Source organism: Osmerus mordax, chromosome 26 (assembly GCF_038355195.1).
Source record: "Osmerus mordax isolate fOsmMor3 chromosome 26, fOsmMor3.pri, whole genome shotgun sequence".
NCBI classification, from domain to species: Eukaryota; Metazoa; Chordata; class Actinopteri; order Osmeriformes; family Osmeridae; genus Osmerus; species Osmerus mordax.
Window position 1 is genome coordinate 7,029,329 of NC_090075.1, and position 69,557 is coordinate 7,098,885.

At 44.5% G+C, this 69,557-nt stretch overlaps 6 protein-coding genes across 8 annotated transcripts in view; 2 read left to right on the top strand and 4 right to left on the bottom strand.

The window, feature by feature from the left end:
- Positions 1 to 2,126: 2,126 nt before the first annotated feature.
- usp13 (ubiquitin specific peptidase 13) lies at positions 2,127 to 25,784 on the bottom strand. Of its 2 annotated transcripts, none has more exons than XM_067229627.1 (21): positions 25,458 to 25,784; positions 23,525 to 23,650; positions 22,106 to 22,166; positions 20,055 to 20,176; positions 19,455 to 19,597; positions 18,612 to 18,796; positions 18,320 to 18,414; positions 17,915 to 18,105; positions 17,659 to 17,730; positions 16,730 to 16,823; positions 15,173 to 15,298; positions 13,911 to 14,064; positions 13,236 to 13,410; positions 12,997 to 13,085; positions 12,107 to 12,229; positions 9,439 to 9,462; positions 8,861 to 9,004; positions 7,165 to 7,334; positions 5,659 to 5,848; positions 5,051 to 5,135; positions 2,127 to 4,907 (listed from the first exon to the last, which is right to left on the bottom strand). In XM_067229627.1, the coding sequence occupies exons 1-21, from the start codon at positions 25,566 to 25,568 to the stop codon at positions 4,811 to 4,813; spliced, it is 2,577 nt and encodes an 858-aa protein (XP_067085728.1). In that variant the 5' UTR covers positions 25,569 to 25,784; the 3' UTR covers positions 2,127 to 4,810. The 2 variants fall into 2 exon arrangements, with proteins under 2 accessions (XP_067085728.1, XP_067085727.1); XM_067229626.1 differs by having other exon boundaries at positions 16,718 to 16,823.
- Positions 25,785 to 26,441: 657 nt separating this feature from the next.
- ndufb5 (NADH:ubiquinone oxidoreductase subunit B5) lies at positions 26,442 to 28,667 on the bottom strand. Its single transcript, XM_067229886.1, has 6 exons — positions 28,541 to 28,667; positions 27,679 to 27,764; positions 27,450 to 27,516; positions 27,258 to 27,319; positions 26,950 to 27,056; positions 26,442 to 26,677 (listed from the first exon to the last, which is right to left on the bottom strand). The coding sequence occupies exons 1-6, from the start codon at positions 28,656 to 28,658 to the stop codon at positions 26,557 to 26,559; spliced, it is 561 nt and encodes a 186-aa protein (XP_067085987.1). The 5' UTR covers positions 28,659 to 28,667; the 3' UTR covers positions 26,442 to 26,556.
- Positions 28,668 to 28,918: 251 nt separating this feature from the next.
- On the top strand, positions 28,919 to 30,946 carry mrpl47 (mitochondrial ribosomal protein L47). Its single transcript, XM_067229754.1, has 7 exons — positions 28,919 to 29,049; positions 29,166 to 29,314; positions 29,505 to 29,565; positions 29,682 to 29,778; positions 29,861 to 29,991; positions 30,313 to 30,408; positions 30,578 to 30,946. The coding sequence occupies exons 1-7, from the start codon at positions 28,919 to 28,921 to the stop codon at positions 30,684 to 30,686; spliced, it is 774 nt and encodes a 257-aa protein (XP_067085855.1). The 3' UTR covers positions 30,687 to 30,946.
- A 28-nt stretch (positions 30,947 to 30,974) lies between these two features.
- actl6a (actin-like 6A) lies at positions 30,975 to 37,895 on the bottom strand. 2 transcript variants are annotated; one of them, XM_067229756.1, is made up of 14 exons: positions 37,742 to 37,895; positions 37,109 to 37,185; positions 36,452 to 36,626; positions 35,509 to 35,609; positions 35,048 to 35,145; positions 34,781 to 34,875; positions 33,859 to 33,965; positions 33,008 to 33,097; positions 32,677 to 32,738; positions 32,468 to 32,582; positions 32,238 to 32,318; positions 31,932 to 32,027; positions 31,673 to 31,759; positions 30,975 to 31,539 (listed from the first exon to the last, which is right to left on the bottom strand). In XM_067229756.1, the coding sequence occupies exons 1-14, from the start codon at positions 37,764 to 37,766 to the stop codon at positions 31,459 to 31,461; spliced, it is 1,290 nt and encodes a 429-aa protein (XP_067085857.1). In that variant the 5' UTR covers positions 37,767 to 37,895; the 3' UTR covers positions 30,975 to 31,458. The 2 variants fall into 2 exon arrangements, with proteins under 2 accessions (XP_067085857.1, XP_067085856.1); XM_067229755.1 differs by having other exon boundaries at positions 33,844 to 33,965.
- A 5,120-nt stretch (positions 37,896 to 43,015) lies between these two features.
- LOC136936242 (guanine nucleotide-binding protein subunit beta-4) lies at positions 43,016 to 54,183 on the top strand. Its single transcript, XM_067230003.1, has 10 exons — positions 43,016 to 43,190; positions 46,443 to 46,582; positions 46,846 to 46,884; positions 47,288 to 47,394; positions 48,601 to 48,664; positions 48,986 to 49,148; positions 49,762 to 49,828; positions 49,998 to 50,199; positions 50,578 to 50,794; positions 51,154 to 54,183. Exons 2-10 carry the CDS (start codon positions 46,526 to 46,528, stop codon positions 51,258 to 51,260), a joined length of 1,023 nt encoding a protein of 340 aa, XP_067086104.1. The 5' UTR covers positions 43,016 to 43,190; positions 46,443 to 46,525; the 3' UTR covers positions 51,261 to 54,183.
- A 2,377-nt stretch (positions 54,184 to 56,560) lies between these two features.
- Positions 56,561 to 69,557, bottom strand: part of LOC136936241 (mitofusin-1-like) — a 16,882-nt gene continuing 3,885 nt past the window's right edge. Inside the window, exons 7-18 of the mRNA XM_067230002.1 lie at positions 65,474 to 65,581; positions 65,069 to 65,222; positions 64,408 to 64,475; positions 62,233 to 62,354; positions 61,724 to 61,850; positions 61,249 to 61,353; positions 60,999 to 61,101; positions 60,029 to 60,255; positions 59,608 to 59,781; positions 59,042 to 59,238; positions 58,294 to 58,428; positions 56,561 to 57,784 (exon numbers count right to left, since the gene is read on the bottom strand). Coding sequence (XP_067086103.1) covers positions 57,715 to 57,784; positions 58,294 to 58,428; positions 59,042 to 59,238; positions 59,608 to 59,781; positions 60,029 to 60,255; positions 60,999 to 61,101; positions 61,249 to 61,353; positions 61,724 to 61,850; positions 62,233 to 62,354; positions 64,408 to 64,475; positions 65,069 to 65,222; positions 65,474 to 65,581 — 1,590 coding nt within the window. The 3' untranslated portion in view covers positions 56,561 to 57,714. The remainder of the gene's footprint in view (positions 57,785 to 58,293; positions 58,429 to 59,041; positions 59,239 to 59,607; positions 59,782 to 60,028; positions 60,256 to 60,998; positions 61,102 to 61,248; positions 61,354 to 61,723; positions 61,851 to 62,232; positions 62,355 to 64,407; positions 64,476 to 65,068; positions 65,223 to 65,473; positions 65,582 to 69,557) is intronic.

Consider the following 69,557-nt stretch of genomic DNA (forward strand, 5'->3'; position numbering starts at 1 on the left):
TCAGCACTGTGGCTATGACGTTGGCTTCATAAGTTATCACAGCCTTCACATCTTTTACATCTCCCAGTCGGCCTACGATTCCCTTAGACTCCTCTGGATAAGTCATCCTCTAGTTACCTCATGGTGTGCAAAGGCCACTGTGGACAGCAACCTCGACTGCACACGACAACCATTCTCAAAAGAAGGCAAATAAATCATTTGACGCATAGTATGGCCTTGTCAATTCAACTGATCTATACAACTGTATTTATTTCAAATGATATCCCTATCAGAGAATTCAGAAGGACATAGGCAGATGACCGAAGCAGAGCATGCGAAAAGGTCTTTTGTGTGGACCCCAACGTTTAAACATCAAGGAGGAAGACATTAGTATGGAGACACGACAGTTGTGTGCATGCCACTGATAATCTGCATAAGGGGGGGGGGGGGGGGGGGGGGGGTTGCTTTGAACCATGGGGGACACAGCAGCAGACTGTCTCATGTCAAAGGTTGTTGGGCGAGCGTGCTTCAGCACCCCCACTGTTCTCTAATTGATGTTGTCCAGGCAACCAACCAATGGATTCCTTCCCCTCCTTCACTAATTATACGGCATCTCATGAAAACAAAAATTTCACCGGAGTGATGTGGAAAACATTGTTCTTGTCAGTATTATCGATTTTAAAGTCGCAAGCCGCAAGGATGTGACTGGGTTACTATCCAGTTTGCGTACAGTATGTTGCCTGATGTGGTAGTGCAACCTCTATGGACATTTTGTAGCTATGTCAGTAAACACAGCTGGGGCTGTGATTGGCTGTCTCCCTGTCTGCAGATGGTGATTTATATTCATGAGTGAGTGATGTTTCTTTGTCTCTAAGCCTCCCAATTGTCTTAATGGTCAGCAACATAAATTGTAGTTTGAAGCTGAAACCAGGATATCTGGTGTTTTGTGATTTCCTCAAAGTCCCTCTGATTTCCTATGGGCTAGTAGGCCTTTGCTTTTTTGCATTTTGAATGAAAATAAACAATGTAGTTAAGTAGAAGATCAAATTATTTTTTTAAAGATTGTTTTTGAACGTATTACATACAATACTACTGTAAAAGACTGTATATTTCTGTGCATTGACTTAGAATGCTTGATGACAAGTTCCCTTTTCTAGAACCTTCTCAGGTGTGATGACGATGTAGCTGAAAGCATGCTTCTGATGAACTCATACTAGCTGACCGCATGCTAGATTCCTTAATGCTCCTTTTTGAATGCCATTTCATTTTTATGCATGCAATTTCATGACATGCTCTCTTTTCTCTTGACCCCCTACTTATAAGATCTAAATATACCATGATATTACATGCAATATTTTTACAGAGCACTTTGATCACGCTACACTGATAACGTGGTGTATTTATTCAGTATATACACATTGTACACAAGATACAAAACATGACTTAGTCGAATGCACACATTTACAGTATATAGGCTCTTTAGGTGATTCCAAAATCTTACTTCAGAAATTGATGTACTACCTTGAACTTTGTCATGCATGTACCCGGAGGATCTACAGCAGACCTCCCTGTTCAGAGCAAAAGCATCAGAGAGTTGTTTATTCTGTATCTTGTGTACAATTTATTTATTTTGACCCACTCATTCTACGTTGTTTATTCTGTATCTTGTGTACAATTTATTTATTTTGACCCACTCATTCTACGATGGCTGTTTACTCTATTACGTTTATTTGTATATCCAACACACATACTAATAGATCAAATATTTTGATGCAAAGAATGACTTAGAAATCAAACATTGAAATACTTTATTTAATACTTTACGTAAACGCATACTCTCCCAGTATACTTAACCACTAGAGAAAGCATTAATACCTTTCATACGTACAGTATGAAAGTAAACTTTTAAAATAAATTCTTGTAACAAAGTTTGTCTGTGTCCTTTCTTATTATACATCAGCAAACATGTACATTTGCTCAATAACAATTCCGTATTTTTTTACCTATACCTACATTACAAAGATTGACTGGCTGCATATGTTTGGGAAATGTCCATTGATGGAATGCTATTAAGAACCTGCAGCAATGATGTTTGGGTTTACAACAAATGTTTATATTCTGAATTTAAAAAAGGAAATGACTACGAATTAATGTCAACAAATGTGTTTATTGAACTATCCAAACATTGCAAGAAACCAGTACCATAGATATGTTACATTACATTTATGGTATTCATGTTTATCTTTACAATACTGTAACCTAGGCAATATTTGGATAAACACATACGTACAAAAGTTAACTTTAAACAAAATGAAACTCTAATGAAAACTAGTGGATTGGCACAAACTTGATTGCAAAAAGGCAAAGAAAAATCGAGTAAAAATCGAGAAGTGAAGTTTCAAAGGACATTTGGGTAAATGAAAAAATGAAAAAAGAAACAAAAAAAAAGTACAATTGTACAATCCAAATGACTAAATGCCTGTTTAGTGCACATGCTGACAGGACAAAGGCGTTTTTGTGGCACAAAGGCAAAACCGTTACCTTTGACAACCAAGAGAGAGAGAGAGAGAGAGAGAGAGAGAGAGAGAGAGAGAGAGAGAGAGAGAGAGAGAGAGATTGAGAGTGGTGGAGACAGCAAGAGGCTCCAGTGAGAGAAACCAAGGTGTGGGGGAAGGACAATACAATACTTTGAAGCGACGTTTTTTCATCGTACATTTCTCCCGCTGTAGGTAGCTAACAATGTGGCCGAAGGGAAAATCACAGAAACAAAAGACTTGCATAGAAACCATTAAGAATTCCCTGGCTGCATAGACACTGTACACAGAAGCCATTTATCAAGTAGTATCTGACAAGGATGAGAAACCTTGAATGATGTTAACGAGAGTTAAATTTTCTCCAAACACAATTGAGAGGTTCTACTCAATCAAACCCCTTAACCAGCTTTCCCTTGAGAAGTCAAAGACATTATGATTCGAGCAGCGCCAGGAAAGAATCCAGCCTTCCATCCGTGTGTGTTCATACATTGAATGTTCGGTTTGTTAAACGATTCTTTGCTCAGTGAATGGAATTGAACAGTACAGGCCACGCACACGCACACGCACACGCGTCACCTGTGGACACATTAACATGAATCATGAATATATAAGGAGACATCCACATGCGACAAAGGTGATATGTGCTGCCAAGCCAAAGCACAAGAGAAAGAGCACGAGTTGATAATCAGAGTAAACCCAGTATACACAGGAGCTGGTGTGTGTGTGGTGCATCAGAAGAGGAGTTCACTTATTGACACGGTCAATTGTAATATCAAAGCTGACAGGAGAGGTTTTTGGTTTCAGTGAGCACCATCAGTAGACACATTCAGCACTGCACCGACCGCTAACTGACGCTAACGCTAATGCACGGAAGGACTGTTCTGAGGAAAGCTGTGCAGTTTAGTACAGCTGTCCTGTCCTCAAGAGAATATATTCCAGTGCGTATTGCATATAGTTTTGACTCTAGTCCAACACAAAACCAATGGCTGGTGTTGAAGCACATCCAGTTGAAGTTGAAGCATGGAAAATGCAAATATTTTTGGATACAGAATCAGAGTACTGTATTATCATTGGACAAACATTACATTTGGGAGTGTTTCCTTACAAAACAATGATTTCTGTCTAGTGGGGCAACCGAATGTAGCCGGCTTTACTGTTATGGTAGACAATACAACCCAGTCTGGCAAAATTATTTTTGTATTAATACATTTATAAAATACTTGAACTGGGGCTTTCCAAACAATGTTTTAAGAGTTTCTCTACTGGAGGATACCAACAGTTGCAGAAGTCCAAGAGGATATGGGGAAATGCTACTGGAAAGTCGTCAGCATTTTGGTTGACATTCAGTTGCTAGATTTCTATGACATTCAGCAGATGTCATTTTGGGTAGTTCAAGGTATAAAACAATTGTGCAATGTTTATTTTCATTATGAGATGGTTTGGATATAAAATCATTTCTATCAAAATGCTTTTTCGATGCCATGATGGGGGAAAAACTATCTTAGCCAATGATCAGATTTGCACAGGCTAACCTTTTTCCCCTCAGGAAAACAAAAAAGTCACAAAGATTGAACTTGTTTTCTCAATCAATACTGGTTGAGATGATACCCATTAAGACAGATCCAAAATGTAGTATAGTAGATAGTAGACTGTCTATAGTAGATTGTTTGCATTATCTATTTCTATCCATGGCTATGTTTTCTGACTGGCTATGTGCAGTTCCACATGTTAGGAGTTCCTGATGTCCTCAGATCCATCTTATGGAAGTGTAACATTTCCCAGCATTCCATGCAAAGCCCCAAGCTATATTGTATGATTATTTTTTTCTTGTATCAGTGCAGGGCATTTCAGGGCTGGCAGTGAAGTGTTCTAGCGTGTTCTAATACGCTTAAAGTTTATATTACTTCATATTACTGGCACATTTGCCAAAGGCATATAGAATGAATACGGTAATACAATCTGATATGTGATATTATTTTGTGCCAAGTACTCCATTAACTGAAATTGCACACATTCCTCGGTAACTACACAGTAGACAAAAGACACATGTAAAACGCACACAAGCACACAATAACCACAGACGTACAGTTCCCCTCTTTGACCTTTTTGGTCTTCCATATGTTTCCCGGGTGCTCTTGAATGACACTTGAGTGGCGCGTCAAGCTGGTGGTCACCTTGACTCTGGGGTGTCCATTTCTGTAGCCTCCATTGTTGTTGTTGCTGCTGCCTTTGTCTTCCAGTCTTTTGGTTGTAGTTTTCTGGAGTTGGAGGGTGGAGGGCGATGGCTGGGACTGGCTCTAACTGCTGGACAGTCGATGATAAAAGTAGACATAGCCCAAGTCTTTTGGAGGCCTTTCTGACAAACACACTTTGTGATCATTGTAAATCACCCACCTACGAAGACAAAATACAATATATCATCGTATTTCACGTATTTATATGCATTATTAATATGTATTATATGTATATAATCAGTCTATTTGACTGTGTCCGACACCGATGACGACACATTCCCATTTTAATATCCAGTGGCTCACCTTCCCTCCTTTTTGATGTGACACACATAATGACCAGACATTGTGGATGCACCCATGTGACTGATGAAGGCAAAGAGCTCGTAACCTGGAACAAAAACATCAGACCCACGTCTCAAAGATAGTACCCCATTGACCTACAATAACAAGAAATAAACATCGAAACCACGCTCAACTTTCTCTGCTCAACCAAAAATGTGGCCATGTAAACAAATGCCACTTGTGTACATTACGTACATATGTACATCTGAACCTGAACTACCATCTTGTATCTGCAAACTCTTGCCAGGAATGGATGAAGCAGTATTTTTGTCACAAGTGATTAAAGCAAGTTACAAGCTGGTTGGCCCTTGTACCTAACAGCACAGGACCTTAAGAGGCTGACTCGTGAATAGCCCTGACATCCAGCATTTGCGCTAAGCTAACAGATGCTACCTTCAACTTAAATACATTAAAACTGCACTTAGACAAAGTTCTGCATATCATTTCTATGTATCTAACTCTTACTGGGAGAGTAAGAAATGACCCATAACCACCAAATCTCTTTGTATCCCTTCAAAAGGCCAAGTAGCTGCTAATCTATCGGTGGTTGTGTTCAAGGATTCACTCACGTCCAGGCCCATCTTTGACGCGGGGCCCTGACGTGTCCTGGTCTGGAGACATTGTGGAGCCGCTGTGGGAGTTGGCGTTGGAGAAGACGTTGTCGTTGGGCTCCGTGTCGGCTACGTCCGACAGGGCGTCGCTCTCCTCCATCTCCGGATGGGTGAAGATCCAGTCCAGAGCCCGCTCCAGGTTGTTGTTCTGAAGGACAGCGATGGAAACGTGGCGTCGGAAATAACAAGGTTTTAAATGACAAACGTGGGAGTTTTTTTTTGGGGGGGGGGGGGGACAACGAATGGGAAGGAGATGGAAACGGGCTGACCCAGTGCGGTCGTTCACTTTCATGCGTTCGGTTTCCTCAAAAATCAACCGCGCTTCACATGCTAGCTACGCTTGGTACTGAATAAAGCGCTATCAACATGAGTCACTTGTCATTCTAAACCTCCTGACAGTCTCAGTCTCGACAAGCCAGGAGGTGGCCGTGGTAGTGTGGCCAAACCCCTCATTTAGCCATCGCCTCGAATCCAAAATAAAAGCGTGATTCACAGCGGAGGCCTACAAGGAGAGCACATGTATGAGTGGAAGGAGGGTGCGGGCGGGCGGGGAGGGAGGGCTGAGGGGGGGGGGGGGTGAGGCCGCCTGCTTCCCCAGACCATGCCCAGGCAGGCAGGCTGGCAGGCCATCGAGGTTGAACACTTCTTCCCTCTGTTGCAGGGCTATATTTAGACCGCCCACGAGACCCTCCGCTGTTTCACACCTCCAGAGCGGCCTTGGGGGCCCCCTTCTGTTTTTCATTAATAAGAGGACTTAGGAAGGAGTCGTGTTTGGAGGCACTACGGACGATAAGCAAGGATATCTGTGTCCATTTTGGGGTGGAAGACTGAAATTGGTGTTGATCTGTTCTGGCTGCGGGGCAGGTGGGTGCACAACAGGAATAGGTGCGATCTTTGGAGCTAAAATCAATCAGTCCTTGTGACCTCAATGTAGAGGTATACAATGAGCTTTAGACAGCACAAAAATGACCCCAGCTTAACTTATCAGAAATAGAAAATGAAACATCAAAATCCTCGACCCTGGGCTAAACTTATGTGGTGTTTTCATATCTATAATTCTGCGTGAGTGATTGCCTATTAGAGAACACCATGTCAGGCCGAGACTGAGGCTACTTGTAAACAGTCCAGTAAAACATCTCTAGCCACTGTAGGCATAGAAGTTGTGAAAGTTGTAGCATATCAAGCCAGGTCATAGGCCAAGTATGTAATGCCATTACATTATATATTAATAATATTAAGATACACTTTATAACTTTGGAAAAAAGACCCTCCCGATCGTTTACATGCATTCATTTACCAGGCGCTTATATCGATTCTCAAAACAAATCACAAACCTCGAAAAGCAAAAGTTGTTGAGCAGTTTACACTCTGAAAGCCCTGAACTCTGTACTCCTATCTCCATGAAGGCCCACAGAACTCAAGACGGTTCCTCTCCAGTGAGAACCGGGACGGGAGGACACTGACCGTTGCCTTCAGAGCTTGGACGGTGTGCCTGCGAGGGAAGCCCATGGAGGTCAGGATGGCGATGCTCTCCTCGGGGGGCTGGTTGTCCAGGGGAGTGGCCCCCATGCTGGTGCTGCTGCTGGACGGGAGGGGCTCCAGGATGGTGGGAAGAGCCAGGGGCTCTGCAAAGTCTGGAAGCGGGGAGGGAAAAGGAAAGACGGCCGTGGTGTACATTGACCTTTCCTCTTTTTCTTTTGGGGATTTCATGACTTTGCTGCAAAACTTTATTATATATATATATATATATATATATATATATATATATATATATATATATATATATATATATATATATATATATAGACACTGGTATCCATTAAAAAACTGGGCACAGCTTTAAAAAATCGGAGCACATTTATATTTCAGCAAAATGGAGAAGCTTTGTGACAAAGGGAATACAAGGCTATAGGTACAATAGATGCCCCATGCATATAAAAACCTAGTCACAAACTGAGATTTCATCTCTTTAAATCCATAACTGTTCGTGTGATACTGGAGACAGACGAGTTTGAGCACAAATGTTATGTAGCTATACTGAGTCCACACAACTTATGTGCGACATAAGTAAACGTAAAATTGTGGTTACTGAAAAATAGGTCACGATATAAATACGCTTACACATGCTCACACACGGTAGCGTGTAAATAAGGTGAAGCACACACTTAAAAATGTACATACCAATGGACCATAAGGGCATGCAATCCACACACGCATACACACACACACACATGCAGTGACAGGTGATGTAATTGCCTGTGAAATGGCACGGTAAAAATTATTATGCATCCGTTAACCACTATTATGATTAACTTTCTGGAAAGTCACAGACTAACAATGGCTAATAAATAAGGAATGAGAAACCTTTGCACATGCTGTTTAACTTATCCGTATCCTTTGTCTCACAACGGAATTTTCTGCACATACTTGAACTGAAAGCTCACACTGTGTGAGAGGAAAGGGCTGTTTAAATTAGAGTTCATCCACCCTCATACAGTCCATGCGTAGCTATATAACGACGAGATGGGGAGTACAGTGACTAGGACCATGACTACAGACATGACTTTGCCTTCATGGTGAGGGCAGCCAGTGGAGGGCGGTGGAGGGAAGGTAAATGAAAGGGTGGAGGTCAAATGAAAAGGTTACCCCTCTACTTACCGTCCTGTTGACTACCGGCTGCGTTAGCGGTTTCTGCTACAAATAAAAGTGAACGCCATGCGTCCTCGTGTGATTATTGCCACAGTCGGGTTCCGCGGGTTTCGTGTCCATTTGTTTGTGCGCACGACGATGTGTGACGTGACGCGAGACAAATATGTTTATTGCCTGGTTGGTTTTCATGAATGCTGCAGTACGGGAGACGTTTGGGCTGTAAATGACCCATTAAGTGGTGCAAATATACCAGTGCGAATAGAGCTAACCACCAGAATGAACTGACAGCAGCCTCGGGGTGGGAGCTTGTTGAGACAAATGAGACGAGGTATGTCAAACGCACACACTCCCGCGCTCTCTGCGGAGGTGAGGAGCCTCACACGTCCACACAAGAAACTCTGCTTTCCAAACGGAATACACGCACGGGCGCACACACACGCGCGCGGCTTCTAAGCTCAAGAGGTCGGGAACATGCCGGGCCTGTGCATCCAACTGTCCATCGGGTCCTTACCAGGCTCCTCCATGTGGGCTATGATCCAGTTGAAGGCCATCTCAGGACCCATGTTGCCTGTGTAGTACACCGCCTTCCGGCAGGCCTCCAGTGGGAAGCCCATCTCCGCCAGCTGCATGGCCGCCGCCTCGTCTATTTCTGGAGCTAAGGACCATCCAGAGAAAACAAATACACCATAAACACACACGTACAGTAGGCGAATCCAAATCGAGTGGCCTATTTTTTTTTGGGCCGTATCGGTCTGCGGTGGTCCTCTCTTTGGGCCTCATTAAAAACAGGACAGGAGAAGAACTGCCAGGGGAGAGGTTTAGTGAGGGATTCTTTTTTTTTTTTTTTTTACCAAACAGAAGTCGAAAAGATTGACAACAGCCCCAATCCACTCCTCTGAGCAAACTTTTTGGCCAGGTTTTGTGGGGCTAGCTCAGCAGCTGCATTTGTTTGCATCATCAGACTTTTCCTCCGCAGCATTTGTCATTAGTCACTGTAACCTAGAATAATGTGTTTCGTGGTTGTACATCTATAGAAATAGGTTACGTGTACAAATGTAAGATCGGGTACAGGAGAAACGGCATACTTACAGTCCAGGGAGTTCATGGAGTTATCTGAAAGTAGAGCAAAGAAAGGGTGGCTTTCAATGGCACAAGAGTGACAAGCTTAGGCCCTTCTGGCTTGTGATTCATTACAATTGGGTTTCGCCTCACTGAACCAAGGAGAGAATAATAAGCAAATTCAATTCAGAGGGAAAAACAGGTTTGGTCTAACAATCGAACGTAAGCCAAACAATTTTTCATCCATAACATAATCACTATACATTGGGTCAGTGAGACACATTTTCCCCTCCCAACATTGCTTTGCAGAAAGCACTGACAGACGCAACTGAGGAATCATTTGTAACGTTTTTTTTCTACGGCACCAAGGTCTACTCAATCAATACCCAATTTTAAAATAAAGAAATAGCTAATTATTGGGAAATGATGCATTTCCAGAAACATGGGGAAAACTATTTGCTTGATTAACAGAAATCCTTTGGAGGTCCTTGTTATTCGGAAAACAAAACTAAGTTGACCATGGCATAATCCATCACATGTATTTGAGGCCACTTGGCAATAACATTTTTTTATCTAGGATTTATGAGGCTTATCATACGAGTGCTATATAAATCACGTGCATTGAACACAACCATGGTCTCTTGTTGCCCTCTCATTTTAGAGCTGTGATTTACAATCAATAGAAGTGACTCCCCCTCTCCTTACATGCTGTGCAGTCCGGAGGAACGTCAATTGCATGTTACTCTGTTAAAATGCTGTTACCTTGTCAGAGAAATCGGATAGAAAAAGGGTTTTGACAATGACTTGCACGCTTAGGTAAAAGTACCTAATTGTCACGAGGTTATTCAAACATTGGTTCATTTGTATTCACTTCACGGATAAGAAAGGTTACTAAATGATGGTTAAGCTACCTGAACAATGTCATTTCAAGAAAGCAGCAAATGCCTAATATAGAATTCTTTCAGATGGTAACATCTATTCTGAGTGCCTGAATGTCTTAGACCATGTCTAGCGCCTAAAATATTTAGGGGCACATAGAGGAAGTGATTTAGCTTGATTCTCCAACAGCAACAGACTCAAAAGGAAGAAAAGTCGTTTCAATTAGAATATCGTTTGGACAAATCAGAGAAGGAGAAAAAGTAGATAGTTAGAATGACTATGTAAGAAGCTAAGTCCACCACATCACTCAATCTTAACGCCAATGGAAGACATGTCCTTCCATGTCACATTGTACTTCATGCAACATGATTGCAATTCATTTGATGTATTTACTTTCATTACTTGCTTTTTTTATGGCAAGAGGTCTCTTTGAGACACCAATCTCTTTTTGAGGGAGACCTGCTCAGACTTAATGAAAGCAAAATAATTCAAACTGAGGCCTGCAACCATGCCTTTAAACTGGCCTAAAGGCACTTGTGTATCCAATTGTAAGTCACTCTCGAGATTGTTCCAGGAAAGAGGTCAGAAAAAAAGGTCATTGGAATATCTAGATGCTGATTTTCCTAATCCTTATGCAACCAAAATGACCTTGAGACAAACCCACGCCTGGTAATCTGTCAAAAGTGCATGAGAGAGATAAAAGAACAAGGCGTGATGTGATGAACAGAACCATAAAGAAGTCCGTACTACATGACTCAAGAGGGCAGTCATGTACCGAAAGGGTAGCTCGAGCAAAGTGCACCGTGACAGTCTGTCAAATGTTTTCAAAAGTGGCGTCAGTATTCTCGTAAATAATGTCTACATTATTAGAAATGTCAAGTTCAACTCAACGAAAGACTCGTAAATGCAATGCCAAGAAAGAGATTGGTCCACCTTGGTAGCAAAAGGCATACATTAGGGTCATTAGCATACAGGTCCAGGTCACAACTTTGAACAGATAAATCAATACCAGCGATAGAAAGAGTGAAGTTGGGCCTAGAATCGATCCCTGTGGGACACCCTTTGTTGTTGTTTAAAGAATTCTGTTTAATCCTTTGATGAATGCATAGTCAGATCTGTTTCCGGCACTCTGGTCAGTTTGAACGCATTGGCTCATAGTTTCTTCTTCTCGATTGAATAAAAAAAACGATACATGTTTTGCTAGGCTGTTTGTAGGTAGATGTAAGATTAATATAGGGAGTCAGGTGGCTGAGCGGTGAGGGAATCGGGCTAGTAATCCGAAGGTTGCCAGTTCGATTCCCGGTCATGCCAACTGATGTTGTGTCCTTGGGCAAGGCACTTCACCCTACTTGCCTCGGGGGAATGTCCCTGTACTTACTGTAAGTCGCTCTGGATAAGAGCGTCTGCTAAATGACTAAATGTAAATGTAAATGTAATATAAGAATGTCTAACTAAGTTCTCTTGGCTTTCAACATGTAAAATGTGGAAAGTTGTTGAAAGTAAAACAAAGATTAGCTGGCTGTTAATGGGATTATTCACTAAATCGATTGGACGGGGCGAGAAAGAGGCACAGGTGGCTGGTTGGTCACTGTCAATAAAAACATGATTTATTTTCAGTAAGCAGCTTTCTGATTTGTATCTGTAATGAGGGCTTGATTTACACTGACTGTTGGGTCAGCAAGTATAGTGACAAGATTCCATCATTCAAAAGTGTGACGTTTTCCAGAATCTAGACAAATACCTATCGGACTTAGATACAGATGGACTTAGGTGCATGACTTAGAAGACTACTGAGCTCATTTCGAATCTCTGAGGTTACCTCTGGTGTCTTCAGGAAGGACGATGGGTGGCGTGAGGTCCGGGAGCTCCTCCTCTCCTGACTGCAGACCTGTGGCGCGGAGTCTGGACAGATCCAGGAAGTCTGGGACTTCAATGCCCAGGTCTGAGGAGACATGTGCTCGTGTTACAAGACAGGCAAAAAGATTTGAGGAGAGGGAAGAAAAAAACTTTTACAGATTAGCTAGGAGAAACTAAAATGTAAATCTGATCCCGTCACTGGATGGGTCATGAGAAACAATGAAATGACAGAGGTTCTGGACAGGATTGGAAAGGTTATAAAAGTACACATTACTTTTTGAAGTTGTAGACCAAGTCTACAACTTCAAAAAGTAATGTGTACTGTCTGTGACTATGCAAGCGGCCATGCAAAATGCATAAAGAATCGCCATAAAACTTCAAAAGAATCACAAGGTGAGACCTTAAGATGTTTTTACTTTTACTAGCACAAACTTTGACCAATGACTTTGGCAATTTTGCTTCATACTGTGGACAGAGTTGAGCACCAGAAACAAGTGTTTGAAGTGCAAACGGAAGCAGTGACCTACTTTGTATCCCATTTCTCATAAATAGTTAACCTTCCTCAGCGCTTTTTGGGAAAGTTTTAAGTCAACTCAGGTGAGGTAATGCACCCAATCTGTCTGAATTCTTGCTGGATTTCAGTACCTCAGTGAATCTCAGTGTCATACTGTCCTCTGCTGGACAGTCACAGAATTGATTGAATGTCATCCAGAATTGTCAGTGAAAATAACCTTGTTTCTGCACTAAATGCAAGAAGCACATCTACATAAAATAGCATTGACATCCTTCATATTCTATTAATTCTATAGTATTTAAGAGACAAAACTGTGTGTTTATTAAATGCTTTCTCACCTAGCTTCTTTGGAACCCAGTCCACGCCAAATGTGAATTTCTTAATCTGAACAGCCAAATATTCTGGGAAGGAGGCAAAGCGGGAGGTCCTGGAACGAGATGGGGGACAATTTCAGGCAGGGTGAAAACGGAGGACAGAAAGAAGACAGGCGAACGCCGCCGTCGCAGTTTGGAACGTAACGGGTGGCAGCAGAACATCGCCGCCTTGGGTTGGCCTCGGGACCTAGAATGTTCCTCACTTGACTCCCGCTGACTTGGCCTGCAGCGCGGAGCTCCAGAAGTCGGGGACGTTGTCGGGCTCTGTGAAGGCCTGCAGGCAGGCTGTGAAGGGAACACGGGCCCTCACGGGCTCTGGAGGCGGCCGCATGTTCTCCTCTGCATCCTTCCGCTTGGCCTCATACGCTATTAGCTCTTCTGCGAGACCCAAATATTAACATGTACAAACAACACACAACACACATAGTACATAATCAAGCAAGAAAGACCATGCTTTCCCAAATACAAGGCCAAAGGTCTGTTTCACTATAACAACAAAAAAAATATGATAGAATTTGTAAGAGAAAACACTGACAATGCTAATTTGATGACCTATAAAGCTGTTTGAGAACCTAGACGACCTTTACTGTAGACTAACAGTAGATTAAAACAAAGCCCTAAGCACATGAAATACAATTATAGACCAAGACATGTCAAATATGACAAACCGCTCCTAGTCTCAAGTCGTCTCATTAAAATCCCTCGCGCTTTCTGCGGCATCAAAAACACATCCCCTCTCTCGCTCCCCTAAGCGAATCGATTTTGAGCTCCCAAAGGGATCCTTGGTGCCCTTTCAGGGGGAGGTCCTGCTGAGGTTCCCCCTGTGGCAGTGCCAGCTGTGCCCGCAGCTCAGGGCACAGCTGGCCCTCCCCCCTCACCTCGGTTGGTGGCTGCCTCAATGGGCACGGGAAGCTGCATGAGGTAGTCCACCCTCTGGGAGTAGCGCACCCTCCGCGACTGGCAGCACTGCACACGCTCCTCCACCAGGAAGCGGAACACGTCGCTGGGGTTCTCTGAGCCCGAAGAGTTCCTCTGGAGGGGGGGGGGGGGGGGGGGGGGGGGGGGTGGAGAGAACGATGGGGGGGCAGGGGACAGGAGGGAGGGAGAGAGATTGGCGAGGGAGAGGTAGTGGGGAGGGGGGTAAAGGGAAGGGGAGAGATGCAGGTGGGGAAAGGGGGGGGGGGAAGAGAACGACAGAGAAAGAGACAGAGAAAGAGAAATTGAACAGGAGAGAGGTCAATAAGCTCAATCAGTGGGCAGGGCCCAGGGGCCAGCGGTCATTGGGTCCAAGTGTTTCAAGTGTTCCAAGTGTTTATTTGAGGCTAATGGCTCTGTGATGAACTGGAAAGTCTTGTATGGAGTGTTGATACTGCAGTCTCTATTCTAAGAAGCTACAGAAATACACAATATATAATTTTACTTCTAACTGGCCGAGTTTAAAGTTGCTATTGGGTTGCTATGACGTCGGCAGTCTCTCTGTCTGACTAGTTCACTTCTAGTCGGGTAGTACATGCTCATGATTAAATCAGGGCCCCTTTTCAATTGGATCTTTGTGAAGTTATTTGTGCACTACTGGGAAAATACCTTTACATGGCGCCTGTTGCCTAAAATAAGGTAAAGTTAGAAAACAAATGAGATTTTAAGTAGCCTAATTATCCAGGGTAAATAAACAGGCCTGTAGTGAGTAGCCAGTGTTTGTTGTCCTGTTTCAAGGACAGGGGAGGTGTGAGGTTTAAGTATGGTCCCTTTGGCTGGGGCAAAATATGAAGCATTGGTTAGCCTGTGAAACAGATAGGGGCTGGTCTAAATTTAACCTTGTTGAGAAAGTCACTTCGGACCACAAGTTGTTTGCCAGGACTGTCTGAGGGCTGTTTCGTAAAAAAATTAAATAAAAAATGACTCCCTTCTCACTGCTTCTTCTCCACTCCCACCCCCCTCTTGTCACAAGGCCCGGTGACCAGACTGCCAAAAGTGCAATAAATATCAGAGCCCCTGACTGCAGATCATGAGGTCACAGGTTCAAAAACAAACCTGCCCCCCCCCCCCCCATACTGTACATCACTTTGGATCAAACTGTCTCTTAAATGAACACATTATACATTTTTCCAGCTCCCCACTGCGATCCAGTCTCTCTACTCACCTCCACCTGGTTGATGATATGCAGGAAGAACTCTTGGGCATCCTGTTGTCTGTTGGAGGAGAACTCTGGGTGGCCCTTGCTGACCAAGGCTTTAAACATCCTGGGAGAGACTCCTTTCTGCTGATTCTGGAAGGAGAACAAGGAGTTACACACACACACACACACACACACAAAGACAAGACACCAAATCATCAGCAAACATGGCAGATACTCAGGCAACACAATGCCATCAGATTGACCCCCGGGCATCCACTTACGGAGAGTGGCCCACGGATCAACAAACACACACATCAAGTGCCCACGGATCAACAAACACAAACAACAACAGACAGGTATGCCGGAAGCTTCTCCCTTTTCCTCCGACAAAACAAGCAGACAATCTGCAGGTTACCTCAGGGGTCTTTACACTGGCGGTATTTGGAAAATCTAATTTGCCAACCAGTGTTACTGGAGAGCATAGAGTCTTTGCTGGAATACTTGACAGCTGGATGTCGACCAATGGATGAGCCTCACCAGCAACGACGCAAAACTGCTTATGTTCAAGCAGTTGGTGTATTAAGCAGCTAGATGTCTAGGCAGTGAGAGATGCCAAATGGAACTACACTTTAGGAAAATACATTTTAATGATACTTAAGCGCGTAGCGTTCACAAACTATACTATACTTTGAAGCATGGCCGCAAAACATTGCTGAATATCATTCCACCATCCCCCAGCCTATAATGCAATGGCGTTTCAGCCAGCTGTCTGTGTGTGTCCAAACCTGCCTGTACCCTCACAGAGGAAATGCAGGACCTCTGGCCAAGCCTATCATTTACTGGGGCTAATAAGGGCTAACAGGAAGTTAGGGGCCTGCAGATATACGTGTGGTCGTGTCCCAATAGGCTTTTGTAGCTTCCTTCTCACTGTCTCAATGAAGCACTGGGACAGAGAGCTGTCAAAGGCCAAAGCCATGTTGATCTCTACAAACAAAAACTCTGTGAGATGGTATTATATGAGCCAAAGGCGAAAAAAAGAAAGTGTAATCGGCTACAGTGAATAGTACAGGACATTTAACATGTATTCATTTAATCTATAGGTTAACAGAAATAGGAAGCCTTTTTAACTTTGGCACACTCAATATAATTTCAGTAACAAGCATGAAAATCCTGTTTCATCCAAATAAACCAATCCGCTATTAAGACCTTGATTACCAAGTGTGGTCACAGAGGAATTTGAGTTGTTCCCTGGGGACTGTGGCAACAATCTATTTTAGGCACAATGCTAAAGGTCACAGCACAATTAAATCTGACATTGTGTCTCCAAACCTGTAGGCATCATCTTATGGCGGAGTTTAAAGCCAACTGACAACTTAAAAAAATATTAATTTATGGGAGTTTCAGCACCCAATGGATCCTCTATCAGAAAGCTATAAACAGACTCAGATTCTCAGTGGTCAAACACTACAAATGTTACCTGACAACCACAAACTGTGAAGGTTTTGCATCCATTACCAGTATGTACTTGCATGCTAAACATTACAAACCAAAATACCGTGCTGGACATACCCAGTCTAATACCTTGTGTTCTTCTTTCATCACCTGTTCAATGAGTTCAGATTTCATGGGTGGTTTGGAGAACAGGCCTGAAAGCAGCCCGTGGCCCAGTTTGGCCCTGTGAGACAAATCAAAACAAACCTATTATCACCTCAGCTTCACACCGGATGGTACAGGAAGTTAAAGACCACGTCAGCTGACTCTGTATTTGAATCCCTGTGAGTTGATGTTTACATGACTTTCTGAACCATCTTTTAATAGTCAAGTTAAAGTTAAGTCAAGTTTCTGAAAAAAACAAAAACATTTACAAATATGGGGGGGTATTGAGCCATAATTTAAACAAATCTGTTAAACATCAATCACACATGCATGCACTTTGTAGCTGGCTCGAGTTCTAAACAACATCCTGATTTAGCATGACAACCTGCACCAAATAATAAACAACGTTAAGGTCACGATCACATGATCATGAGCCCTTCTCAACATTTTGTGTCTCGATGACCAATATTCATTACCTGCCCAGAGACCTTCTCATGTATCATTTTGGCCAGTGTGTGCGTGTGTGGCAGTATGTGCTTGTATGTTTGTATGTGTGTTTATGGTTCTGAGCATGCCTATCGGTGTATGCAAGTAGCACTTCTCTTCATGGTACATGTTATAATCATGTCATGTCATTGTAAAAGAATGCATTATAAATGTATGAAGTACTTGCAACACAGCAGCTTTTTTAGATTGCTAGTTGTGATAGATTTTGTACAAATTCTTCACCACACCAGGACGAAGTCATGACAGACTTAATTAATGTGCTTAATCAAGACTAGTTGATCAGATAACAGTTGGCGTGAAGTTGCTGAGTGAAGGTCACTTAGCGAATCGATGAAAACCATCCCATGTTCTCATGGGATGGGGATTGTTAGAGACACTTGATGTTATGCAATACGGCGATTATTTACATTTGTGTGGCAAAGTCCTGTGTTGGGTCAAGAGGTGAATAGTCGTATATCCTCTGTAGATTTCCAACGTACCTACAAATGCAGAGATGTCAAACTTTAGTCATGTGTTGATTTCAAACACTGAATTTCTGTGTTTTATCATCACATTCATTAAAAAGGTATAGACACATTTTATCATCCCAGTCTCCCATTTCAAAACATGCCTCCGTGCCTCACACTGCCCAACCCCAGTGCATCGTGGGAACCAGGTACTCACGCTCTCTGGAACTCGGGGATGCTAAAGAGGACCTGCATGACCGTGCTGAGGTAGCAGCTGTTTCCCAGGTTCTTGAAGCCGGTGTAACCTGAACCGTACACGGCCTTCAGCTTCATCCCCGACTCCTGAATCACCTCCCACTCGCTCACACGTGGCCGCACGTTGGTGTCTGTGTGGTGCCCGTTCTCTGGCTGAGAGAGAAAGAGAGCGAGAGAGATAAAGAGAGAGAGAGTATGTGTGTGCGAGAAAGAGAGAAAGAGTGAGTGAGTGAGCGAGCGAGAGAGTCAGAGACAGAAAGGTTTGCACAGTGTCAAAGATCAAAGATACCCCAGAATGAATGAATAGGGCATAGGACAATGGGTCCCCTTCATGTGACATACACTGATTGAGTGGAAGTCAACATACCCGTTGCATCTGTAGCATGTCTATGCCGAAGTGTGACAAGTGTTCTGATATGTGTGGGTCCAGCACTGCCTCTTCTTCGTCAAAAGAGTAAATATCTGAGTAAAACCAAGGCAAAACAAAAGATAAGAAGGATAGTTACAATTTAACTCACACAAATGAGCGCTGGCTTCATATGCTGTGTAGTCTCTTCAATATGCAAACACCCACCTTCCCCTCACTAAAAAAACAATACTTTAGCATTCAAACGGTTACAGGTACCCCAAACCAGCTAGCGCCTGTTCCGCCCAATTACCTGCCCCATCGGGGGTAATGGTGTGCAGTTTAACCGCGAGAGGGAAGTTGGTTTCTCGGTAGTGTTCCAGGGCATGGCCGTTCCCGCCGCTCCCGTCGAAGAACCATTTCCCACAGAGCACCACTCCGTCCGTCAGGTTCAGCCACAGGTTCTCCCTCAGCTCACATTTCTGACACTTCCATCCACTGACCGGACAGAAGGAAGGAAAGAAGCGACGAAAAGTCCTGAGTGTGCTTTCTTTTTTAGAAAACATTTACCCGCACAAAGACTATTTATTATAGGTTACAAGGGGGGGAAATAACTATGTCGGCTGTGTGAAGTCCTTTGGGTATTGTTTGTAAATGGTATGGCTATATTAGCTTGGTGACAGCAGTGTCGCAAACAGCTTAGCTTGTGCTTGCTGTGTGTGACTGAGCACCGCCAAACACTGGAGCAGCTGTACATGTGCATCTGTCTGGGCTGCTGCCTGCTCGGAGCTATAATTGACCGGTTAACCTTCAGAATTATCGCCATAGCCGCCACATTTACTTCTTATCTCATTTTGCTGGCCTTCGCAGATAAAGCGTCATACTATGTCAAATTCAATTAATCCTTCATTTTAATTTTTTGTCTCCCACCGTCCATCGTAGATTGGTGTGTGCAGCACATTCTCAAATACCTCTTTTCTGAACCGTTACAACTTGTGGTAACACATTTTAACAGTTGGTAATCGAATAGCAAAGAACTCGTAGAGAGCTATGGAAAAGACCCGGAATTCGAGGCGAGACACGTTCGAAAACCCAACTGGAGGTGGAAAAGTCTGCTCCCCTGTTAAGTGAACGGGGTCCGGTGTTGCCTGGTTACCTGGGTGGGATCCTCACTCCGTTGTCCAGCTGTCGGAGACTCCTGGCATGTTTGGACACCTGGATCTCCTCCTCCCAGGAGTCGGGCTCCTGCTTCTTGTAGGCCGAGGCGGCGTTGAGCACAGCGTCGCACGCTATTGTCACCTGGGAGTCAAGAGGGACAAAAGGACCAAGGGTCTGGTGAAAGAAGGATGTGTCGGACTGTGGGGCTGGGAGAGGTCTGTGTCTGTGTGGCAGACAAGAAGCTGAATGGATGACAGGAGGTATCCATTTGTAGGGCGTTTATATGAGCATCATGTCAGTTCATCTTTACGTGACAAGACTTAACACTCACTGAGAAATAGGGGAGTTGCAAAGAGGGACTGCAGAGTCCGTAAAGTCGATACATGCAACAGCAAACAACAAACACAAGGCAGGGAACCAACACACACGCTACGCACACAAAAGAAAAACCACACGCTGCACTAAAAGATATCACTACACTAGAGAAGCCAAATAGTATCACGTGACTCTACCTTCATCATGCCTAGCAAACACACACACACACACACACCACACACACATACACAAACAAAAACAGCATGCGCACACACTCACTAACCAGTGCAGGCAACTCCTCAATATTTGGTAAGGGGATCTCGTAGTGGTCTGGGAATATAACAAGCTTGGCTTCGTCTTCATACTCATAATGGTCTCCGTTAAAATCACGATTAAGCTCTAAATCTTTGAGAGAGAAAGCAGACGTTACCGTGAGACAGTGACTGATGAGCGCAGCCTTAATACTGGCGGTTGTGGAGGTTGATTGGTCTGTTTCATACACTTGAGCTTTCCGACGCCAAGTGTTGAGTAGAACATACTGTACACCACATAACCGAAGGCTAATAATAATGTTAAGTGTTATGATGATTATTTTTTGCAGAACCTCTTACTTCCCGTATTGATTTGCTATACACTGATCAACGTAATGTATCTAAAAAAAGGCTGTTAGCTTGTTAGTTGTAGGGCAGCTTTGCACCCTTAAAATGAAACAATTGTGATATGTGGGTATAGTTTTTTGGTTTGAATAGGAAAAGATTGTCTTAACACGTGTCGGCTGTGTGAAGTCCTTTGGGTACCAGGCTCATTACAAACGGATCATTCTGGGATGATTACCAAAAGGTTTTTGCTTAGAAAGCCAGTAACATGGAGCCAATAACGTCATCCAATCAGGGCTACGGCTCATTAATATGAACGACGGAGGCATACCACCTCTGGAAAAGGACTAAGAAAACATAAATAAATACAACTTTATATAATTAATTTTACTTAAAAAGATGGGTTTCATAGACCTTTGGAATAAAATTTAAAAGTAAAAAAAAGTCTAAATATGGTGCCTTTTAACATATGTTTGATAAACTGGGCTAATAGTGAAGATAATGGTGACAGGTGATGTCATGAGTGTTCGCAGTGTTTAAAGCGTTTGTCTAACATTCCCACTTTGTATCTTTTATTGTTCTCAGATGGTCCAGAGGAGAGCACCCATCCAATCCCCACTGAACCCTATCTAGCTGCTCTCTGATGTTCAGCTTATGCCTGTCGCCTTTAGCTCCATGATGACGTCTGTGTGGTTGGGGCTAGCTCGTTGATAAGATCATCACTCTGTTATGGAAATGCCAAAGCACTGCGTAGTCCTCTGGTTCCAGTTGTGTCAAAACCCTGATGGGTGGGGTTGGGGGGGGGGGGGGGGTGCGGAGGGGGGGGGGGGGGGGGCTGTCCTGTTGACAACAAGCTAGAACCATCCAGTCCCAACAGAATGGGGTCAGACCTGTTAAGATACTTAGTCATGTCATAACCGCAACAGACAAATTGTTGTACAGTGGAGCGTACTGAGTAGCCTAGCACCCATGTAGAGTAGTGGCGGAGGAGGGCTTAATGGAAAGGGAGGTGGTTCTAGGGGCACAACGAAAGATAGATGGGGACAGTAGTAGGTTGTTAGAACGCCAGTCTGGAAGGGTTAGAGACACCTGAGAGTCTCTCCCGCCCGTGTCATGGCAGCCAGTGGCAAAAGCGTGTCATCTGAGGGTGATGGGGGACGGCAGCTGAAGACGACCAAGTGACAGGCCGACAGGGCGGCCCACTGTAAACCAACCCTCCTATCAGTACTCTAGGCCGGGCATGTGGCACTTTGGATTTAGAACGGTTACTAACAGCAATACAAATAAATGAGCTAAATTTAGGACACATGGCAAGAAAGGACTTGGGGGCGGGGCGGGGGGGGGGGGGGGGGTAACATGGGGATATGTCGCTTTCAGCATAGTGACTAGGAAGTTGGTGTATGTCTGCTGCGATGCATTTAATTATAATTATTAAGACTACGATGAAAGTATTGGTTATTTTAACCCCCGAATCACATATTTGGTGCCAAAAAGAAATGTTCCTCCAGTAGAAAAAAGTGTTGACCGACTGCTGCTTGTTTCTGTTTCACTTTATCTTTTTTCCCCCCCAAATGATAACTTGCTTATTTTTTTAAGCAAGTACAAGGGCTTTTTTAACAATACTGGGCTGTGGAAGAATATTTGAGTTTCCATTCAGGAATAAATCTATATCTGTTCCGTGTAAGAGGCTATTCAGTATCCACTACAGAGATAGTAATAAGTCCTTTGTGAGGCTTACCTAGAAACACTTTGCCATTTCTTCTTCTGGGAATAGCACCACCTGCGGCACCTGTGGGTTTCTGTAAGGAACATGAGTAAAAATAGGATTGATATATGTGGTAAAACATACATTTCCTTTTAAGAAATCCCTTTTAGGTTCTCGTATAAATGAAATAAACATTTGAAAATCTGACATAAATGTTTTATATTTTTCACGTAAATTAAAATTGGAATATAAAAGCCCCATTGCAGAATTTCACATTGATCAAATTTCCCTGCCCTTCAGAGCCAGCTGCAATGGAAATGTTTCAAGTAATATGTGTCAAGTAATATGGTGGGGAAACCCCCTAGTGTGGCCTTGTGACACAGATGACTGCGGTGTAGCATCACATGTCTGCAGAGACATATCAAAATGCACACAGTGCAGATTCACCTGTCAAAAAACTGCCAATTCTATCCATCCTAAATCATACAAGAGCATGACCGCAGAGGATGTGAAAGATCAATCAGTAATCATACTACTATTACAAACTCATTTTGTAATGACTGGAGTACTTATTGTATCCCTGGGATCCAGTCCTAATCAGGCAGAGGCCCATCTATTGTGCAACGGGTGGGATGGCGGACAGGAACACGGAACAGGCCAAGAGAGAATGCTGACACACTCTGGGAGCGAGAGGGCTCATGGGAAAACAGCAGACACAGGAGCCGGGAGAATGTGGCCAGCTGTTTCTGGTAGGATCCAGGCATGGAAATAGAAACACTTATGGGGGGGTGGGGTGATGTCGTGGGTGATGGTGGCTTTGTTTTTGTGTGGTTACTAATGGGATTGATTCCTGTCTATATGAAGATAAATATGCATGTATAGGCCAACATCAGAACAAGCGGTTCTGGTTCTAATCACTTCCCAAATCTTGACAACTTGTTTGATAGATTTGGCAAAAACTCTAAATTTATATAAAAGCTAAGTTACAGTTAACTATTGCCAAAAGAGTTAATATCTTGATTAGTCTTGATTGACAATGAACCAAATTTACTTGAAGTAGTCACTTGATATTTAATGTGCAGTAACAGTAAGCCATTGACAAGAACAAAGATTTTGAACAATGTTGTAACTGAAGAATTTACATGTCGGCACATTTCATTGGAGTTTGTATCAGGCCACGGGACAACAAAGACCAATAAATCAGAAAAAAAGGTTACGGGTGAAAATGCCTATTCACAATCAAAGCAACTGTCATTAAAGGCCTTAACCTACAATCTAGCGTCTGTTACATCTTTGTTATTTGTATAAGAATGTAAGAAATGATAGGCGTCAATATAAAAAAAGCCATGGGTATGCAAATAATATTATCTAAGCCAATGTCAATTTAACCAATGCAAAACCTGGTGCACGACTGTGGAACCGCTTCCCCACGCAGTGTGACCCCTCACTCACCTCTTTGATGTGTCGTTTAAGGTGCATGTAAACACTCTGTCCAGTTTTGCGGTAATGTCTCTCCACATGTTCTCTTCCGAACCCCAAGAATGTGTTCATGCACACATACAGGCCCCCCTCAGACTCCTGCCGACACAAACAGAAACACACTTGGGTGAATAGCAATGGCTATCCACACTTACAAAAGGTTTTGGGAGCACTTTTGCACATTCTGTTACATAAACTTACTCAGTGTTAGGTATAGATAATATTAACAACTTAATACTAGGTTTATCAACCAGGTTCTCTTCTCTAATACAGACTAATCATGGGCTTTGCCTGGTGGTGCCATCTTGAAGGTGGTATCCATATGAACTTGCCAAAATATTACATTTACATTTTACATTTACATTCATTTAGCAGACGCTTTTATCCAAAGCGACTTCCAAGAGAGTGCATTTTGAGAATAGAAAGAAAACAAGAGGCTGCTGCTGCTAGCGCCATATTAAAATCACAGACCCATCTGTTTCATGATAGTTGTCAGAAGGTAAACTGAACGATATCATAGAAGTGAGAAGACCATTATTTGTATAAAGCCATTATACATAATAATCCTTCTGTAACTGCCAATGTTTTGAAATGAAGAAGTTCTCACTACCATAAAATCTCAGATTTTTCTTCTATTTGTCCCGCAAGTCTTATATTTATATAACAATGGATAATTCAGATTGACATCCATACCCATCCTTACCCCACAAATGAAGACTATTATAAAAGGTGTATACACGGGATACATTCGATAGTAAATTAAGCTCTGTCCAAAACTACCAAATTCATCTGAATTGATGGCAAAATAATCTATTACTTCTAGGATGCTGTTAAAGTCAATGGAGGATAGTGATGAACGTTTCTGGCTGTTGGCAGGAGCAACTTCTAGTACATTGCAAAACAGCCTGGTAATAGCTAATTGTCCACCAGCTGTAAAAGTAAGCGATGTGACATGTCATTTTCCAAAAACACATGCCATAACAGAGACTTGGCCTACTGGCCTACAACTTCAGTTCCAACTATGGTGCCGTTTAACGGTGGCTCTGCAGAATTACACCTCTGTCCATACTAACCTGTATCTGCTATTAGAAGTGGGCCTCATAAATATTCTGACAAACCTTTAAGTGGCTCAGAGTGACATACGAGCTTGAACAGCGCTTGGTTAAAAATAAGTCTTCAGTCTTGATGAACTCCAGACAGCTGAGTCACCTTTAAAATGTTTTTATTAGGATTTAAGATAAGTAAAGTTGTTGAGGCAAAAGTTCCTATTATGTTTGTTTAATTCAGCAGATCGATTGTTGTGTTTGAAGGTCGATTGAGGCTGCATCGAAAGTTTGATCTATGGACATATCAAAACTACAGGGTCGAGTGGTATCGCTGGAATCAAATGTAAGGCCGTATTACAAAGTAACCTATGTTGTAAACTCTCACTGGCTAAATATGCGTGACATATTGTCAAAACTCCCCCCAAATTTCATTTCCAAACATTTTTTCCAATAGGCCACAGCATGCCTGTTATGATGAGTCAGACTGAGCACAGAAACACTCGAAAACATGGGTTTTAAACCTCAGACTCATTATCACCACTGGAAATATGTAAACGTACATTTGTTTTTGTTTTATTCTAATAAAAACACAGCCCGTGCAGGTATTTGTGGTATGAATTAGGCTACGTTATCAATACACCCCTACTAAGCCATTTAACAAAGGAAAGTCCATTCCACTAGATGTAAACAACATTAAATTATTTATTTCTCCAGACTCTCGCTCAAGGGAACGGTGGGTGGCTTTGAACCCAGTAGATCCCACCTTAAAACTGCGTAGCTTTTCACGTTAGGGCAACACACGGGATGAGTTCACAGCTTGCGACACAAACGTCTTAATTGCAAGTGGATGAGACACTTACGGGAGAATCGTAGGAAAAGGCACATTCGCTCTTGAAAACCCTGTCTCCTGTTCTGGGGACTCTGACGGTGGGCATATAGGGGACCAGCAGCTCTCCTAGGTCTGTAGCCATCTTCGCATTCCTGCTTCTCGCACCACAATGCTACGAGAGTCACCAGAGCAGGCTGTCAAAGAGATGCTGCTATTTTTAAATCATTCGGTTTCGACATTCCTCCAGCGACGGGGGATGTGACGCGAAAAACACAGCGGCTGGGAAACTGTGCATACAACAAACGCTAAAATAATTTCCCTCGAAAGAAACGACTTAGCAATTAAATTTCTGTCTCTTCGATCTAGCCAAAGATTTCGGAGCTCGAATATTCTAGTTGTATGACGCAACCTGAACGATTTTATAAGAGGGGTTCCACCCACAGAATTTATAAATCCACCCATATACCCAAGGCTTACTATTATCACACATTTTTTCACTCGTTTTTTATTTACATCATACAAATTGTAATAATGGTAATGTACACAAAAAAAGGGAACGTCATGCGTCTGTAATAAATTGCAAGGTAGCCTGACATTTCAGATAACAAATGCAGGACAGATGCATTGATCTACACGGCACGTTCTAATTGATGCCAGGTGTTCTAGACAAAGTCATTGGAGACAGTACAAGAGTTTTCAACTAATTGTGTTCAACAATATCTCAATTATTTAGAATTATTTTTTCTTTTTGATTGGTTTGTTACTGTTATAATTGAAAAAAAATACAACAATTCATAACTGATACCTCAATGAGTTAAATAACAATTACATAAAAGTAAACCATTTATTTTCCTAAATTCCATTGAATTGATAATATACCTTATACTTTCATCAAATTAAGGTTGTGTCTACTCAGCACTGCCATCATGTGGAAATGTACATGTGTATGAAGCAACCTTTATGAAACAAAGATGACTCAAATATTATTGTGAAGCTCATGACAAAGTGAAAACAATTCAGTTATATATACTTTATTAAAGCAATGAGGAAAAATATACACACAGTGGCATTCATCACTGTATAACGTTAACAGATGGGACTTGATACAGTAGGTGATTGGACTGGCTGGTTCAGTTGTCAGGTGTTGACTTGATGCTGTTGTCAATCAGATTCTTGTCAAGGGTCTGCATATGGAACCAGGGTCCATCTCCCTTCTCTCTCATGTGTTTACGCACCTCCAGCTCTGTACGTCTGAAAGAAGAAGAAAAAGAAGAAAAAAAAACACGGAATGAAGAAAATGTACCTTAACAATTAAGTCTAGTCCCATTGTAGCACTTGATGTCGTCATTATCTCTTACATTTACCCCACAACAATACAGGTATGTGAATTCAATACATTTTGCAATATATTGCATTTGTCATACTGTGCAACGATGCTTGTTTTTTTTAAGAGCTTACTAGACTGCCTTTCCAGTTCATTGCCTATGTGACAGAATCGATTATAGAGTCAGTCTGTCGCTCACCTCAGCTGGCCCTTCTCCTGTTCAATCTGGATTAGAGCCATCATTTTCTCATAGTCTTTTGCCGGGGAGTCATAGAAAGTCCGTGAAATCCACCTGGTGATGGGGTGCTGCAGAGAAACATACAGTGACGAGGTCACCATCAACCACAAGAAGCTCGTTCTCGTGACAACATGTTTAGCAATGAGCATGTTCATTAATCATCAAAATCATCCAATTCTTAAATGATACACAAAGTCACAATCAAACAGGGCATTTCACATGCTTGTCTAAAGGTGAAGGTGTGTTAGTTGTGGTAGCGAGGACACTACCTTGTAATACTCCCAATATTCGGGTTCATAGCCCTCTGGAATCTCAGCCAGCTCAGCCTCACCTAAAATGTTAACACAATAAAGTTATTTTCGTATGTTCAAAATAATGCTGACATGACCAAGATCAAACAAGTGTACCATACTGAAATCAAACATTTTATCAATAGTTAGAAACAAATCAATGAGACTTACCAACAAACACATTCACAGATGTGACAATGATAACCATCGGAATTCCAGTCAGCAAGATGTAGAATTGCTAAAAGGAGAAAACTTATCATGTTAAAAGGACTTCTGATGTGTACCTGTCATAAGTTCTGAAACTGCAGTTGTCTTGTCATCAAAACGGCAGACGCGTATGTCAATGTAAAAATAACCCTAACATAATTGTTTTTTAACTTTCATGATATCAAACACCTACCAATAGGCGCAGAAACCTCCTGTCATAAAATTCGGTGGGTTTGATGATGAACATTTGCTTTCCATGGCCTCCCCAGCGAATTGCCACTGAAAGTTCAAAAGGATAAGGTGTTCAGCAAAACACTGCAACACATACTGAACCACACATTGAGACTTGTAGCGCCAGTAAAATCATCTTGTATTTTTAAACTGTGTTACTTGGTATTGGTAACCTGTTCTTTTTGATTTCCTATTCCTATTTCCTGTTCTTGCCTGCAGCAACGCTGCAATTTCTGCTTGAGAATCAAGTACCTACTGCTACTACTGCTGAAACAGTGCCACAGTCAACACACATTATTGGCAAGTGTAGGCTACTACACTTAAGACTGCTTAAAACAAAGCTGACCCACTACAACAAAGCAAAAGGTGGTTTTCACTTATAGAAGTGAGCAAATCAAACACATTATAACTATACAGAAATATAGATAGTGATATGCAACACAACGTCAATCGACAACAATTGCATGTGTTGTCAGGTAGCTACTAACCAATTCACCTTTTTAACTTGTCTTGACTTTGTTGATGGTGTTTTGTTGGTCAATCTCTCATACAGTAGCTACTACTTGCTAATCGCTAGAATTGACATGAGACGGCTGCATTACATATTATGTAACTGTCACTATTTGTGATTGCTAGCTAGTTAGCGGTGCTGATGGAAATCTAGATGAGGACGTTAGCTTCTCAACCTCCCCTTGGACGTTAGTTAGCCTAGCTAGCTAGCTTGCTAGCCATGGCTAACGAGGCTTAGCCACAAGGTCACAGCAGGATATAGCCATTCTTTTGAAATTACAAATTAATTGGTGAACTCCTAAAACACCTTTTACCTTTATCTGTGCGTGGGATTGTCCTTGTGAGCAAATTAGCCGCAGTATTTCCTGATTTTAAAGGATTTAGTCTGGCTGCAAACGCAGCAGCAGACCGGAGAACGCTCATGCCTACCATCACTACTGAGGGCACATAGTCTGGGAACTCGAGAATCTTTTGGTCCATGGATATTTGACGTTGAAGTCAGCCATGTTTACTAAGGGAAAGAAAATATACAATCCTCCGTTTCTTTCTCTTTTGTTGGTTCCAATAACTTTGTTGTTGTTAATAAAAATAAAAATAAATTCTCAGGGTACAGTAGGCATTTAAAATTAATTTAATGTTATTTTATTATATACAATTTTTTCAATGCATGCTGGGTAAATTCAATAGGAAAGATGGCGGCGACCTCAGCAGGACGCGTTTTGACACTTTGCAAACAGTTTCAAAACGCAATCAGAATATCTACTTCTATATCACCTCAACAAGCCGCATTAAATTTGTCAAAATCGCAGTCTTATCTAAACAGGTAAGCACAAACAAAAACGTAATTTACGTATAATTTGCGTAGCTAACGTAAAGAGGCAGCAGGGGATGATCTCACTGGGCTTCCATTATCTCAAAATAATAATTCTCTCTTTTTAGGCAAGCGTCTTCACTTGTGGGCTTAACATGGCACTGTCAAATCGGCAACCGAGGTCAGTGTCGACCCCTGCACACTACTGTCAGCAGAAGAGGGCTGGATGAGTTTTTCGACGTACCCGAGAACTGGGGACAATCCACGGTGAAGTCTGGTAAGCATTGCTTTTGAACCAAATGTTACCAGGATGGAGGATTCTATTGTCTAACCCAGGAGTGTTCAATCATGGTCCTCGAGAACCCCTGTCCTGCATGTTTTAGATGTTTCCCTGCTCCAGCACACCTGATTCAAATGAATGGGTCATACGGTTACTGAAGAGTTTTTGTATGTTGTATTGATATCAGGTGCTCCATGGACAGCAAAGCATCTGAGGGCCAAAAGTAACGAAGACCTACACAAACTATGGTAGGGAATGGAAGGGTCACACTATGAACTACAGAAATGGCATTGATGCCCTCAAGGGAATGTGTACATACTAGGCCACGTTCATTGAAATAATGGAACATCATCTGCTGTTTCAGGTATGTACTCCTGAAAGAGAAGAACATGTTGCTTACCGTTGAACAGGAGTCGAAACGGCAGTGCATGCAGATGCCAAGCCCTGAACGTCTAAAAAAGGTAAACGCACCAAGCTTCCTCACATTGAACATCACAGGGCATGTAGAAGGATATCTTCTTACAGCCGAACTCTCGTCTCCAGGTGGAGAGGTCTATGAAGCGACTGGACACGGTGGTGAAGGAGAGGGAAGATGCTTTGCGCATGCTGCAGACAGGGCAGGAGAGAGCCAGACCTGGAGCCTGGAGGAAGTCACTCTTTGGACATGTTTACTGGTGGGTACAGACCAACAACACTACACAACCAGTTGAGGTTGAATTACTTCAACTTCCTCTTGCTTTGACCAACAACAAAAAAACACTGGGTGTCTTTAAATGGCGTAAAAGCATGAAGCAGTGTTTTATGTGAGGTGGTCACGTCAGTCAGAGGTCCCAATATCAAACTCAGTAAAGGACAGCTATGTGTGTGAGTTATGCAGTGACATGACACATCAGTGCAAACAGTCTGTTGGACACCACCCCTCTGTAATTCAGAGCATTCAAAGTAGCCAGCTTAATGGCAAGCGGTGCTGTTTTTCTGCCTGTGGCTCTATCCAGGTACCGATTCAGAGAGCATGCCATACCCTGGTATATGAACAAGAGGTACAAGCGAAAACGTTTCTACACACCTGGATTTGTTCTTCCCCATATAAGGTAAGAAAATAAACTGATGCATCATATTCATTTCAATCTCTCTCAATATGTGTGTGTATATATATATATATATATGTTTGAAGCACTTTAGATGCCATTGTCACAAGTATCGAGCTGCTGACTTTACACCGAGTAAAGCTGGATACGTAAGTTATTCACTTTCTTTCAGGCTTCGTATTGAGAAACACCTCCGAACCAGGGTTAGGAAGGCTAACACTGAGATGAAGAAGCAAGCCCAGCTCCAGGAGAAGTTCCCCCCAATGAAGGCCCAATCATGAGATGGTGGAAACATGCCCCCCCCTCCTTCTTTTGCTACCAAAACCAGTAAAAATGTATACCTTGTTATTTATGTCAACCCTTGACATTTGTTTTCAGGATGTGTCGTAATGCTCTAATTACTCAAGTAAGTTACTTTATTACTGCACAGATGTTAATGAATTTTAAGATTGATCATATGTACCGTTTGATCATGTATTGTTTTGTGGCATGTTTTTCGGTATTACATCATTGTAATGGGTTTTCAGATTAAACAATTCAAAACATCACCAGTCTTGGTATTTAGGACATCATTTAACAAAAGGGAACTTTATTCTCAAAAGACAGCAAATACCCAATGATATCAACACGTGAAATTAAATACAGACAATATTTAAGTGAGTCCTTCTCACTTAGTGAATTACTGCTCATTCACCGAGTATAAAAAAAAAGATCATTTGCCCAAATTGACACACTACCATTGTGTAACCTGACAATGAGCTTGATATCAAAAGAACACGTACTGACAACATGGAGATACATTTTTTTTGTCTTCCTTTCTGTTCATAGCTATGGGGAATGCTATGAGATCTGGATTCATAATGGTGAGTTAGACGGCAAGAGAAAGTCAACGATCTCTACCTAGTCATACGAGACGGACAAGATCATTGTTATACAAAAAGAAAACGCTATAAAAACATTGACTGTACTTCGTTGTTCCTGAGTCCCAGCTAAAACGTCTCACTAGAATGCGTTCATGTCCGTGGGTTACAGAGGCAGACCTGCTTCGGTCCATCAAGGGCACTTCCTGTCCACGCACTGCTTCCCGCCCTCTTCGTACTCTTGTTTGGAGATCCACATTTGCTGGAAGGTTCCCTGACAGAGAAAAGACAACTTTAAATCATCTGCCTTTTATCTAACTGTAACCTGGGTGATGCGATTGTGAATTGGGGGGTATGTAAACTGCTGTTTTTATACAGTTGGTGTGACAGTGCTGTTGTCCACTCACTAGTGATGCTAGGATTGAGCCTCCTATCCAGGCACTGAACCTGCGCTCCACAGTCGTGTTGTTGGCGATCAGCTTTAGCCTCATGCTCTGGAAATAACAAAAGGGAGGCATGTTAGAAGAAAAAAAACAGCGCTGTAGGATAGTAACATCTACAGAACTTTCCAAGTACCACAAATGATTTCATTGACAACATTTGTGCTCTTAAGAAATGAGGTTAGCATGTCGTTTCATTGAGATGGGGGGTCTAATTAGTACTCACAGGAGGGGTCTTCTGGGAGAGCTCTCTGTTGAGGCGGTCCGTGAAGCCCTGGATCAGTGTGTTTCCTCCAGTGACCACCACACTGCCATACAGACCCTGGAATAAAAGGGAACAAATCATTAGAAGTCCTGTGGAAAGTCCAAACGAATACAGGCAGGTTTATCCTTTTTTGGGGGGGAACAACATCAATTGTGTATTCTTTTCATTGTCGAATCTATTGTATTCACTGTTGAATCTATTGTATGACGTCATTAGTTTGTTTGACTGGGGGTTCGTAAAGATGACGGGGCAAAAATTGGCACTCACCGGCCGAATGTCGATGTCGCACATGCCCACGCTGGTGGTGACCACGTGACCCACCCCGAGCATGGTGTTGCCTGACAAGCCCTGCGAAGCATCGAAACAACAGAGTTTTGGAAACAGCATTTTGTTTCAGAACCATGGGGGGGGGAAAAAACGAATCCAATGTTATTGCCAAAAATCTAAGAACACCCTCAAATTATTTGCAAATACTTAGTGCGTGCTTGATTTCCCACCTTGGCATTGGAAGGATCGAAGAGACCCTCTGGAATCTTCAGCCTTTCTGCGCCAAAGTCACAGTTGTAGCCGTTGGGTAGTTCGTAATGCACTGTGGGCATCTGGGCTGCCACTCTGTGAAGGGAGACAGATCACCGCTATGATGGAGCTTCATTGCACAGCCGGCATTGTGAAATTGACTGCCAGCCGTGGCGAGGACGGCACTTACTGTTCATCGTAGGGGGAGTCCGACACCTGCAGCACGGAAGCTTGGAAGTCCTGGATCACCGTCTTTGGAACGGAGAAAAACCAAGCTTTATTTCAAATGAAAGGCAACGCACTCGACTAAAAACCATCAACGCGGCGATCCCCTCCCTATGCTGGCAGCGACAACGCCGGCATCTTCCGGATGTTAGCCAGCAGCCTTCTGCAAGACAAACAGGTGACAGGCCCCCTCCCTGAGAGCGACTCGGCTGGAACGGTGACAAAGCGCCGATCGTGGGACATAATCTACATCTGGCCGGGAAAAAAGATCCGGATGGAGGGCGTGGCTCGCTTACATTGCACATGTAGTTGTGCCAGGAGCGGGTGACCTGAGGCAGTTTCTCCTTCTTCTTCCAGCTGGCCGGGGATCCCTCGCGGACCGCGTCCTGAAAGTACACGCGCTCAGTCAGGCAGTGGGCTGTCAAGACGAGGAGGGACGGTGTGTTTGTGCGTGACGGAGGAGAGGCGCCCACATGGAGACCCACGGTCGATGGTGGCATGAGGAAAGTGGGCCAGCATGTCACGCTGGAGTCGTAAACGCATGAGGCATGAATGATGCTGTGTGAAATGTTTCATATTTTTTTGGTTGGTCATCGTCTTCCATGCAGGCATATAGTACACCTATGCCTTTTATATGCAGTAAATGCCACGATATCATAAAATAATGTCCTCGTTTTTTTTTTTAGATACTTCAAATCGTGAGTACATCATCAATTAGTTGGTTTAATTCATTTGAAATCAACCATGGTCAATAATGCTCATAAAAAGCAGCCTATTAAGCAGCCAGCCTCCAGTAGATTCTCATGCAAGCACATTGCAAACATATTTACAGTATCATTTGTGATCCTCGTTCTTCAACATCGACATAAATGCATGCACATTCTTTTCAAAACATCAATACCGTACACAAATATAATAGACATAACTTATTCGTAAGCAATGGCTGTGCCCAAACGTGGTATAACTGACATGCAATGGATGCACACGACAGGACTACACACAACAGGACCATGTTGATGATGAGACACATTTTAAAATGTCTGTAAATTGTACTTACAACGCCCCACCACCGTAATAATAGCACCAAAGTAAATGAGATGTGGTATCTCTGAAATGAATGGTTTTGACTTACTTTAGCAGGTCTCACCTTTGATGCAATCATGTAAGGAGGGACTATTTCAACATTCAACTCTTGAAATAGCTCTCTACATTGCATACTCATAAAGTCCCCTGCTAAGGGAGACTTAACGATTCCTGTAAAACAAGAAGAAAACAGAATTGGCTTTAGAGTTACACTACATTTTTACAGTTTGGTTGGAAAATTGAGCCAAAAGACAAAACCGTTCCAACTGCGTTTGATATAGGCATATTCATTCAAATGTTCTCAATCAACTTTTTTTCTCTCCTGTAATTAATGTGTGTGCAATACTTTTGCATGTACACAATGTGTAGACCAGTAGCTTAAAACACTATCAACCTATAAATGAAAAAAAAAAAAAAACTTTCACCCATTCAGAATCCAATCACCTTAACAGACAATGACGCAAGCTAAAGAATCAAGCAGGGTTCAGTTGTCCTTAATGACCTCAATACGATACACTTCCAAACCACCATACCCCCCCCCCCCCCCCTCCCATATCATATCCACAAAAAAGGCTCCATTGATTTCCTGGTGTTTCTCGTCCCTATTTATGTGCCTGTTTGGTTTCCAGTACGGTTCTTCGGGTGTTGTTTCAGTGCATCTCCTTCTCGAATGGCCTCCCTCCAGAAAGACTAGACCTTGAGGTTGTGCCAAGATGGCTGCCATTTCCTCCAAATATTTGTCTTGAATGTAAGGGGATGATTCAGAAGTTGAAAAAATGTCAAACCATGATACTATGTCTTGCTACTCCTTCCTCCGTGCGGTGTTTCCAAAAGGGCATTCGGTTTGCCGAGTGGAGGGGTGAGCGTGGCACCAGCCCATTTTCCGCTATTAAAATCAAACTTTGGCGCGGGCCAACTTTATTGAACGTCTTCAATTTCAAAAGGGATGAACTGAATGGTGGGGAAAGAAAGAGGCGGGCATTCACCTTGCTGCAGGACGTAGCCGTCGTGCACCGGAATGGCTGTCGTGTGCGTGGCTCCACTGTCGAGCACCAACCCTGTGGACCGCCCGTTGGCAAAGCTGGACAACCCGAGAGTTAAAGGAGATAGAGGATAGGGTTTACATCGAATCACGCGTCTCTCTACCTACATGACCAACAGAGAGAGAACGCCTGCGGGTCAGGTGTGTGAGTCAGGTGTGTGAGTCAGGTGTGTGAGTCAGGTGTGTGAGTCAGGTGTGTGTCAAAGGATACGAGGACAACACCGCTGTTTTGCACAGGAAGAAGGCCGGGATGTTGTAATGCTCAAACATCAGCTCTGTTAGCTTCTCACGCTTCGCTCGTGTGTTCCACTGCCCAAGAGAGGAGAAAAGGAGATATGAAACATACATTTTCAATGCCAAAACACAGAACACTGACCCCTGTAGCTCAAAAGCTACAAATCTATCCACAACTAAATGACAGTTCGTATGGGCCGTGACATAACTTAAGGACTGAAAGATTGACGATATCCAGCCAATTTTCATGATGCTTTGTAGATTGAATATTAAATTAATGATCTATTTTGAATACGTAAAAATACATTGGTATTTATAGCGATTTTAATGTTTTGATAACCATGGTGTAATTGATAAGCACATAAAAGTAAAACTAATATCCCCCCAGATATTTAATGTTCAACGTCTACAAATGCCTGCCTAAAGAGACAAACTCACCGATGCTTCTGACATGAGAACTGGATGCAGACTGGGTTCAGACTTGAAGTGCATCTTGTAGGTGTGGTCTAGAATGGCCTGGAAGCTGTCCCAGTCCTCAACTGGAAAGAGATGGGGGGGCTGCATAAATCATCTATAGGGGTTTATACACTCATAGAATTGTGTACAATACAGTGAAAAATGTATAGGCACTACATCAGAGATACTGATACACAGTGGCATGTTTTTGAGCAGTCAGCAAACCCTACTAGGTATGCTCTTCACTCCAAAAATCCTCCTACAATCGAATGCTAACCGCCCCTCCCTCTCTTGTTGCTGGTTCAGATAGGAGAAAATAGATTGACGAGCTTTGATAATTTGAGCAAATGGGTAAATGTACCAGGTCAGTCCCCAAAGGGGGTCTCTGGTCCCACGATGCAGTTATGCTGCAATTAAGATTGGTGTCACAGTTTCTCTCCTCTAAATAGCCCAACTCCCCTGAACTGATTTCACATTAGCATCAGCCAGGTCACCGTGCAGGCATACTTTCTCCATACACGCGGCACCAGCAACCAGCACCAGGTGAGATTTCCCAGCATATGCAGCGCTTCACTGTGGTTATGTGAAATGCACGGTGAGACAAGGACAAGTGTTTATACATGGGCTGCATGCGTCAACAGAACTTCAGCACCATGGACAGTTCTGAGGAAACACACTAATCAATATGCCTTCACCTGACCCCCAAACAGGTGACCTGGTCTGTAAAGAAACCACTAACAATGACGAATGAAATCATAAAGAAAAGGTCTAAAAGCATACAGCTGGCCTCCCATTCAGCATCCACTTTCCCTCTTCTCATCGATCGACGATTGTTTTGTTTCATCACTTCGGAACTATGACACGACAGCGCGGCTGTAACAGACACCGTCTGCAGGATCGTGTGACGAGGGGTGGGCGGACTCACTCATGCCATTCTTGAGGGGGGACATGACCTCCATGTTCTCCCGGGCCACCCTCAGCTGGTTGGTGTCGATGTAGTAGGTGGTGCCGCTCTGCTTGCCCTTGTCGCCGTCCGTCTCCATCGGCGTGCTGCCATCCTCCCTGTCCAGGGTCACGCCGATCACCGTGGGGAAGTCTGCCTGACCACACAGAAGGGCTACAGTGTCACAGTGATGGCCGGTGTCTTTTGAACGGCACGCACACCCATCCCAGTGTGCGTCGTTCTGTCAACAGTGAGCGCATTGAGGCTGTGTTTATGAAAAGTATTTATAAAAGGTCTCCTGGCGGGATTAAACATTGCTGAATGCTGTTCTGAAGACGTTGTGGTTGAACGCACATTAACAGACTGACTGAGGAACGATCAGAATATATCAGAATACGATGCACTACTTGCACGGACCCAATGTCCCACTGACACTTGACCATTTTTCTATTCTATTCTAAAAGAGGTATGATTGACGCAAGTGAGATGGGTGCCCAAGTACGGGCTAAATTCATGTTTGACAGTCTCAAGTGTAACAGACCTCTTTTTCCGACATTGCAATAACCTTGACAAGAAAGTGAATATTCAAATGAGGATGATACAGTCAAGTTAATCAGGTCATCTGACTGTTCCACTTACCTTGGGACAATCTTCCCCAGCATAGCCAGCCCTCACTGAATATGAACCAATATCAAACACCAAGGCTCCAACCTCATCTGCAGAATACATCACAGTTTTACTACCATTGTAGACAGAAACAAGGTTTTCAGTCTAATAAACTAACAAGTTAGTTTGCAAGTTAACTGGCTAATTGACGAGGCAGTCTAGGGAAATACAAGAAAAATATTGTTTTTGATTTACTTTACACTTAATGTTTTCATGTAAAACATGAAATGAATGACCCTAGTACATGTTAGGTATGTTGATTCATTCATTCCACAGCTAACTTGTTGGTTGCTAACATTTGCTAGCTAGCTATATAGCTATGTGATGATATTAGCATCTTTAACTGGATTTGAACCATGTAAATAGTAATATTGTGCTTTTTGTGGCCTTTTTTACTTCTCAAACTACAACAAATAATAAATTTCGCAGTGTGCATAATTTATAACTGGATGTGGCTCTCTAATCCAGAATTGTCCAGACATTTCAGCTAGCTGGCAAGCCACCCGTTAACTAGCTAGCGCTAGCTTGGTTGCAGAAATGCAGAGCCTTCAGCGAAACAACGTGGCAGGTTTATTCACATAATGTTGTCCTAAAGATAACACTCACCGCCTCCATACACTCCACCACTCATCCTCTCTAATGATGAATGATCACAAATGTCCCGATCTGGAAAAATACAAAACTAGAAACACAGAGTCACTAGCTAAACGTTTGGTCACAACAAAAGAAATTCGCTAATTTTGTGCAACCTAACAAGGCGCCATGCTACCTTGCGAGGACTATCCAATCAAAGTGAACAATGGGTTCGTCACATCCGCTTCTAACCATGACGTTAGCGTCAAGTTACTCTGAGACAGCAAGCCTATTGCGCTCAGAGCGAGTAAACGGATCCAAACACTGAATTTTGGGACTGAGCAAGAACAAATGGTGGTGCGATAAATGTAAATGTATTTTAAGTTAATAACCTTAATATATGAAAATCAAGCATTATCACAGTGCACAATCAGCTATCAGACACTATACAACAACAGTGTCCGATAACTGTTTTATGATGCTGTAACAATTTATATTGTGTATGTTTAGGGATGATGTATGTTTAGATTGTTTATGTTAAGCAATGAACCCGGACCTTAGTAACTAATGTACTACCCATCGCTTCCATAATAAGGTCAGCAAATTGATGCAGGCGTGTACTGGCATACCTTCATAATTGCCACAATCAAGATCCATATCTATCTTAGGAATAAAGTTATGTCCCTTTAAAATACAACTCCCTCTCCCCTCTCCTGTATCACCCACTCTCTCTCTCTCTCACACACACACACACACACACACCCACCCACCCACCCCCTGCCTCATGCATCAACCTCTCTACATTACGGCTCTTCCTTGCAGAATTCAGACTGAGTCGAGCAAGAACTGAAACCACACCACTGCCTGTGCTGCTCACAATCCATGCACACAAGGACATATGTGGAAAACGCCCATTTCCCCTCCCACGCATCTGCATTGAAGAAGGTAAAAGAGCTCAATACCCTGTAGTATATTTGCATGTTTTGGGCATTTGTTGAATGTATGGCATGAGAGGAGTGTGCAAAAGGCAAGTAAGGCAGTTCAGCTGTTGGTCTGGCTTCTGGTAAGGAGTGGCGTGTTGTGTGCTGTCACACACGCACATGGGGTAATGCCTCGCTCTTATCTTGTGTCTTAAACCTGGAGTGCACCAAAATGTCAGGTCAAATTAATTGTGGGCTTGGTTATGAATTAATTATTTGGTATCCTAGTGTTTTAACAGCCCAGGAAGGAACACAGAGGTATTGTACAGTGAAAGCAGAGGGGATATCTTGGCTTGACATTTTGGCATAATTATTTTTTTATTTATTTTTATTAAACCAGTTCCAGAAAGGTGTTAGGGCAAAAAGACCTGCCACCCCTTTTCCAAACCTCTGACATGATTTATTGGTTCAATACACAAAGGAAATGTACTGCAAGTCAGTTCATGTTGCATATAATCTATTGCATCCCTGATTTCAAGTCCTTGGGATTCCCCTGAATGGGTACACTTCCATTTCTTCTCACAGTACATTTCCTCTGGAGCCTTGTGTCCTAAGTCTGAGGCCCATCTACTCAAGTTATGTTGTTCAGATGAGAACGGATTCAAAAATACCGTCTTTAGTACAGAGACTCGCATAGCTTTAACACTGATATCCAAAGTAGTCTCGGGAACACAGACCTAACTCGCAACATAGACCAGTGCAATGATCCAGCATCTATGTGTGTGGTATGTTTATAGCACGGCTGTATTTATTTGGTGGATAGATTGCTTTGTCTCTTTGCATACACATACAAGGATGCTCTATCAGTGTCACGCTTCCCCAGAGTGTGACTCTCACACTGCACGAGATGCACTATCACAGACATGATGAGGACACTTCAACAAGCTGCCACTGTGACTCTTACGGGGCCAACAATAGCTCACAGATAAGACAAGGACCAAGTTGCACTGGTAGAAGAGTGATTGCCTGTAGCTCTGCTCCGGAATGAGGTTTCATTATCACGACGATGACCACGATTTGTGGACTAAAAGCATCTGTGGATCCAATTCAGATGGCTTCCCTATCAAGCTCGTGATAATATGTTAGAACCAGGCAACATTTCTCATTGGTGACCGTTTTATTTGTAAGAATAGTAATAAGTAGTCATGGATCAAATCCAACTTCATTTGTATAGTCGTTTTTACAAGCATCGTAACAGGGCTTCACAGCTGCCTACAGATCAGCACTGATAACCAACCAAAACCCTTAAAGAAGACAAGGAAAAACACCCCCAATACATTCATAGAGAATAAAAAAATGGAAAAGACCTTGGGAGCAACAATTCAGTGGGTGGGCGTGGTTGGTAATGCAAAAAGGAGCAGACCATGAACAATTTTCCAATAAGAATAAAAATGAACAGATAAATGAGAGCGTAGTCACACACGTGACTATAAGCATACGTTTCAAGAGTAGTATAGTACATTCGACATCATCTAAGAGAAGTACTACTGATTTGTCACGACGATTAGAAAATTGATTGATGTCAAAAAGCTTCAAGGATCAAATATTTCTCGATGCCATTTGAATAGAATGGTGAGACGGAATGAACAGTGGCTCAAAACCGAGTTTCAAATGGGCCAGGGCAGGCCGGGGAGTGGAAGTATGTGCAACTCTTGGATTGTCAACATCTATTCTCCTCACAGACAGAGAGAGAGTGATGGTGGGGAGCCAGAGAGGCGCGCATATTTTAAGTCACTTTAGCACTCTTCAAGCGGGCCTTTTTTCAATGATCCATTATGCATAGCAGCTCTGGATCTCTCTGGTATTTCTCCTACCTTCTTGACGTCAGTTGCCATTTGTGGGGTTGCCCAGGCAACGACCAACCTCCCCTGGAGATCTGTCTGGTGGATAAGACAGCCCTGATATAGCCTTTTAAGGTTTTACTGTTCAAACATGTTTTAATTGCTTTTGATACACTGGAAGTCATCACTTGTTGGTCCTTTGTGCACATGTTGCATAAAAATGGGAATACACACAAAAAAAGGTGGCCAAAGCTTTTTTTTTGTGCTTCATTTCATTTCACATCCCGAAGCCTCTCATCTGATCTATGATTCCAATCACCTACATATTTTGTCCATTTGGGAATAGTCGTCCTAGGGTTGCACACAATTGTAGGCCGTTTGTGGTACTGTAAGTAGTGAATAAAGTGCTGAATAAATTGAGGATTCAGTCTGTGTTCATACTAATTGCTGTGTCATTTTAGACAGCACCTACGCCAGCTATTCTTTTTTGTATGCTTTCACTTTGTTACCAGGATATAATTGTAGCTGCATTCACTAGTATCAAAATTATGAATAGCATTATAAAATGGTCTGTCACCTGACTCATCTGATTTAAACTCAGAAGGTTAGAGTGTAAGAAGTTACGTGTTACGGAAGACAATGAATACTGTACTCACAGAGGATACCTGGTTCTCAGCTGTAAGGCTATTTATAGATGATGCGGCATGTGTTTTTTTGCCAGACACCAAGCTATTGATGTGCTATTTTTACAGTGTCATTAGCTCCCTCCATCTTCTTTTGGTTGCCAAGCAATCGACCATGGGATGTGATTGGAGAGGGATGTGCACCTTCAGTCTGATTTCCAGTTGGCTAGTGATTTCGGTTGGTCCGTTCAGTCGAGGTTGGTACCCTGCAGGAGGTCAGTGTTGGGTGCATGGTAACGAATGAATAAGATGACATAGAAGGGAAATAAAACCACACGTGTACTTTCTTTCGTTCTTTAGCAAATCCAAAAATCTACATCATAGTGCCACCGTTGACAGTAATGTGTGATAAAATATTGTTTATGATGGATATTTGCAATGTTTTACACATAATAGCAATCTATCAGTGTCAGGCATCAAAATTCAAGTAATGAAATGATATCATATTGGTATCATTGCTGGTATTAAGAGAGACAGTGTGTGGTCAAACTCTGATTAATTACGTAATAGCTTCCTTAAGTTGTTTTGAACAAAACATGATCCTTAATCAACTCCTGGTATGACAAAATACCCTCGGTCTGACTTTCACTTATCAACATGTGGAACTCTGCTATCATTTTTAATCCTAATCCTCATAATGCATTTAGGGAAAAGGGGATTGGCATGCTTAATCTACTGCTGTGTGAATTCAATTAGACTTAATCTGAGCCCCCATGCCATCCCAAAAGGAGGCAAGGGCTGGGCAACTTTCATCTCTCCCTCATTGATTATAGCTCTCGCAGAGATGAGGAAAATCCTTTCCCACTGCTCTCTTTCATTGGCCCCATTAAAAATGCATCATGTCCTAACAGAGAGAAATCCTTTTCAAGCAGCCTACTTGCCTACCGCTTTACACTTAGACCAGACCATGTACACCTCTCCCAGCAGCCTCAGATAAAGAAGTAGGCCTTGACCATTAGGTAAATAAAACATATGAGGATGTTGCTACATCCAAAATCACTATGAATCATTTAACACTAGATTTTCTATACGGAAAAGTGTTATCCCTTGCAGAAACCATGGACTCACAGAGTTGCCATACAATCTCAATTCATCCAAACATTTAAAAGGTTATCAGTCTAGTTTAATCTAAAACTGACATCGACTGATGCTTTTTTTCTAGATATAGTCTAAGTGTTTTTTATTGTATTGAAAAAATATAAACAGTTCTATGGAGAGTAACCTACAGATTGTCAACTGAATATGCGTAATCATATAGACTAAACACTGAATAGTGATATCATTCAAAAAAGCTACCTATCATTTCTGGGTAAAGCAACGTTTACAGCCCCGCTTTAGTTATGTTAACAGAACATCTAAACTAGCAGATCTCTCACTTCCCATCTCGGCAGTTATTCCTTACTGTGGCCAGCACGCGAGTTAGTTGCGTGAAATAGTGAATGGCAATTGCTTTTAAGTTTCAAAAAGAATATTCTTATCTTAAATAAACAGTCAGATAAGTGATGATACGATCCCGGCTCACCTGTATATGTACATTTGCAACAATATGTTTCCTGTATCCCATTCTATTTCTTTTTGTTGAGGGAGCTGACAGACAATACCATTTCCCTGTGGGTAAACTACAGCTATTGCAACACGATTGGTTTATGTATTATGTTGCATGGAAATGCGATACTATTGCATTTAGAAATTAATCATAAGTTTAAGGCTCCAAGTGAATTGTTTGGTAATTCAAATGAAAAGTTCGTTGCAATAAATACAAAGATAATGTTTGACATCTCTCGGAGCGCACCCCTCAGCGTAGGCTGTTGCCATGTTCCCAGTTTCTTCATGGGTGTGGTGATTAGATTGCTTGGTGAAAATTTAGTCAAATCCTACTCGAGTTGTGCGCACGTCTGGCCCTTTAAATCTTTTATATTGTCTTGAGATTAATAGCACTATCTTAAATTTACTTTCACAGCTAGTACCATGATTGATATCTGAAGACGGACCATTTTTACGGATCGAAACGACGTGGACAGTAAGAATCCCGTTTCAGGTAATAACGTGAGCTCGGCGGAGCTGTAGCCTATCTTGACATTTTCTTGTCTTTATTTCCTGCTTCGGGTAAATCCTGTACAGTACGGCTAGATGTCGGCCTTTGTTTGGAATTTGTTGCTTGCAGAACCTTTAGGAACAAAGATAGGATTGGGAATATGTTGATTGGTGTTTTAGATACATACTAATTATAGGTTGTGGTCTGTCTGTCAAAGCTTGCTGTATTTTTCTCGCCCATGCTTTTATCAGTGCAAATTCGGTCTTATCAAAACGCGGCCTTGCTGGACTGTCACATCACCGTATGACGGATATAAACCATTGAAAGATTGAGAAATTCTTGATAAAATGTTTGATCATTAAAAAGAAAAGGATGTCGTATTCTAATTGAACATCAATCAATAATAGATGCAATTCTGCCTTCATTCGAGCGGCAACTAGTAGCAATCGCAATGTAACGGAGTGCGTAGCCTAGTCTGCTGTTGCATTTCACGTATGAAAATAGGTAGCTGAAGGCCTTTATGCGACCATTATTGTGAAAGATAAAATGCCCTTCAGTCTTCTAGATAACTTAAGGCTACAGTACATTGACGTAGCAACACGTGATTGAAATTCTGTCTTAAATTCCGTCTAAGCTGTTAGTCTGAAGGTTGTTGTAACCAAGTTAGTCGATGTAAATGGCCCCACCTAAACAGACGCTAGGTGACATATGATAAAGTTTAAAAGACGTAGCCATAATCATAAACCTTATCGTTTCGTTTAGATGTGAAGAGATACATAGGCTACTGGCTACTCAAAGCAGGGTAAGCAATATCCTGCGGTGATACCAGTTTATTGAGAACTAAATCTACATGGGTGAGGTAATATCAACAACTAGGACTATGCACAGGTGGTACCATGCGCAAACTTTGACCCACAGGATGATGCCTCTTTCAAATGCACAGCGTGGAGCTGTGCAAATATTTAATTGACGATTAAAGACATTGTAGTCATAACTGCATGATCTGATGATTTATATATATTTAAAAAAAGATGATCCGTGGCTTACTTGTGAAATACATTATCTGCGGAAAATTCCCACCTTATTTCCGCCATTCTCGACATGTTTGGAATACTCACGTAGTGTCTCAAACAAGTTTACACCTGGCGCAGCCGCCGTTACGGCTTTCATTCTCACACTGTCCCAGGCCTTGTGCACCTTTCTGCTATGGCTTCTATGCCACTTACGAACTTTCATTCAAACATTTTTCTTCTTTCGACCTCTCGTATGCACAGACAAACAAACTTACGATCAATGAAACATACACCCCGGCCCATGAGGTTACAGCTGACCACCATGTGAAACATTTCAGAGTAGTAGGTATATAGGCCCATTTGACGCAGTCAAATTGGACAGAGACTTGGATAGAAACCAATTAAACACACATAAATAAGTTGCAATAATAAGTTACCTGTCCTTACTCACACAGCCTTTTGACTTGAAGTTGGCAGAACATGTAAGAACACTTAAGTACAAGTCCGACCCTTTCAGCCACTTATTAGATATTGTCACGAGGGACAGTTGCTATCCAGTTTAATAATATCAGGATGTATTACAAAATATGAAACCGTACTAGAACTCCCTGTATAAGGTGACAGTTTGTCTGACATCATGACCTTCCCTGGGACAACTTGAATCGGAGAGGGTGCCTTTGTGAGGCTGGGGGGTTGGGATGGGGTTACTAAGGATGCAAAAACTGTACATGCATACACACATGCACACACACCGCACTTGAAAATAGCCTCGTTCCCAAAAGTGAACTGAAAGCGACTGTGGTACTGTCACATGCAATTGTAATCGTGTGAACCCCAAAACATTGTTGGCACTGATTTGTTCAAACGGAGTATTCATCCGCCGGGAGGGGAACTGATGCGATAGCCCTGTAGTACGCTGAAGGAGGGGGATTCGAGGACACGTATGCGCTTTGAATCCTGGCAGACACCAGCGCGTCTGTGCAAAGTCGTAAACCGTCAATGAGCTCCGACCGTGCAAGGGGGATATGTACATTTGTTGGTGCGCGTGTGAGAACGTGAGCGAGAGAGTCGTGAGTGTAGGCTGTGTGCATGTGGTTTCATCGGGCAGAGCGGGGCGCTAGTTTGTTGTTGTTGTGGGGGGGTGGGGGGGTAGGGGCGCCCGTGGCAGGGCTCAGGGGCTGTCGAGGTGGTGCCAAGTGGAGCCGCCACATACTGAACAATAGAGAGCCCAGCGCACAGCTCCGCTTCATCCCTGTCTGTGCTATTCTGTCTGAACCGGGCCTCCCCCCTCCTCCACCACTCCACTGTCACCCCCACCACTGGGGTGAGAGACACAGCCTCTTGCTCTCTCTCTCTGTCTCTGTCTCTCTCTCTCTCTCTCTCTGCATCTCTCTCTCTGTCTCTGGGCTCCTCAACCCAGTTCATTACTGTTCGAGGTTTTGAACTTTCGTTGCATTGCCTCCCCCCCCCCCCCCCCCCCGTTTCGGCCACCCACGTAATTTCCCTTCCAGCATGGCGTAAACACGGGCAGGGCCGGCCTGATTGCTGAATTATAGAAGTGAAACTGAAAAATTAATTCAGGGTTGCGTTCCGGACAGCACGCTGGAGAGCATCTTGGAAAATAGGGGGAGAGAGGGGGGAGGGCCGACTCCAAACATTTCTGAGGAGTGTTTAAGTGCTCAGTGACCCACATTCAGGCTTCCCTAGGTAAAGGAACTGGCGACACACACACACACGATTGTTCCCACACGAGTGCCTGGACACTCGCTCGCACAGTCCCTCGCTCGTGAGCTGAGCAACGCACACTTGCACGCGTCGGCGTGTAAGGACCAATCCACTCCTCCTCGCGTCTCGTTCCAGGCTTTACGCACGTCACACATATTCACGGGGATTCAGTGACCACGCCGAACAGTCACAATGCGAAACACAAAAGCCCGATTGAGTGGAAAGGTCAGAGGCTTGTGTGTGTGACCTTTTGAACCAGACTGGTGTTGTTTTTTTTTTTTTTGAAGAGGCAGGACTCCCTGAGTGGAGCCTGTTGTCTGGGCATAGACCCCCCACCCTACCCTACCCCCCCCCCCCCTACCCTACCCCCCCCATCCAACCTCCCTGGCTCAGTCCAGCACACAGCCAGCCCACAGGAAGTTCCTGTTTGTTCCTATGGAAGTACTCCCAGGAGACTCGACCATCTGATTGTGTCTCTGTCTGTGTGTGCTCGCGTGCGTGCGTGCGTGTTTTGCAGGTGTCAGCTGGTCCGTGTGTTTTTTTACTTTGTTTCTCCTGAATATTCCAAGTGGAGCGTCGCCTTGACACACCAGAGGGACCATGAGTGAGTTGGAACAGTTACGGCAGGAAGCGGAGCAACTACGCAATCAAATCCGGGTACGGTGTGTGTGTGTCTGTGTGTCTATTTTACTAGCCGGATTGCATCCTGTGAGTCAGCGCAGTCAAGATTTGTTTTATGTTTGTTTTTTTGCCTTTGACCATCATCTGATGTACTGTAACCTGATGTGGTTAGCTATTTAAAGAGAATTACAGGGCGCTGATATACTCTCCCCTTGAATTACCTAACTTCCTGTTTGGGTGGAGAGTCAGTGTTTCATATACTGAAAAGTCAAATAACTGTGTTGCGTCACACGTTACAGGATGCGAGGAAAGCTTGCAGCGACTCCACCTTGTCACAGGTAAGACAGTCAAACATGGACACGTTTATCTTGTGAAAAATAAGTCACTGTGAAGGAACCTCCCACTATGTCGCAATCGTCTGAACCTGGTATTTGTGGGTTGGTATTCCAACTATGTGCCACAGTCCTATCACCACTGCCTAGTCATGCACCTCCAGTGTCCAGTTTCAAATCTATTAAATCTACTAGATTAGTAAAAAAAAAGAAGAGAAAAACAAACCACTTCCATCCATCAGACTGAAGTAGAAGGACAAATCGGACAACAATTCCCCCAAAACAAACCCAGCTCTCTTCCCACGTCTGTCTGACAGTAGTATCCTGTGTAGAAGGCACGGCCGCATGAATGGGGGTGGTGGGGGCTTACTGAGGACGACGTCACTTCCTGTGTGTTTCTTTTGGTCAGATCACAGCTGGTCTGGACTCTGTGGGTCGCATCCAGATGAGGACGAGACGCACTCTGAGAGGCCACCTCGCCAAGATCTATGCAATGCACTGGGGCAGCGACTCTAGGTCAGTACGGACTTGCGCTGCAGTATTACTACAGTACCTTTGAACTACCAGGGGATTATTACTGCGTGGTGGAACTCTTGACCAGCTCTAATTTAGTATCGTGCTCTCCATTTATGAGTACTAGCCACTGTGGGACTTATTTATGAAGTGCTATTGTAGTATTACTGTGTGGTATACTTTTCTCTCTCTACTAACACTAGCTCCTACTTCTGTCGAGTTTCTAAAATACTATCCTAGTAGTAATACGTAGTCGTAGTACTCTCAATTTACTAGAACTATCTTCTTCTGGGGATATTTGGAAGTATTGTTGTCGTATTACTGTGGAGGATTGCTCTCTCTCTATTTGCTAGCACTTTCCGCTGCTTCTGTTAGTTGGTGTTGTTCACCTGTTCGTTTGGTTCATATCAGGGAAGCAGTTTGGCAACCTGTCTGACCGAAAGCAGAGTTGCTGCAATACAGCTTTTTACGTATGCCATGTTCTGGTTTAGTTTGCATTGCAGGTCATTCTTGATATTGCCAAATAATTAGAGAGAGAGAGAGAGAGTGTGCGCTGCTGCACTCTGGGTGAACCACCTGGAGGACAAGCTGCCTGTGTTTATTTTATATACAGCCGTTGACATTTCAGCGCCACAGTGCTACCTTGATTGTGCTCCCGGCTCGCTACAGATGGGTGCCGGCCCACTTCCTCTCACTGGAGAGACGGAAACACCGAGCCAATGGTGGCGGGTGGGGGGTGGGGGTGACGCTGAGGGAGAGACCCCCTGTCTGTCTCTCCCTCCCTCTCCGTAATATCTCCATTCCTCCTCTCCCTTCCATCAGCCGCTCCTCTCCCTCTTTCGATTGCACTCTCCCCTCCCCTCGCTCCTTCCCTTCCCCCACACCCCGCTTCTCTCTCTCTCTTCTGTCCCCCCCCTTCCCCCTCCCCCCCCTCAACTGTCGAGCCTTTCAGATAACTGGGGTGATGAATATTGCATGAAATGGCACATCCAAAGTGTCCGCTATCCTAGATGGCTCTGACTGCGATCCTGGCATGAGGGGTGTCCAACCAGGGGGAGGGAGGGAGGAGAGGGTTAGGGGAGGGGCTGGGGCAGGGGCTGGGGCTGGGAGTTCACTAAATTGGAACTGCCTTGAAAGGATTTCGTGATAACAAAACCCAAACCGTTGCAGCTGATTTTTAAACCTGCCTTTCCCTTTTTGGGTGTCTAGGTTACTTGTAAGCGCCTCCCAAGATGGCAAGTTGATCATTTGGGATAGTTACACAACAAACAAGGTAAGAGTACCGCCAGCACTGAACTCAACGCAAGCTCTCCCTAATATGGAGACTGAGGCTAATAAAAAAAGATTGGAATTAAGATGGCTGCTTTACCCAGATTGTAGCTTCGGACTTCATTTAGACACAGAGACATTTCGCTTGGCTAAATCTACTCTCTGAGGAACATCACTGATAGTCATACACCTAAGCAATGGGTTAAGATTAAGGGTTGGGAGAAGGCAGTTGCTGTTGTTGTTTTTGTCCTGCATCTCATTCCTCCGAGCTGGGGCAGAGCCCCTCCCCCCCCCTCCCTAACACGCGCGTATCCCTCCGCCCCAGATGCACGCCATCCCGCTGCGCTCGTCGTGGGTGATGACGTGCGCCTACGCCCCCTCGGGGAACTACGTGGCGTGCGGCGGCCTGGACAACATCTGCTCCATCTACAGCCTGAAGACACGCGAGGGGAACGTGCGCGTCACCCGGGAGCTGCCCGGACACACAGGTGCACCCCCCCCCCCCTCCCCCCTCCCCCGTCCATCTCACCCCCCACCACCGCCTCCCATTTTTGTTGAGACTCCGGCTAATTCCGCCGATTTTTGATGAGAGCCTTGAGGCTTCCGTTTGTCCAATGTTGTGGGCTTTTTTTCCAATTGGCGTCACTAAAACCGAACTCGAGGTGGATATTCATCTACCTCGGATCAATCTGAACAAGCGTTTCACATCAAATACACCACCCATAGGTTTACCAGTATCCTGGGAACAGAACCACTTTGATCAAGTCTGGTTTACTGTTATCAAGTATTGGTATATGACCCTGCGTGACCCCCCTGCAGTTCAAGACATGAACAGCTTTTCATGCCCATTAATGAACACCCCCTCACCCCCCCCAGAAGGTAGGGCTGTCCCCATCTGCTGCCCCCCCCCTGTGGATCTGCCACCACTGTGAAGGGGGTAAACGGCTCCACCTAGATACCGCCAGGTTGCCCCCCCCCCCCCCCAAAATAAAAAAACAAGACGCACGTCATAAAAAGAAACGTCTGCCTGGAGGATTTGACCTGTCGATACGTTTTCTTTATATATATATATTTTCGCGCCACCCCCCTTCTTGTTTTCAGGCTATTTGTCTTGCTGTCGTTTCTTGGACGACAACCAGATCGTCACCAGCTCCGGGGACACGACCTGGTGAGTCCCTGACACACACACACACACACACACACACAGCAGCAGACACGGCGGAAGGCTTCAAACCGAAAACAAACAAACAAAAGGCATCCCGCGCGTCCAAAAAAACAAGAACTCCAATCTCACGGCTGTGCTTTTAACCCCCCCCCCCTCCTTCCCCCCTTCTCAGTGCATTATGGGACATCGAGACGGGCCAGATGGCCACCTCGTTCTCGGGCCACACGGGGGACGTGATGAGCCTGTCGCTCAGCCCCGACTTCAGGACCTTCGTCTCGGGGGCGTGCGACGCCTCGTCCAAGCTGTGGGACGTCCGGGATGGCATGTGCAGGCAGTCCTTCACGGGCCACGTCTCCGACATCAACGCCGTCTGCGTGAGTACCACAAACCACCTCGGGCGACCGTGTCTAGGTGTCTGCAAACCTGTTAGAACGGTGTTGACCTCTTGGACGAGCCAAATGTCCACATGCCATCGAATCCATCTTATTTCTCGAACATTCGACCCCAGACCTCGTCAATACCTTAAGGATAAACGTCGACAAGATATTTGAAATGTACCGTCCTAACCCTACCTAAAGAGTATCATTCCTAGGACGTGCGAACGAGACCCACCTCAGTATAACCAACGTCACATTAAAAAACCTGAACCCTAGCCCGATAATTAGACCTACCTTCCCCCCCCCCCCCCCCGGATCCTAACCCTTTCCTCCCATCCCCCACACCCCCCCCTTCCCCTCCCCTCCCCCCAAAAGTTCTTCCCAAACGGCAACGCCTTCACCACGGGCTCGGACGACGCCACGTGCCGGCTGTTCGACCTGCGCGCCGACCAGGAGCTGATGATGTACTCGCACGACAACATCATCTGCGGCATCACCTCGGTGGCCTTCTCCAAGAGCGGCCGCCTGCTGCTGGCCGGCTACGATGACTTCAACTGCAACGTGTGGGACACCCTCAAGGCCGAGCGCGCCGGTCAGTAAACCCCCCCCTTAGCGAACCCTCACCTCAACCAGTCCCCGGCTGCTGACCAGAAGCTTGTGCGGTGTCCAGTTTGGACATATCTTTTTTTTTTTTACTAGGCCTTTTATTAGCTTTCTGTTCTGGCCACTTGCTTCTGGGCGAGCAGAGGGAAGCATGCTGATGGATGATGTATTATGTTACTGTCTGTCATCCGGATAGGTCTCCAGTCACTGTAGTTTGGCTTGAGACGTTTTCCACTACTACTAATGACTTTCCTATTCTCTTCCTTCCTCTTGCGTCCCCTCTTTCTCTCCTGTCTTTTTTTTCTGTTTTTTTCCTTCTTCAATGTTGCTTCTCTTACCTCCCTGCAGGTGTTCTGGCGGGTCACGACAACAGGGTGAGCTGCCTAGGTGTGACGGACGACGGCATGGCTGTAGCCACGGGCTCATGGGACAGTTTCCTCCGGATCTGGAACTAGCGCAGCCACCCCGCTACGCCCACCAGCCCTCCTCTCGCCACCTACCCCCCACCCCCCGCAACCCAACCCTCGGCTGGGCTGGACCTGAGGGTGAACACTGTGTCTGACCCCCACCACCTCCACTCAAGCACCCCCACCACCCCAAACCAAGCCCCACTCCCTCGCCCTCTCCCAACCCACCTGACCTGGTCCGACCCAGTGAGCCACCCACCCACCCGTTCGTTACCCCCCCCCCCCCCCCCGCCCCACCTCCTTCTGCCACCGCTGTGAGAAAGTCAACAACTCTTTCTACCTTTCCAAGTGACGTTTTTTTACCCACCTATTACACACAAGTTTTTCCGTACGTACAGTCGAGTTGTTCAATCAAAAAGCAAGGAGACGAGATGGGGGGAGGGGGGGGGGAGAGAGAAAGTGAGAGTGGGGAGAAAAACACAAAAAAAAAAAAAAAAAAAGTACAACTGGTGTCCCTTTGTTCGTGGACAGAGGGACAAGCGCGCATGTTACCGTGGTTACCGCCAAACTAGAGGACAGTCAGTGTGTAATATGTAAATGTATGTATAAATACAGTATATATGTATAGCATTATGTGTGTATATATGCATCATATATGCATATATAATGTGTATGTATATATTTTGGTAGTTTTCTTTTCCCTCCTTTTTTGAGTTTGATTTTTGGTTTTCTGCCTTATGTTTGCCTTTGTTTCATGTACATAATATTCACAGTACTACACGATAAAAAGTTGTCTCCCGTCTCATGTACTCCGTGTACATGTTGCTATGCATGTGCGTAGGTGTGACGGTCACGTCCAAGCATACACACACGTACTGTGACTAACATACTGTACTTATACTGTACGTCCATTCTAGAAGTGTGGTAACCAATTAAGATACGAATCGTATCCGCCGTTCTCTCCGTAAAAAACAAGAAAAACGAAACAAAAACAAAAAAGACGAATATGGTTTCTCTTTTTCAACAGAAACCGCTGTGGTTGTGTGTAGTGTATGCTTATGGATGAGTATCGATTCGTTTGTTTTTCGAAAATGACACGGTTTTAGCCCCCCCCCCCCCCTTTCACGGTCTAGTAACCAGGAGGTGTAAACGAGCTTGTTGTCAAAAAGCGAACCATATCAAAACCGTATGAAACCACGGCTTACTCGTCTCTAGCTCGACGCCCGCTATCTGTAATTGAAAGAGCGGGTTTTATCGAGTGTCCTCACGCACGTCTTTCGCCAATCCACCACTGTGTGACATGCAGTGCTTCACTTTGTATCACTCACTTCTAGTGTCACTCACCCCTGAAATAGCCACGCCTCCCATCTCTCCCTGTAGTAGAAGGGTCAGTGTATTGTCATTGTGTTAAAGCTGGAGGCGCTATAGTGTCCCATCCGAGCTGGTAAAGAAGTATTGAAACCCTTAAAAAGGACACACAGGCCAGGAGGAGGAGGAAGGGGGGGGGGGGGGGGTCTGGGAGAGGCCTGACCGCCGACGGGGATCCCCGTGAGCGGCGTAGAGAGCGGCGTGCGTGTGAGCCGCCTCCTCCTTTTCCTCATGTCATGATTTGTAATTCCATCATTGCCATCCATGTAGGCTGAGAAAATCTCGGTTCGGAAATCTTGTCAGCCACTCAATATCACCAGTGCCACAATGAGCCTGTAAAATAAGCTTTTTTTCTTTTCTTTCCTTCCAAAGTTTGTCTGTATTTACCACGTTCATGTTTTTTCCTCACCAAAACCAATGTTATGAACAGTTAAGTATTGCTAGCAAAGAGAGTACACTTGGTAGAAGAATGTTCACTTGGTAGAGAGATTAGATAATGCACCCATACAGTACACGCACACACACACACACACTCGACTGTAGTCCAAATGTAAGCAGAGCACATACAACGTATTCACCAGTAGAGGAAGATATCTTGGAAAATGTTTTTGTCATTTGCGTCCACGATGTACCATTAACACCAGATTTTTTCATTTTGAAGACTTGAGTTCGTTTGGATTGAAACCCTGGAAATCATAGGTGCCTAGGCTTGCACCCTAGCGATATGAGAACCACTCAAATAGGCGGGCTGCGTCCGAGTGGTTCTCCCTTGTCTACGGCGTGTCCATCCTGCCTTACCATACAGTGTGTATGCTTGGGTTTCACCTCTGCAAAAGAGGACTTTGTGCCCTAATCCAGAGGTGTTTTCATGTTGAGTCAATCCTTGCGATGCCAATGCACATATTTCATAGTCTTAGAAAACCATATAGGTATGTTTTAAATGAGTGCTGGGTAAAATGAGGCGGGTTGATGTTTTTCCAACAAATACAACTGTAATGTTGATTTCCAGCAAGCTGCAGACAGCCTTATCAACACTAGTAAACACTAAAGTCGGGTTGACAGATGTCCACAAAACAGAACAGTAATGCCATGCAGCTCTTGTTAAAAGTGCTATAAATTATTTTATACAATCTTTGCTTTCTACCGTACAATATGTTGTATTTATTTGTTGATTGCCGAGAAAACCCTTTTGATCATACAGTGATTCTAGTAGCTTGTTTATTTTAGCTGTGCATTTTAGCGGCTTTGCATTCATTCATTCTGAGAACACGTGAAAGGAAATGGCTTTTTATTGCCTCACAAATACATCATTGGATGTAAAGTGTATTGCATATCAGTGTTGGGGTTCTCACTGATCCAAGTGGGTGACAGACGTCTTTTGATAAGTGTTACTTTCTTCATTTGTGCCAATGTTACCCACTGACCCTGAGCTGTGAACTGAAAACATGTTGGCGTCATTCTATTATTTACTACTTTTTGCTTGCGTACAAAAGTGCCAGTCCTTGACTTAAATCAAATCCCAAATCACATTGAAGTACTATTAACGTGTAGCCTGGAATAAAGTCCGATGTTCCCCAGATTAAGATGATGGGTTTTCAAAATATTGTACGTTTTATTTCCTCTCTGACGATTTGTGAACTTTTTTCCCCCCACTACTGACTTCCATCCAGTGAGTGAAGACTGACAGGACAAAGGCAGGTTACAATGCCGTTGTAAAATGAAGTTTGTACCAATGGATCCACAAGTAACGATTTCCTCAGTGCATGTCAGCTGACCTTATGCTGTACTATCACACGTAACTGTAACAAAAGGGATGCGTCCTTAAACATTGAGTGGCAAAACAGTCATCGCAGAGCTCTGTGAACAACAGTATTAAACCTTTTGGACCAGAAATAGTGACCGTGTTTCCACATGCCTGACTGGTCTTTGTGCCTGTTCCCAGGGTTCATTACTCATAAGGTGCTAAGCCTTGCCAAACTTTTTACCACGCTATTAAATTAGATCCATGGTCATCCACAGTTCTGCATTCGGATGCAACGGGGTATAAAGAGCATTCACGACATCCTAGGGTGCTTTGCCTTCATCTGCAGACTGTACATCTTTTGTTTGTTTTTGTTTACGTTTCTGCCGATGCGCAATTTGAAGGGCCAAACTGCAAATAACCACTTTCTTGGACTTTGAAAGAAATCGGAACATGGCTCAAGAGAACCAAGTGCTCAATTAGTAGAAAACACCCAGATCATTTTCCTTTTAATGATTAGTGTTACAGTTCATGGTGATCACGACACCAAACCCACATCCCCCGGGCTCTCCGATCGATCCCAACAGTCTTCTTAGATTTGTTTCCTTTATTTATTGTTTTGTGTGTGTGTGTTTAAGCCAGTGAAAACCAGGGACTTGGTGCCATGATTTCTCTTACAGTGCTATTGTGTGAAAATTATAAAATCACTTGTTATGGAATAATTTTTTATAGTCTTTTTCACACCAGATTTTTTTTTTTGTATTTGTACAGTGGCTTGGTGATACCGATATGTTGCCATGAGTTGATATTGTAACCAATAAAAAAAGAGAGAAAAAAAAAAGCTTTTAACCAAGGATAATCGGAGTTGATAAGAATTTGTGTCCTACAAAGTCGAAACAGTCTGACCTTGGATTCAAACGTAAACCCATGGTTTTCACATAACTGCATTGTCGAAGCCAACTTAAATGCTTGCAAAAAGCTAACCATGAATAGTGATATGAGCGGGCCATGCACCCCCCCCCCAACACTTTTTTTAGACTGCTACACATGCCATATATCGTTGGAAAGCTACGAGTCTTGTGATTCTATTGACATAAACCATTACAAGATCGAGTCGCAACAGCAGGTACAATCAATGTATTTGTCTGACCATGAATGTGTCAACAACATGAACGTAAAGAGAGACTACTCACCTAAGAAGGCTTTGAGTTGTCCAGTTGTGCAAAACATCCTAATAAAAATGGTCTGGTTACATTTCCAAAGGTCCAAACTATCTAACCAAGTAAAGTATGTTGTCGAAAACCATGTATTACATCCATAAATAAATAGCCATGAACTCTTGTTGCATCATTCTGACTTTGCCAACTGAAGAGACCAGTCACTCACATACAATTGGTCCTAACTTCGGTTCGCTTCTGTATATTTACGATATATTGGTGTCAAAATGGCCACTGCACTCTGACCTCAGAGTGCAACACGTCATTTGACCCAATAGGAGCTTCCATGCCCTGTCCATCGGCTTCTAAAGCCAACCAGGTGGCTCCCGAAATGAGTGCGTCTTGCCCCCCCCACCGCCTCTTTCTTTGGTTCAAAATTGAAATTGGCTTCAGTTGGTTCATAAATAAGCCTGTTAACTGTATAGCCAATGAAATTCTGCAGTGGCCAATAGGCAACATTAGGGGTAACTTTGGAACTGTCAAAGTAAAAGTCCACGCGCCAAATGGCTCACAGAAGCAGGGCTTTTTCTAGGTAAATACTGATGAATCAGATAAAGCACTCTAAATGTGTTTATTCTTCCGTTGCTGTGTTTCAGCAATACTAATAGGGGATATCGCTATGAGATATGATAGTTCTAAGTACCACCTTTCATTACAGACAACAATTATGAAAAGTAATACCTTTTTATCCTAAGTATTTGACCTTGGTTACCAAGGGTCCTTTTGGAGTCTCCACGCCTGGATGTACCCTTAGAAAAACATGTAAAATATGAATATATTGTGGTATTATAATCGACTTTTGTCTTGGATTAGGTAAGGCTTCATGCTGTGGTCCCATTGTGTCTTCTATATATTACCTCCCACCTAGGCCTCTTCATGCATCTGTTTGCAAAACAAAATCTAGGCGGAAATAAAAACTTTACATTTCATTGTGTTCAAGCTTCCATTACTGCATGTACTCCAAATTGTTCAAGAACAGCTTTCAATTTACATTGGGTATGCCTTGTTTGGCATTTAGGCAAATTTGACTGGATTCTTAAGAGGTAAAGGGTAAAAAAAAAAAAAAAGTATTTTTGCCTGTGAGGCATCAAATGAGGCATTGTCATTTGTTCATGACCGTGTGCAATATCGCCTGGACATGTAGAGATTTGCAGGAATTGCCATATACCACTGACTCAAACTTTCATAGAACTCAAATTACATGGCAAGTAGTAATTTAATACAGTGGATTCTCTTAAATCAGGAGGTATAAGAATTCACATTCATCAAGGAAGAAAATAACTGTCTTTGATACAAGTGAAAAGGTTTAAATTCTCAGTTAAAGGTCAAATTAGTAGAAACAACAGGGTAACTTATAAAATGGTTCAAGTTATCAAAAAGCTACAATCTATACAGCTTCAATTTCCTAGTTTGGACATGAGTTCTCCGAAATCATGAATACCGTTTCACTTATGAACAAGAATCTCAAGTGAACAACGGCCTTTCTCCTTCAAGTTACACTCTTTCAGGTTGCGAGTACGCGTGGGTCCTGATAATTCACACTGATCATCCTTTTTGTTGTTGTTGTTAGTTTTACCTTTGCCACAAGTAGCCAGAGCAGTGTCTGCTCTGAATAAAAATCGCCATGCAGGAACAAAATCGGAATCTACAAATATTTTACACACGCTAAACTTCAGAAGTTAGTCGAAAGGCATATTCACAGTCAGGAGTACAGTAGTGTCAACGTACAGCACCGGATCACTAGTCTTCCAGCTGCGTGAAGGTTTTCGGATTGATCCTGTACCGTCTGAGTCTTCAGAACGCATTCACACCACCGACTCGCACGCCATACAAAAACAAAAACATTTGTATTACAGGCAGTGTGGTTTTTGTTCTGCAGTTCTGGTTTGCTGCAGTTCTGGTTACTCGCAGCACGGGAACACACACTTACAAACATCTGTTCCTCGGAGGAGAGATGTCCTGAGGGGAGGGGGGAGGGGCTGTTGAGGGTGGACCTGTGTTGTTCTCATAACCCATGTCGTAAAAACGGCAGTGGGGGGGGGAAAAAGGGGGGGGGGGGGCAGTCAAGTCAGAAGGGGGGGGGGGGGTCCAAACAGGCCTAGGCCGACACCAGGTGCTCGAGTTGGAGGTTCGAGAGAGAGAGCTAGAGAGAGGGGGTTGTGGCGATGGCTGTCCATCACTGCGGAGGCTGGAGATACTGGGCCGTGAACGTCTCCAGCAGGATCTCCAGCTCTGTGGATTTGTGTCTGGGGTGGTGGGGGAGAGAACACAACACAACACGACACATGAGCTCATGTACTGGCACTCGGGAGGGAGTCGGAGCGACGGCTTCTAGATGAGCGTCGGCACACAGTTTCAGACCCACTTTTTGCAACGCCATTGATAAATGACAGAGTACTTCAGTGCTCTGTCATGGAAAGTGGAAATGTGGAAATGCCCAGTATGAATAATACATTTAATGTATTTATGAAGCAGAAGCTTGAACCCAAGCGAAGTGTAATGGGAGGGATATGAACCTGCAACCTCTTGATCTGCAGTCTCTCCCACTGAGCTAGACCGCTCCCCTAAAATCTATGCTTGGATATGCTGAAATATTCCAAATGGAAAAAAAGTGGCTAACCCTCATCGGAATCAAACAACTAAGTACTACAAGCCATCGCCCCGGGGGGTGGGGAATCAAATGTTTGGTTCCTGTGTTCTACTGGGGGGCTGGTGAGTGGCCCAGGTAGGCCTGCCGAGGGCGGCGGGGACTGACCGGAGGATCTTGGAGTGGCCCTGGACGCTCTCCAGCTGCTGGACCTTGGTGGTCAGGCGGCTGATGTCCCCCTCCAGCTCCCTCTGCGTCAGGTCCACCTGCTGGCACAGCCGCGCAAAGGTCGAGGCCATCTCCCTGGGCAACGCGGGAAAGGTCATGGCGTCAACTCGTTTATTTATTAAGAGCTTCCCGGGGGAAGTGGGGGGAGGGGGGGGGGAGGGCAAGTTTCCGCTGTTAGTAAAATACCGCTGCAGGGATGAGTACGCATGGATGGAGAAAGTGTTAATAATTACCGTCATTGTACCGTAGGTTGTAGGTTCTCAAACGATCGAGAGGAAAAAAACTAAATAAATCTTGAAAATGTGTCGATTTTGAAGTGTGCGTCAACAAGCGTGACAGGCTTGGTGTGAACTCCTCTTGGGAGTTCAAAGTCCTCAATTCTACCCACTGGCTGCAAATGAGTAGGAGTATTTGCACCACACGTCTAGTAAATCAGATTAACGATTTATACAGGACCTATACATGATACAGGATCCAGATTATGAAGTCACTCGCCGTCTTTCAATGTGTCACGCAACTTACGTTTATCGGCATGGCAATGACTACAAAAAAATATTTCAAAATAACACTGGCTAGGTTTCAGAGTAAAAAAAGGGCTGGGTTTTTTGGACAGGTTACGAGTGAAAACGTGTGGTGGAACGTTCCGGAACAGGTTTGTCGCCCCGCCGAAGGGAAGGGAAGGACTTACTGCTGGACCTGGTGGCTGCAGTTGGCGCTGGTGAAGCTGACGATGAGCTGGAGCTTCTCCGTGGCGTAGTTGACGAACTGGCGCTTGAGCGCCCGCTCCTTGGCCTTGGTGGTCCAGGTGAGCTTCTCGTACAGGTACAGCAGGGTGTAGAGCGAGGCCGACAGGGCGATCAGCCTCCAGCCCACCGTTCGCCACACCTGCAGCACACGGATGATGACAGAGAGAGAGACAGAGAGAGAGACAGACAGACAGAGAGACAGAGAGAGAGACAGACAGAGAGAGAGACAGAGAGAGATACACAGAGAGAGAGAGGCAGAAAGAGAGACAGACAGATGTTATATATAGTCGTTATCTTATCTATGGTGTATCTGGTTTGTGTATCTGTTTACTTCTTGTCAAATCACGGGAATATAAATAAATAAAAACTGATGAAAATGGGTAATATTATCGCCAAATCAATCCTTCCATTTTCCCCAAAGACTGGCCGTCAGTCTCCGTTTTCCAGGAGGGTAGCTGTGTGCCACAGGCTAGCCGTGGTTGCCAGGTTGGGCGGGCGAAACGCTCACCACTCCGCCTACGATGACCACGCTCATGGAGGTGCGCGAGGTGAGGGACGCCAGGTTGGTGGCCACCGACAGCATGAGGTCCTCCTGGGTCATGAGGGCCCCTTCCTGGGGCGGGGCCAAGGCGGGGGGGCCGCTGGAGGGGGTACGGGCCATGGGCAGTGCCGGGCGGGGGACCTGAGAGTGTGTGTGTGTGGGTGAGGGGGAGGATAAAGTAGAGAAGTTGACTTTTTCCCACCATTTACGTTTTGAGAATGTTCATGTTATGAATCGATGCTAATTCCTAGTCTACCTTGTACATCGTTCAATCATTAATGAACGGTATTCAGATGTTTTCAAACTAGACATGACAAACGTAAATCAACACCAACAGGGCATATTCCCAAATTCAGTCAAAGAGGACGCTTGATTCCAACGGTGTTACCTGGAAGTTCTGGTCCACCAGTTTGAGGGCCCTCTGGGCATTGGCGGGCCCCAAGAAGCGGTTGACCAGGGCGCTCCAGCCCAGGGAGAAGCGAAACTCGATGTTCTCCTGGAAGTCGGAGCAGAGCGTGGCGCAGTTGAGGTCGTAGCTCAGGTCAAACTTCCTGTTGGGGATCAGCATGTGGATTTGGGTCTGGACAGCAGGGGGCAGCAGAGGCTGCAGGCTCTCTGTGGGGGGGGGGGGGGGGGGGGGGGGGGGTAGGGGGGAGAGAGGGAGGGGGGAGAGGGTACAAACACACCGTCAAACAGGTCCGTCGGGTGTCAGACTTCTAGGAATTCATACCTTCCTGTAAGGAAAACCTACACGCTTTATAAGACAACACCTGGTATCACCGAGGCATCAGCATTTCGTTGCCGGGGGGAAATCAGGGACTTTTCTGTGCTCATGTTAATCACAATCAGTAGATGAGCTATTGCTTTTTATTATCTGTTCATGTCTCCTGTCATATTATTCATTCATATGTATGTGTCCCTAATGTAACCTTTATTGTGTTGTGATGATAGTCACAAGCCTATGAGGTAGTGTCCGCTGACTGAATAACATACAGCCAACAGGTGTTTGTTATTCAGTGAGGCGGAAGTTATTTCCCTTTCTGCTGTAAAGTCTGTCCTCTGACTCATGCCGAAAGAGACTTTGGGAGTCTGAACTGGTCGTTTTAAGTCCAGGTGTTTGTTAAACTCTCTCCCCAATCGGGTGGTTGCATTACACTAAAACCCAGAACCTAAACTGATAGTTCTAGTGTACACGGACATTATTATTTTAATTTTTTCACACTTGATTCTTGGGCTCTAGGATATTAAATGGACCTGGAAAAAAATTGGGGAATGGCGTGACACAAGGACAAGACTGGGGCTTGTGTAAATATAACCCGAGTGTGTGAGTGTGTGTGTGTGTGTGTGTGTGTGTGTACCGATCATGTCTTTCTGGGAGGACTGCACCGAGGCGTTGACGGCGTCAGAGCAGCGGAAAGCCAGGTTCTTGCCCATGCCCTGCTCTATGTGGGCCAGCAGCTCCTGAGTGTGTGAGAGAGAGAGAGAGACGACAGGGGGGGTCAGGGGTCAGGCTGGCGGAACAGGTCGACACACGAGACGGTACATTTATTTCGGTGTCCCCAAACTTCTGGCCGTGGTGAACAGGAGTGACGGTGGGGCCCCGCGTACCGTTTTGTAGATCTTGAGGACGTGGGGGGAGGGGTGGAAGTCGGCGTGAAACTCGTCGATGATCACGTTGAGGCGACAGATCTCCTCGCCCATAGCACTGGAAACCTAAGGAACACACACACACACACACACAGCTGTCACATCACCCTCCAAAATCCTGCAGTGGCACAGCGTGTTTGTTATGTAATATGACTGTATGTGATCACGTTACTGCTGTCATGCTTGGCTCCCCTAAATACAGTATGTACTCCTACATGCTACACCAAAACAAACAGGAGTGAGGCCGTGATATGAATAAGCCCCAAACCGTCTCTCTCCCTCTAATCGGAGTGGGCAACTACAGCATAACTGTATATATGAATATAATGTAAATACACATTATGGCGAACAGTGCATGAGCACACCAGCTACTGTCGCTCTCAATACACCGGCGAGGGGTTTGGAGTGCTGTGGTGTCGGGTCGGGGGTCAGTCACCTTGGCCTCCACCTCCTCGGTGATGGTCTTGATCTTCATCTTGATGTCCTGGATGAGCAGGTTCAGCTGGTTCTTCACAAACTCCAGACGGTCCATCTGGTATTCCCGGTCCTCCAGCGACAGCACTCTACACGCCGCCCCCCCCCGCCCACCAACCACGGGACAGAGGTCAGTCGGGCACGGGGAGGTGCTCTGGCGAGGCGCCGTGACCGTGTGCATTTGTAAAAGTGACCATGCCATTCGCCTATTCATACATCGAATACCCCTTTACTTTCAAATCGGGTTAAAACCGCGGGGCTTGAAGCGCCGCTGATCAGGAAACCGCCCGCTTACTCAGTCTACAGTAGCATGAATTGTGGCAGGCCATCGCAAGCTACAGGTGTTGAGGAGATCTTGACATAGCTCAAAGTCACCTCACCCCTCACAAAACACCACCCCCCCCCCTCCCCTCCCCCCCCGGGACACCCCCCCCCAGGAGAGGGGGCACGGCGTGGAACGGGGACACCCACCTCTTCTCGGCCGACTCGATGTTGATGGCGTCCATGATGGCTTTGACCTTCCCTGCGATTTGCTTTGCCCTGATCGTGTGCTGCTCAAACTTTGTTTTCACTGCTGACTGCGAGATACACTCCTGCGAGGCCACAACACACACGTTACCGTGGTGAACCGGGGGGCTGCTGCCACGCGCACACACACACACAAACTTGTGTGTGTGTGTGTGTGTGAAGTCGCTGGGTCAAAAGAAGGGGTTAGATACAGCCCTGCTGCCACACAACTAGGAAGGGGAAGAGACGAGGTGAAGAAAACAAAGAAAACATGGCGGCAGCAGGGTTGTGTCTCCAGTCCCGCGGCCCCCCTGAGGTTTCACAGGGTCACCGTAACGTGGCAGTGAAGCGGTAGCGTAAATCATAACACAAAAAGTCAATACAACTCAAGGAACACAACTTAAACAAAAGAAGGCATCGTTGCACACTACATGGTAAGACTAGCATCATGCTGCATTCGGGTTTAGTATACTTTTTTGTAGGTATATTATATGTGGTTACTTTGTCATTTTCGGCCCATATTCTTAATGGTTTACTTCATTAAATGACTTGAAATGAAATCCATTTAATTAAAATGTAGAAAAAAGGGCCAAAGTCTGTGTTTACAGTGTCAAGTACAAAAAATGTGTGAGAAGATTAGTTACATACTGTAGCTACAGCTAGACAGTACAATAGGATTCCAAGTAGCATCCAAAGAATAGTGCTTTGGAGGTTTTGTATTGCTAATCAAGTCGGCAGATTAAAAGCCTTCCCAAATGTACAGTATATCCAGAAGATATCCCATTAGTTGACAATAACACAACACAGACAAAGACATAAGTGCAGGCGGAACGGAAAGAACTCAAACATACGAGACAAACACAACTGAAAACCGAACTGAAAGGGGGATGTCCTCGCCTTAGCAAATCTAGACTTCAGCAATGAAGACGCAGGTTGATGCAAATGACGCACATTCCTATTGGCTGAGAGGCCACTGAGGGCTGCGTTTGGAGACGAGCGATTGGTGAAGAGACAAGGGGTCCTGGATGGGCTGAAGACTGAATGTAGAACGTGGGCCATGAAGGTAGAATGGTTAAAACATTCTTTTCTGAGTTCTTTTCTTAAACTTACTTCTATTCAGCGTTTCTTGGATATCATTTGGTTAACCTAGTCTAGGCTTATTCTAGTCTGACTTTAAACTTCCAACTGGTTCAAGCAGGACGTTTCTGTGAATCCTTTCCAGTATGGACATTTTAAGCCGCATGCCGTGTTGTGCTGACATTTACAATCCTCGTATCTCTTTCCGATATCCCTGCGTTTCGAGACGGGCTACATTAGACTCTGAAGACACAAGGCAGTGGGGGTCTCCCTCTAGGACCCAGAGAGCAGTCGTGCCGCTTCAGGAGAGAAACCCTGGGAACAAGGTTAGGATTCTACCTTATTGGATGGCTTCAAAATAGGAGAAATTTCAAATAAAACCACCTTTTAAGTAAGGTATGGGGGCTGACGTAAAAGTATAGCATAGGACACCAATCTAGACAGCCGTTTACCTTTATTTGGTGGTCTCTCTCACACAAACACACACACTTTCCTTTTGTATTGGACCACGACAATGTTCTCCCTGCCACTACTGACGGTGGTAAATAGTTGTGCTAATTGCTTATTTTGGCCATCTTCCCAGATTCCCCTGACGCCGGGTTCAGTGTCACACTGTCGAAGGCCAGGCCGACAGGAAGCAGAGGGAGAGTTGGCATGGGGCTCTTTACCCTGCCTCAAGCTCACTGGTCAGGAAACCAGGTTTGTAATCTGAGGGGTTTGCCTCCGGGATTGACGCCCCCGACTGCACATCCGATTTAAATTCTGCTTCGATTCTGTGGAACGATTCTTTCGTTGTGATCGCTCGCCACTAGGCCTATTCGGAATGGTTCTCCTTGACTCTAAACATCGTCGACTGACTTCATATGAGCCTGGGTGTCTCCTCCTGGTAGGTGCTGATGTCCTATTTCCATCAGTAGAAGCCGAAAGGACAACAGTTTCATAGTCTTTTGGTGAGCCTTCAGTCGGCACGAAAGACGCAAGACGGTTAGCACAAACACCCATGCTCTCACACACACACACACACACATGCTTTTACATACGGGCACCCGCACGGTCACTTGCCTCGAACCTCCTCTCAAAGCTCTGGAACTCTCTGAGCCTCTCTTGGAAGCCCTCAGCCAGAGCGCCACCTGTTAAAGGAACCACACTGTCATGGCCACCAGGACGGAGGAAGCAACATATCCTGCTGCTGCCATCTTAGATAAGACATTTATTTTCAACCCTCAAATGGGGTACATAGAGATACAAAATGGTGAGTGTGTGTTTGGCCATAGCACAGACCATGAGAACACGCCAGGCTATAAACTGAGCTCACGAGACACTAAAAAGCAAAGGTCAGTTGTTTTGAGAATGTGAGCGAGTGTGATTGCATAAGTGGCCTGTCCCCTTGTGAGCGCTATGCCCAGAGTTGATAGTGCAGTTCACAAAGTGTCGTACAGTAACTTGGCTCAGTGTTATTTGGAGGGCTGGGTCTAATTTGGAATGTCATACTGAGTATCCTACTCACACAGGACGGACACACACACACACTCTGAGATGTACATACTGACTATGGTCACTAAAACACACACACACACACACACTCCAGGACGAACATACTGACTGTGGTCACCAAAACAAAACCTTGTTTACTCTTGGTTTGACCATTTGTCTTACACAATGGGCAAAGAGACAGCTGTTCGTTTTACCACACACACACACACACACACACCAATAGTCTTACCGGTCTCGGGCATGCCCTGGGCTCTCTGCATGCGGGAGTTGAGCACCTCTTTAGCCGAGACGAAGAAGATGCGGTTGGGGGCCTGCTCGCGGTCCACCACCTTCAGCTCCTCCACCAGGAAGTTGACGCAGCGGTCCGTGTGCTGCTTCCGGACCTGCCGGGGACAGAAACCCCCCCGGGTAACTGACCCACACCAGCCACGCGGTCAGATACTGAGACCTGAGGGGAGGTCACTGAACACAGGCGGTGTGTGGAACGCAGTCTGTACTGTTTTCTGTACCTCCCCCCCCCCCCCAATCTGCTTTCAGATCGTATTCATGAAGATCTATATTATGGACACATGGTTATTAGGTGTGTTCGGGCCATGCGTGTGATGGGGGCGGGGCTGGAGGAGGAGCTACTCACGTCCTCCATGTACTCGGGCTCGTTGGCCGAGGCGTCCCAGCGGTTGTTGAGGATGAAGATGTTGGGCTTGGAGAGGCGCTCGTTCACCTTGTGGAAGAAGTGCTTCTCCTGTGGGAGGCCCAGAGGGGGGGGGGTGAGGTGGGTGCCGACCGCAACATGTACACACACTGCATGGTGGATTGACTTCTGCATTAGCATCTTCCTCTATACGACTGACAGGGCCTAGTGAATGTAGGCACTGATATCCCTTGCTGTCGACGTTTTAGAACACATCTATATGAGGGATGTACCGTGCTAATTTCTGTGTTGTGTCTGAACAAGGTTGAACACCTTTAGCGTCGTATACTATATTAGAATTGTTTTCACCCTTGGAATAATACAGATTATTCATGTGCTGGCTGGCTAAACAAAAGAGTGTGACTGTTTGTGCTGTTTTATGGGCAATCTTTCTAGGAACTTCAGGAGATGCACACATGTACAATATTTATATTGATATACAGAATTGTTTATTTGTGTTGTACATTGTTTTTTGTACTTGCACCACCATTAGCCAAAGGTTAACCACCAGAGTAAAGGTTATAGAAAACAAACATGTTGTATGTATGTATTTTATATGGATCAATAGATACTGAGGTAGTCCTATTATGATGTCAGCAAAATTGGCTCTGAACCAATGGAGACAATGGAAGCATTCTGGAACACTTTTAAACATTCCAAAAAGTTTACACAAGAAAACAAAACGTTCTCAAAGACACCAGATCTACTTTCATGCATGCAATGCAACCATGATGAAAATGAACCCCATCACAGTTTGGGATCAGGTTAATTACCTTGGTGAGTAATGAAATTCATTTTATTTTATGAATCATTATCTGAATCAGAACTACAAATATTATATTCCTATTAAAAGTAATAATTATCATAAAGTTATCAAATTCAGTTTGTTTAAAGCTTAAAAACTGAGAGTGGTCATTAAGTTTGTCATTAGGTTTGTTAAAAACTTAGCAAAATACTGAATGTTAGTTAATTTTGTCTTTAGGTTTGTTAAAAGCTTTAACACAGAATAAAGGGGGGTTAAGGTAAGGTAAATGATCAGTTTAGAGGGAAGTTCATCCCCCAAAATGAAACTATTCAGTAAGCAATTCAGGAAGAAAAAAAAAGTGCAAACACTTGGGTTGCCATAGCTACCAAACTACAAAGCCATATGTTCCGTAACAACATGATAGTTACATATCAACTCATTACCGTTTAACAATACGTTATTATACAAGACCAAAATGGCATATGGTTGGGCTTTCCAGGGCTGAGTGGATGGTAACGTTGATCTTGTTCTGGTCATAACAATAAACAGCCCTTTATAACAACCACATACCCCTTCCTCCATACTGTGCCTTCTTACACTTTTGTAATAACCCATAATCATAAACTTAAAAACGATTCAATTACAAAGCAACACACGCAAGTTAAGGTAAAGTGTTGCCAAAAATGTATGGTCAAATTAATCGAATTCATCGTTATATGAAAGATTATCTATTATGTTCGATTTCTGGACTACATCTTGAGTCTCCTTCTGCTCTTTCAGCTACAGATTCCACACAACCCTCCAACCAGTTCTCCGCTCCTACATGGGGCTCCTACAAAGACCAAGGGGATGCATATGTGGCCCTGAAGAAAAAAGTGGATCCCAATATCATCGTTATCGACTCTTCTGATGAAGACAGCTCGGATGATGAGCCTCCAGACAAGACCTCGTCTGTGCATTTGTTGGCTAACGAGACTGCCTCCTATGCTAGTGGCAGGTCTGCTGGGTTTCATCAGGAGTCGAGCAGCCACTTCACGGCCTCTAGCTGTCCTCCACAACAGCTAGACCCAGCTGCCTCTGCTTACCCTGGGACAATCACTTACATCTTCCCCCCACAGCCGGCTGCCATAGCTCTCAGCCCTGGCAACTCGGACTTCCATGGACCTAGCATCTCCAGCGGTCCTGGATTTAGCAGCTCGAGCTATCCTGGGCTTAGTGTCAATACGACGTGGCCCAGCCCCATGAGTCATCCAAATGGAAGCACCTCTAACCACTACAATGGGCCTAGCGTGCCCATCTGCCCTCCACCACATCCTGCTAATATGTACCCTGATCATAGCTCTGGGATGAACCCTGGTTCTAGCATTCCTAGCAACTATCAAAGTCCTGGTCAGCGCATCTGCCCATCACAGCCTCCTGATGGCTATATGGACCCTGGTCTGAACTACTATGTCTACCCTCCACAGCAGGATAGCACTAGCACCTACGACTACCACAATAGCTCTAGCATGACTGTGTACCCTCCACAGCAGGCTAACTCTAGCATGACTGTGTACCCTCCACAGCAGGCTAACTCTAGCATGACCGTGTACCCTCCACAGCAGGCTAACTCTAGCATGACCGTGTACCCTCCACAGCAGGCTAACTCTAGCATGACTGTGTACCCTCCACAGCAGGCTAACTCTAGCATGACCGTGTACCCTCCACAGCAGGCTAACTCTAGCATGACCGTGTACCCTCCACAGCAAGCTAACTGTAGCATGACCGTGTACCCTCCACAGCAGGCTCGCACCTCAACTTGCTCTTGGAGCAACACGACCACCTCCCATCCACGAGTCTCCAGCTCTCTCTATCCCAATGACGTAGAGATGATCTCTCCTCCGGCCAGCCCGAGGATCACTGATCTGTGGGATGAAGTGGAGGACATGGAGGTGGACTATGATGACCGCTCCAGCAGCAAGACACAGGCAGCTGCAACCCTCTCAACACGTAACACTGCTCCACAGAACACCTTCCACCAAGGATCTCTTGCCAGCACCAGCTACGACATGAAGGCCCCAGTCTACAGCAGCTCTGGGCCCAGCAACAGCTACAATGCTTGCCCTGGCACCATGACTGCTCCTAATGGTAGCGCTTACTACTGTAATGGGCCTAGCATGCCCATCTGCCCACCACTACATCCTGCTATTATGTACCCTGATCATAGCTCTGGGATGCACCCTGGTTCTAGCATTTCTAGCAAGTATCAAAGTCCTGGTCAGCCCATCTGCCCACCACAGCCTCCTGACACCTACATGGGCCCTGGTCTGAACTACGATGTCTACCCTCCAAAGCAGGCTAGCACTAGCTTCACCGCGTACCCTCCCCAGCAGGCTAGCTCTAGCTTCACCGCATACCTTCCACAACAGGCTAGCCCTAGCACCCACGGCTACCATCCTAGCACTAGCCTCACCGTTTGCCCTCCACAGCAGGCTAACTCTAGCATGACCGCGTACCCTCCACAACAGCAAGCTAGCACCTCAAGCTGCACAACCACCTCCCTGCTTCTAGTCTCCAGCGCTCTCTATCCCAATAACATTGAGATGATCTCTGCTCCGGCCAGCCCGACAGCCGCAAACCTCTCAACATCTAACACTGCTCCACAGAACACCTTCCACCAAAGATCTCTTGCCAGCACCAGCTACGACACGAAGGCGCCAGTCTACAGCAGCTCTGGGCCCAGCAACAGCCTCAATGTTCAGGCTCTGGTCCATAGCTCTGGCTCCAGCACTGGAAACAGTATTTGTGGATCCATCCTGACCCATGCCCACCCCCGGCCGGGGGTCATCCAGAACCACTCTGAGGCCAAGACCAGAAAGAGGGTGCGGGAGGCCACACTGGACCACTATGGCCTAGCAGAGGACGAGCCCGTCCCCAAGAAGAGGAGGATGATTGTCAAAGTGAATCGTCCTTGTATGCGACGGAGGGTGCGCTGAGGCAATGTTGTCACTTTTCCTTCTTTGACACGGTGAAAGTTTCCGTTTTAGCATTGTATCAAGAGGATTGTGCCACCACTATTTTCTAATATCATTTTTTTTACTAAAGCATTATAAAACACTCATATTTCTAGAGTTGCTCTCAATTAGAGTGCTTGATTGACAAGTTAATAAAAAGTGATAAGCATGTGTGCAAGGATTGAATTAATTTTTTTATCTTGAAATGTAAAAGAAGTCTGTATGATAAAAAGATAAGCAGTAGCACTTGGATATAAACGTTGCCTCTGTTGTTGAACTGAGACGTTCA

Excerpts from the sequence above, each read along its gene's own strand:
- usp13 (XM_067229626.1), bottom strand. The coding sequence starts at position 25,568 with ATGGCTACAGACCTAGGAGAGCTGCTGGTCCCCTATATGCCCACCGTC. Across the intron at positions 18,797-19,454 it reads GGAGTGAGGATCCCACCCAG|TGGATGGAAGTGTCAGAAAT; the intron begins GTAACCAGGCAA and ends CTGTCCGGTCAG. Across the intron at positions 15,299-16,717 it reads AACACAAGGTATTAGACTGG|AATCAGCAGAAAGGAGTCTC; the intron begins GTATGTCCAGCA and ends TTCTCCTTCCAG.
- ndufb5 (XM_067229886.1), bottom strand. The coding sequence starts at position 28,658 with ATGGTAGGCATGAGCGTTCTCCGGTCTGCTGCTGCGTTTGCAGCCAGA. Across the intron at positions 27,517-27,678 it reads GGAGGTTTCTGCGCCTATTG|CAATTCTACATCTTGCTGAC; the intron begins GTAGGTGTTTGA and ends TTCTCCTTTTAG. Across the intron at positions 27,320-27,449 it reads ATCTGTGAATGTGTTTGTTG|GTGAGGCTGAGCTGGCTGAG; the intron begins GTAAGTCTCATT and ends TTAACATTTTAG.
- mrpl47 (XM_067229754.1), top strand. The coding sequence starts at position 28,919 with ATGGCGGCGACCTCAGCAGGACGCGTTTTGACACTTTGCAAACAGTTT. Across the intron at positions 29,779-29,860 it reads GCCCTGAACGTCTAAAAAAG|GTGGAGAGGTCTATGAAGCG; the intron begins GTAAACGCACCA and ends TCTCGTCTCCAG. Across the intron at positions 29,992-30,312 it reads CTCTTTGGACATGTTTACTG|GTACCGATTCAGAGAGCATG; the intron begins GTGGGTACAGAC and ends GGCTCTATCCAG.
- actl6a (XM_067229755.1), bottom strand. The coding sequence starts at position 37,766 with ATGAGTGGTGGAGTGTATGGAGGCG. Across the intron at positions 36,627-37,108 it reads CTGGGGAAGATTGTCCCAAG|GCAGACTTCCCCACGGTGAT; the intron begins GTAAGTGGAACA and ends CTGTGTGGTCAG. Across the intron at positions 32,319-32,467 it reads TCGATCCTTCCAATGCCAAG|GGCTTGTCAGGCAACACCAT; the intron begins GTGGGAAATCAA and ends GATGCTTCGCAG.
- LOC136936242 (XM_067230003.1), top strand. The coding sequence starts at position 46,526 with ATGAGTGAGTTGGAACAGTTACGGCAGGAAGCGGAGCAACTACGCAAT. Across the intron at positions 49,149-49,761 it reads GGAGCTGCCCGGACACACAG|GCTATTTGTCTTGCTGTCGT; the intron begins GTGCACCCCCCC and ends TCTTGTTTTCAG. Across the intron at positions 50,200-50,577 it reads CCGACATCAACGCCGTCTGC|TTCTTCCCAAACGGCAACGC; the intron begins GTGAGTACCACA and ends TCCCCCCAAAAG.